General features: G+C 46.0%; 4 protein-coding genes across 5 annotated transcripts; 1 reads left to right on the top strand and 3 right to left on the bottom strand.

Annotated features, from left to right (window-relative positions):
- The first annotated feature begins 28,858 nt into the window (after positions 1-28,858).
- On the top strand, positions 28,859-29,896 carry LOC136473183 (2-hydroxyisoflavanone dehydratase-like). The gene has a single exon (XM_066470862.1). The coding sequence runs from the start codon at positions 28,859-28,861 to the stop codon at positions 29,894-29,896; it is 1,038 nt and encodes a 345-aa protein (XP_066326959.1).
- Positions 29,897-33,115: 3,219 nt separating this feature from the next.
- Positions 33,116-40,285, bottom strand: LOC136473182 (uncharacterized protein At2g33490-like). Of its 2 annotated transcripts, XM_066470861.1 has the most exons (10): positions 40,018-40,285; positions 39,014-39,086; positions 38,586-38,663; positions 37,348-37,506; positions 36,466-37,144; positions 35,772-35,984; positions 35,208-35,257; positions 35,055-35,113; positions 33,967-34,102; positions 33,116-33,698 (listed from the first exon to the last, which is right to left on the bottom strand). In XM_066470861.1, the coding sequence occupies exons 1-4, from the start codon at positions 40,156-40,158 to the stop codon at positions 37,481-37,483; spliced, it is 318 nt and encodes a 105-aa protein (XP_066326958.1). In that variant the 5' UTR covers positions 40,159-40,285; the 3' UTR covers positions 33,116-33,698; positions 33,967-34,102; positions 35,055-35,113; positions 35,208-35,257; positions 35,772-35,984; positions 36,466-37,144; positions 37,348-37,480. The 2 variants fall into 2 exon arrangements, with proteins under 2 accessions (XP_066326958.1, XP_066326957.1); XM_066470860.1 differs by lacking the exons at positions 33,116-33,698; positions 33,967-34,102 and having other exon boundaries at positions 34,127-35,113.
- A 6,990-nt stretch (positions 40,286-47,275) lies between these two features.
- Positions 47,276-48,065, bottom strand: LOC136473181 (tuliposide A-converting enzyme 1, chloroplastic-like). Its single transcript, XM_066470859.1, has one exon. The coding sequence runs from the start codon at positions 47,935-47,937 to the stop codon at positions 47,422-47,424; it is 516 nt and encodes a 171-aa protein (XP_066326956.1). The 5' UTR covers positions 47,938-48,065; the 3' UTR covers positions 47,276-47,421.
- Positions 48,066-48,884: 819 nt separating this feature from the next.
- Positions 48,885-50,626, bottom strand: LOC136473179 (tuliposide A-converting enzyme 2, chloroplastic-like). Its single transcript, XM_066470858.1, has one exon. It carries the CDS (start codon positions 50,539-50,541, stop codon positions 49,462-49,464), a length of 1,080 nt encoding a protein of 359 aa, XP_066326955.1. The 5' UTR covers positions 50,542-50,626; the 3' UTR covers positions 48,885-49,461.
- Positions 50,627-72,089: the final 21,463 nt, after the last annotated feature.

The raw sequence follows: 72,089 nt of genomic DNA, 5'->3' as shown, positions 1-72,089 counted from the left end.
ATGATGTAAGAGACACTCAATTGGTCAATGCAATGAAGAACATGGACATTGGTGAGTTAAGGCCTAGAGAGGTGATTGATATTGAAGATGATAAGAACCAAGTGCTCTCTAACTCAAATGTGCGAGCTAGTGGTTCTCATGATCAAATCCAAGCAAGCACTAGTGATGGCAATGTGCAAGATCAACAAATGGCTAGTTCATCATCTCAACCAAGTGATCAATCAAATGCTAGCAATCAAGTGCAAGTGCTTCAACCAACCAATGTTGCAAGAGATCATCCATTGGACACTATCATTGGTGATATTTCAAGAGGTGTGCAAACAAGATCAAGATTGGCTTCATTTTGTGAGCATTTCTCATTTGTGTCATCCATTGAACCTAAGAAGGTAGATGAAGCTTTGAGGGATGTTGATTGGATCAATGCTATGCATGAAGAGCTAAACAACTTCACAAGAAACCAAGTATGGGACTTAGTTGAGAGGCCTAAGGATCATAATGTGATTGGAACCAAGTGGGTCTTTTGGAATAAGCAAGATCAAGATGGGATAGTAATAAGGAACAAAGCAAGATTAGTGGCTCAAGGTTACACTCAAGTTGAAGGTCTTGACTTTGGAGAAACATATGCCCCGGTTGCAAGATTGGAAGCAATTATGATCTTGCTAGCTTATGCTTGTGCCAACAACATCAAGTTATATCAAATGGATGTGAAGAGTGCATTTCTAAATGGGTACATCAATGAGCTTGTGTATGTTGAGCAACCTCCCTATTTTGAAGATGAAAAGAAACCCAACCATGTGTTCAAGTTGAGAAAGGCTTTGTATGGATTGAAGCAAGCACCTAGAGCATGGTATGAGAGATTGAGGGATTTCCTACTCTCTAAGGGATTCAAGATGGGAAAGGTTGACACCACTCCCTTCACCAAGAAGCTTGGCAATAACTTGTTTATAATGCAAATCTATGTTGATGATATCATCTTTGGATCAACAAATCAATAATTTTGTGAGAAGTTTGGCAAGATGATGGCAAGTGAGTTTGAGATGTCTATGATTGGAGAGCTTAGTTACTTCCCTAGTCTTCAAATCAAGCAAATGAAGAATGGCACATTTGTGAGTCAAGGTAAGTATATCAAGGACATGCTCAAGAAGTTTGAAATGGATGAGAGTAAAGCTATTAGTACACCAATGGGGACAAGTGGAAGCTTAGATAGTGATGCTAGTGGCAACATGGTGGATCAAAAGATGTATCGGTCTATGATTGGAAGTCTACTCTATGTGATCGCATCAAGGCCGGATGTGATGTTTAGTGTATGCATGTGTGCTAGATTTCAAGCCTCACCAAGAGAAAGTCATTTGAAGGCAACTAAGAGAATATTGAGGTACTTGAAGCATACACAACATGTTGGATTATGGTATCCCAAAGGAGCAAGATTTGAGTTGATTGGATATTCGGATTCCGATTATGCGGGATGCAAAGTTGAGAGAAAGAGCACATCAGGCACATGTCAACTATTGGGAAGATCACTTGTGTCTTGGTCATCAAAGAAGCAAAATAGTGTAGCACTTTCAACCGCCGAAGCGGAGTACATTTCGGCCGTTAGTTGTTGTGCTCAATTACTTTGGATGAAGGCTACCTTGAGTGACTCTGGAATCAAGTTCAAGCAAGTGCCATTGTTATGTGACACTCAAGAACAAAGCATATAGATGTCCACCATCACTTCATAAGAGATCACCAACAAAAAGGGGACATTTGCATAGAGAGTGTGGGCACCGAAGATCAACTTGCCGACATATTCACCAAGCCACTTGATGAGAAGAGGTTTTGCAAGCTAAGGAATGAATTGAACATACTTGACTTCTCCAATATGTGTTGATGCACCCCCACTATATGACATGCCTCTCCTTCGAGCAAAGCAAGGTAAAGTTGATTGACATGTCATCCATCCATTGCTAAGGACTTGTCTAGTGCATCTAGTCATTCCTATCATGTCCTAGGCTCATTCATGAAAATCAAATGAATTTGATGCTTGTATGGTACCACTATTGCTTGTATGTTTGAAATGATCTAGTGGTAGCATATGACATGTTTGTGGGCTTGCAAACCTAGTGTTTGATTTAGAAAATGAGCTATAAGTGTTTAACTCAACATGGTACAAGATAACCCTTATTTGGAGGTGTGAAGAAGCTTGTCCTTGGATCAAACCGAGTTAAATATCTTTTGCAAGTAATCTAGATTGAACCAAATTGGGAAAATGATCCTCATTTCACATGGTTTCACCCCAACCTATCTATAATTTGAGCTCACCTTTTGTGCTAATTGCTGACATAGGGGGAGAGAAACAAAGATATGAGTGATAGGGGAGTATTTGATATAAGGGGAGAGATATGATAAAGGAAAGGGATCAATTAAAATCTTGATCACACAAGTAGGGGGAGCAAGCTCATAAACTTGTATGATGCATTTGAATTTGAATGAACATTTCATATATTTGCTTTCATGGTATAAGTTCTTAATTTCCATATCCATGCTTGTGTGGTGTATGCTAGTTATAGGTTTGAATGATGAAATGAAAAACTAGCATGCATAGGCTAAAGTAACTAGACTTATGTTCATTCTATGGAAACTAGACCCTTGCATGTAATGTTGATCTCATGGGGTATTCTAGTTTTTGTGTATATCCAGTTACTAATGATGCTAAGGATGGTATATTGGTGCACTCCGATTGGTATCATGCTTCAAAGGTCCATCTCTTATACCTTAGCATCATTTGGTAGAAATTGACTCCTATATTTCCTATCTAAGCATATGTGCAAGCTACAATCCAAACTCTTAGCACATATGTAGGGGGAGCAATTACTACCATTTGGAGTTCATGAAACTTGTCCATACTCTTTTACACATGGTAGATATGCTTGGGCAAGCAACGTGAATTCAATTAAATCTCAATTCATATCTTCGTGAAAGGGTTGTCATCAATTACCAAAAAGGGTGAGATTGAAAGCTCTAGTTTGGTTTTGGTTAATTGATGAAACCCTAAGTGCTAACCTAGTTTATCAAAGTGAATATGAGATAGGTAGCACTACTCCAAGTGATGAAGCAATGGCGAAGATCATGACAATGGTGATGGCATGGTGATGGTCAAATGCTTAAACTTGGAAAAGAAGAAAGAGAAAAACAAAAGGCTCAAGGCAAAGGTAAAATCGTAGGAGCCATTTTGTTTCGGTGATCAAGACACTTAGCGAGTGTGATCACATTTAGGATAGATAGCCGTACTATTAAGAGGAGTGAAACTCGTATCGAAATGCGGTTATCAAAGTGCCACTAGATGCTTTAATTCATTGCATATGCATTTAGGATCTAGTGGAGTACTAACACCCTTGAAAATGTTTGTGAAAATATGCTAACACATGTGCACAAGGTGATACACTTGGTGGTTGGCACATTTGAGCAAGGGTGAAGAAGATAGAGTCGAAGAGGAGATAGTCGCGCTGGTTACAGAGTGATCGGACACGTCCGGTATGATGACCGGACATGTCCAGTATTCGGCGGTAGACTTAGCGACCGGACGCGTCCGATCACCACACCGGACACGTCCGGTATGAATCAGAAAAGCAGTGTTCGGTAGATCTGTTGATCGGACGCTGGCAGCGTCCGGTCTAGTATGACCGGACGCGTCCGGTCATGAGTGGATGCTTACTGTACTCGACCGGACGCTGAGGCTCAGCGTCCGATCAGTTTCTAACTGACACGTCCGGTCAGCCCTGGAGGCTTACTGGACTTGACCAGACGCAGCGGCTGAGCGTCCGGTCATTTGTGTTTCAGCGTCCGGTGTGAGCGTCTGGTCGTCAGCAGAAGGGGTAGCAACGACTAAGTTGGTTTGAACTGGACACGTGGTAGTCTGGGGGCTACCGGACACATCCGGTATGCTGACCGGACGTGTCCGGTATTCACGACCGAAGCATCCGGTGCTGCGTCCGGTCAGTTGGACTACATCATCTGGTCAGCCCGCGTTATGCCCAGTGAAGGGGTATAATGGCTCTATTTTGTGGGGGCTTCTATTTAAGACCCATGGCCGGCTCAAGCTCAGTCTCTTGCACATTTTCATTGACTTAGCAACCTTGTGAGCTTAGCCAAAGCACTCCCACTCATCTTCATCATTGATTCATCATCTTTGTGAGATTGGGAGAGAATCTAAGTGCATTGCTTGAGTGATTGCATCTAGAGGCACTTGGTATTCGTGTTGCGCTGTGGATTTTGCTTGTTTCTCTTGGTGGTTGCCACCACCTAGATGGTTGGAGCAGCGGTGGAGGATTGGCATGAGTTGGTGATTGTTCGTGGCCATCTCCGGTGATTGTAAGGGGAGTTGTACCTTCCCCGGCGGAGTGCCGAAAGGTAACTCTAGTAAATTGCTCGTGTCATTGAGTTACCTCACTTGTGGGTCATTTCTTGCGGTGTCCTATTGTGTGGACGAGGTTTGTGAAACACCTCTTAGCTGCCGAACCACCAAGTGTTGGTCGACACAACGGGGACTAGCGTGTTGGCAAGCACGTGAACCTCGGGAGAAAAATCGGTTGTCTCTTGTCATTTGCATTCTCCCGGTGATTGGCTTAATCTTCATCTTGTGATTGGTTCATCCCTCGACACGTCGGTATAATCATCTTACTCACTCTTCTATATTCTTGCAAATTAGTTGTGCCAAGCTCTTTAGTGTAATTAGAATTGAGAGCTTGTTTTGTTATTTAAGTTCATCTAGTTGAGCTCTTTAGTGTAGCAAGTTTGAGAGCACTTAGTGAGTAGTTTCATAGCAAGTTGTGTGTCTAGTAATCATTGCAACTAGAATTGTTGGATAGGTGGCTTGCAACCCTCGTAGAGCTAGAGCAAGTTTGCATTTCGCTATTTGTCTTACTAATCAAATTGCTCTAGTTGATTTGTAGAATTTTAAATAGGCTATTCACCCCCCCTCTAGCCATATTAGGACCTTTCACCATGGCATGGTTCAACCTAACACCAGAAGAGAAGAGAGCTATATGTACTTTCCTAAGGGGGGTTAAAGTCCCGACTGGGTTTTCAGCGAATTTGAAGAAGCTAGTGTCGATGAAGGACTTGCCAATAACACACTGCAAGGCTCACGATTGTCATATGATGCTGATAGTGTTTCTACCTATTGCAATCATGGCTATAAAGCTAGAGTTCTTGAAAATTGCCATCACCCGCATGTGCTACTTCTTTTTGAAGATCTCACAGAAGGCAATTGGCAAAAAAGAGCTGAGTGACCTACATGAATTTATAGTGGACACACAAAACCAACTAGAGATGTGTTTACCTCCTGCTTTTTTTGAGATAATGCCACATCTCATGATTCATATGGCTCATCAGATACAAGCGCTGGGCCCTTGCTACTTGCATGAAATATGGTCCTACGAGCGGTTCATGTCGGTTCTAAGCCGATACATGCATAATCGAGCATACCCAAAGGGCTCCATGATAGAGGGTTATAGTACTGAAGAAGTCATCGAGTGCTGTCAAGAGTACCTAAAAGTACATAAAGGGATTGGTAAACCCGATTCTCATCATAAGGGTAGGCTGGCTGGGAAGGGCACCAGTGGTAGAAAAGTGTTCATCGACCATGATTACAAAGAAGTGAGTCGAGCGCATTACAGTGTCTTGCAGAGTACACAACTGATACAACCGTACATTGATGAACACTTGGCTATCATTATGGTGGAGAGAAATAGTCGTTTAGATGATTAGGTCATGAAATAGCACAAGCAACGACTAACTACATGGTTGAAGGACCAAACCATACCGCCTAGAAAAACCATAGACTCTATTACCATCAGTAGGTTGGCGGAGGAGCCATCGAGGCAAGTGACATCTTGGAAAGCTTATGACATCAATGGGTACACGTACTATACCCACACAAAGGATAGTAAATATGTGAACCAAAACAACGGCGTTCGAATAGAAGCTCTCGATGGAGTGGGGCGAAAGATCTAGTACTTTGACATCATTGAAGAGATATGGGAACTTGAATATGGAAGGGATATAATGGTGGCCCTATTTCGATGCCGCTGGATCAAATAACACCAACTTAATGAGATTGGATTGAGAGTCCTGGACCTCGAGAATCTAGGCTACCAAGATGACCCTTGGGTGCTCGCTTCACGTGTCGCACAAGTTTTCTATGTGCCTAACTCACAAAGTAACCTCCTCTCAAAGAAGAAGACAAAGCACGTGGTTGCCTCTGGGAAACAGCACATTATTGGAGTTGATGGCATAGATGATGTTGAAGCTTATAAAAACTACAATGAGATGCCGCTATTCATAGACTTTCCTAAGAAGATTAGTGTTGTGGAAAAGAACTTGCCCAAAGACATATTGCCATGGGAACAAAAAGGTGTCAAGGGAAAAGTCGTTATAGCAGGATAGCTAGTTGTTGAACGTGGAGTGTTTGTATAAGAGTGTGTGTTTGTAAGAATTCATTTACGCATGTGTGTGAGACTATATATTTATGTATGTGTGCGAGACTATAGATTTATGTATGTGTGTGAGACTACATTTATGCATGTGTGTGAGACTACCCTTTACAATATCTAGATGAACCTATTGCAACATCCACTCTATTACTACTAGAACAGTTGTAACACGTGGACACTTGAAATAGGCACTTATTACTACTGCAACATGTTCGGACTACTATTGAAACACTTAAAAGAAGCACTTAACACTTTATGAAATGAAGAAATGACCAAAATAAAAGTTGGAGATCTTGACGAGTTATACAACTTTTATATTCATCACCTTTACAGCTGAAATCATTTAATGGTTGAAAATCAGGTTTGAAGTTGTCGTTTTCTGAAATTCAAAATTTAAATTGTCCAAAATTAGTGACAAAGATAGATGACCAGACTAAAATAATAGAGCATGATTTTAGAAAATTTTAGGAAAAAACTCATCACATTTGGAGTTAGTATGAGGGAGAAAAACTAGTTACAAGTTTCAGCCACAGATTAAAAAGAGAAATCACACTTGTTCATCATTGATCATCATGAACAATTGTGATTTTTCTTTTTAATCTCTGGGTAAAATTTATAACTAGTCTTTCTCCCTCATACTAACTCCAAATGTGATGATTTTTTTTCTAAAATTTTCTAAAATCATGCCCTATCAAGTTACTGTGTTGATTTGGTCATTCTTCTCATTTGACAAAGTTTGAGCAATTCAAATTTTCAAATTTTAAAAAATGACAAGTTCTAACAAGATTTTGTAACACCAAATGATTTCAGCTGAAAAAGTGATGAATACCAAAGTTGTATAACTCATCAAGATCTACAATTTTTATTTTGGTTATTTCTTCATCTGAAAAAGTGATAGTAAACATTGTTCACAAATCAACATGTCCTCATATAGTTCATGAAACTATGAGTGATATGTGAATTTGTGAATAATGTTTACTATCACTTTATCAGATGAAGAAGTGACCAAAATAAACGCTGTAGATAGTGATGAGTTCAACACCTTTTATGTTCACGACTTTTATAGTTGAAATCATTTAAGGTTTCAAAATCTTGTTTAAAGTTGCTATTTATTGAAATTCAAAATTTCAACTGTTCAAATTTTGTCAAATGAAAAGATGATCAAAATAAAAGTTGTAGATAGTGATGTGTTTAACAACTTTTATGTTCATGACTTTCTTATTTAAAACCATTATGGTTTTAAAATCTTATTTGAAATTGACATTTATTGAAATTTAAAATTTAAACTGGTCAAATTTGGTCAAATGAAAAGATGGCCAAAATATTTGTTGTACATCTTGATGAGTTCTACAACTTTGGTATTCATGAGTTTTTCAGCTGAAGTCATTTATTCTTTCAAAATGTTGTTTCAAGTTGTAATTGTTTGAATTTCAAATTTTGAACCGTTCAAACAAAGTCACATGATAAGATGATCAAAATAAAAGTTGTACATGTTGATGAGTTATACAACTTTTATGCTTACAATATTTTCATTTTAGGTCATTTAATGTCCTAAATTGTAGTCGAAGTTTTAAAATTCAAATTTATAATTTTTAATTTTTTTTGTTTTCTATATTGTTTTGAATATCAGCAAATTGTTTTTATATATATTTGTGCATATATAGAATAATACAAAATATTATATACATTTACTTTGTGTTTTTGTGATACAAAAAATACAGAATTAATAATTTAATAAAATAGAAAATATTGTAGGGGCGGCTAGATCAGGAACCGCCCCTACAAATTGTCCTGGGTATATAAGCACGGGCGCTAGGGGTCGAAATTTCCTAAGTGTTGGACGCTCTCTTCTTCCTCCCAACGCCGTCAGGCTACCCAATCTCCACGGCGGCTAGGGTTTTAGAGCCCCTGGCCGGTCGACCCGCCGCCTCCTCCACGACCCGGTCCACAGGTGCGACAACAAAGCCTGAGCGCCTCGCTCTGCGCCGCCAGCCCCACTGCCCTCCCCCACCTGGACTCCCTACGTGTAGCACGGAGGTCGCACTCCACGCCGCCTAGGCGCCTCCCTCAGGCTGCCGCCCTCCACGCCACTCAGGGCACCGTCCGGCTGCCTCCATCCCGGCCGCTCGTCCCGCCCAATACTGCCACCCGGAGCGCCGTCCAGCAGCCGCGAGTCCACCTCGCCGTCTGCATCTTGGACCTCATGTACTCGATCCACGGCTCCCTCCCCCAATATGCTGCTACGACCTGGCCTCTGCAGTCCAAGTCCCGTCCTAGGAGCCTAGAGGAGAGGGAGGTGGTCCGAGACGCTGCCGGGGCACTGTAAAGGAGAGGGGAGGTGCACTGCTGCTCACCCCAAGTCGCAACTGACCTCCACTGCTCGACGCCGGACGAGTGGCCAGGAGCGACTTGACTCCTGTGTGACTCCTGCAGTCCGGTTGTTGTGCATGATGCAAGTCGACTCCAACCTAGCACCAGGTATTGTCTTTGTCCTCAGACCTGAAGATTTGAGAAAAATCGAGCTAATACTATGAAATTTGCTCTTGCTAACAAGTAATCAAATTTGCTCACTGTCCACTATGAATGCTTATTAATTTATTGTTGAGTATTTACAATCTTCTTTTGGCAGCGTGCATTGATATTAGAAGTCATATTCTTCATGTATTGACCATACAAATATGCAGAAATTAATCACCAACATAAATAAATTCATAATTGTTGCCTTGCTTAAAGAAAATTCAGATTAGAGTTCATTCAAATAAAATTCAAAAATAAGCTGATTTGGCGAGTTTGATGGTGAACTCAGTGTCCAACTAGAGAAAACATTGTCATGGTAATGCAACCTGCTTGCTCTGCTTGGTAAGGCATTTGAAACCATCTAAAGCAATGTGCTGATGCCGACAACAATGTGCAACCATTTAAAACAATGATCTTTTAGCTATTATATAATTTTGGCTCTGCTTGCTAAATTCATTTGAACCCTTGTTTGGTACTATGCTCAGTCAGTCAGTTTAGTTGATTGGTTCATCCTAACGAAATGACTTGCTTCACACGTTTTACCTGAGCTTCTTTTTCCTGTTTGGGGAATACTTCTTGATTTTAGAAAATTGGAAATGATTGCCCTTACATCATAATGGAAAGCAGGCATGGTTGGTGCTTTTGTTATTGTGTTTGGTGTTGTGGTTGGCATGTACTGAAATTCCACTCTAATCTGTTGGCTTTGGCCAATCATATAAAAAAACATTGGTTACAAGCCTAATAACACTTCCTGGTAGCTACTGTTGTTTTGATTTTCTATTGACACAGTTCAGCGTCCTCAGGTCGGGCCCGTTCTGTGACCGGCCACACAAGAAATAGTATATTGTTTCTCTGTGTCCTTGTTGTTGTGCTTGGTCCCTATTCTCGATCCTCTTATCTAATCATAGTGCTACTTGTGTTCTGGTTCTCTTCTCTTAGGTGCTCGTGTTTTCCATGCTTCGCCGGTCTTAGATCCTTCTAAGTCCCGTCATAAGCAAATCCCAATTCCGTCCCTATTTTTATTAAGACACATATTGTCTGCATTTTGTTTTTATGTCTGGATCTAAACAAATTAAGTAAACAACTTGCACCTGTAGTTTCTAGATTCTTTGTACTCTACTATTCTTCTCTCTATGTTTGTTAACAGTGAGCATATATATGTTTGTTATGCAACTGTTGTTTGGTGGATCTGCAGGGGTCTTCCAACCATGTGGCAGCAGTCAGCTGTTTTTTGGCTATTTTTGCCATCAGCTACTGCTCTATGTTTGCTAAGCAGTTGTTGCTTTTTTTTGCCAAATCTCCCCTCTCCTCTTCTCTCCTTTGTTTTGCCGATGATGAAATTGTCCAAGTCCATACATTATATGGAATATGAGCTGATGATCAAGAACTTGTGAGGAAATTGGCATCATTACCAGCCGCCCCTACATTATCTTCTCCTCTCTTCTCTGTTATGATGCCTTGATGCTCCAAGTTCATGATCAAATGATGATTGACATGTTTCTGAGGCCTCTACTACTGCTACTACTCGTTTTTTTATATATTATTGTTTTATAGGACTACTTTGGTTTATAGACCTTTTTGATTTCTTATACCTTCTCGCGTACCTAAAGCACACTTTCTTGCATCTATTAGAACAAAGCATGAAATAATTTTGCGGACACCAGACAGTGCAGCCCGATGCCCCAAGCATGATGAGCAGCCAACCTATGAGGAGCAAGCACTAGAGGACCAGCTTACTCAGGAGCAGTTCGATAACGAGTTAGAAAAGGATCTAGAAGTGATGCTTACTCAGGAGCAGTGTGACGAGGAGGAAGGGGGAGCGAAGGAAGAGCAGGAGAGGCTGCTAAAGGCGAAAAAGAAGAGGATGATGATGATGAGGGATATGTAAGTCCAAGGATCCTTTCCCATGTGAAGCCAGAAGGAGGCCCAACGGAGGAAGATTTGGACAAGGATTTTGACCCGAACGAGGAGGTAGGGATAAAGCCTTAGCTTGTAAATTTTGCTAAAGCTTTGACTGTGTTACCTCTGCTAACACTTTGACCTATCGTATATACAGGTCCCTTCTAAAACTCAGAAAACGACAATGTCGATGTCCGCGACATCTCGCCGGACAAGATGGAGTAGAGGAAAGGAGAGCAGAGGCAACAGCCATAGAGACGGACATTGAGGCCTCTGCTCCACAACCTCAAGACACAACCACGAACATGACTACCAAGCCAAAGAGGAAATGAGGGGATAGAAAAGCAAACCAATATCCAGATAAGGCATGCTATGTGATAACGGAGGTCGGGCCAGCAGGGGAGATCCTTGAAGCCGAAGGAATTCAGAGGACTGATTCTGTAATGCGATCAGGAGCCCTAGTAAGAGATAAATTGAACCCAGCAATCCCTAACTAGGAAAGAGGTACCAGAGAAGAAAAAGGATGAACTATGGGATAAGCAGCTGAAGCTCAATTTTAGATTTTCGGAGGGTAAGCAAGAACTGGTAAAAAAATGCTTTCAAGATCATGGGAGAGTCATTCCGACATTGAGGTCAGGAGCTCAACAAGAAGTATATCCAAAAGGGGTTAACTCCCTTCAACGAGTTCGGCAACATAACTCCTAGTCAATGGAAGGAGCTCGTGGCTCAGAAGACTTCACCGGAGGCATTGGAGCTCAGTGCCTGTAACACCGAGCTGGCGAAGAGGAACAAACATCACCATCATCTAGGCCCCGGTGGTTACTATGCCAAGGAAGAGTAGTTTAGGAAGATGGACGAAGAGGCCATAGCTTCTGGGAATATCGATGTGAAGAATTTGAAGGTACGCTCAAGGAATTGGATATATACGAGGAGTACAGAATCATCCGGCGGTAATCTTAAGTTTGATAAGTCGGAGACCCAAGAGGTAGTATCAAGGATACTGAAATATGCTGAAGACAAGGAGAAGGGCTCATTCAATCCTTCCAGAGAGAGGGACGAGCTTAGCCTTGGCTTGGGAAACAACGAGCACATAGGCCACACCAGGGGGCTAGGGAAAAGGATGACCTAGAAGCATGGATTTGAAGAGGATAGGTACATGTACAAGAAACATGGCAGAGACTGGGAGGCAAATCTTGAGCTCCAAGTGAATGCTCTAGTTGTGAAGACACTGGAGGAGCAAGGACTGTCTATGGAGCCACGGACATTAATGGCGTCGCTGGGAGAACATGCATTAGTTGGTAGCCCTCCGGAAGTTACTAGCAGCCAAGCTTCCACTGCAGCCACAACCCCCGTCGATCGCATACGGGAACCAACTAGTTGCACCTTGGTGTTTCTCAGTGGCCGGCAGAACATTGTGATGGAGGTGGCAATGGGTGTGGCACATCCTCCTTATGGCTTACACCACAATAATAAGATACCACCAGACTACACTAGGGTCGAGGTGCATACCGTGAAGCCCGAGTTCATGTAGTGGAGGATAGACTACGCAACTCCCGAGGGGCTGGTGTTACTCAAAGACGTAATGGTGCAGTTCATCCTCTAGCACAAATGGGACATTATATTGACTGCTTCTTCACCGCCTCCCCCTCTCTCAAATTTGGAGCGAGTTGTTGAGGACTGGGGAGATATTTTCACCGTCTCGTGACCACCACATTCCTAAGATGCCACATTCTTCCCCGCCTCCTAGTGAGCATGTGGCTAGATAAGCCACAACCTTCTCTAGCTCCTACCTGAGCAAGTGCATGATGAGATGCCACAGTCTTTTCAACAAGCGCAAGCCGATACATGAACAATGAGTGCCTCCTGAAGAAGGTGATGCATAAGAAGATGAGGACGTGCCTGAATGGGAACTTTGAAAGAAGCATCCAATCACCATAAGGGCAATTTATGCTTCGATGAAAGACATCTCAGTCGGTGCACAAGTGGTATGTCCATGACCAGTTCAAGCCTGAGAACCAAGTTAAAAAAGTCCCAACACATGGGCTTCTGAGGAGACCATCACTAGCAAAGTCCACCAAATAGCAAAGAAGTATCCAAATGTTGATGCCATCAAATGGTCAAAGGATTGCCCGAAAAACATATGAAAGAGGCAAGCCCTTCCTACCAAACTGAGACATCCAGTGCCTATCCACTTGGAATGAGAAGGTTCCATTATTGGTACTTGCGTGTTCTTCCTAACGAGCATAGACCTCATACAAGCATGCTTCCCCGCCGGCACATTTGGAAGCCCAGTCGGGAAAATTATCTATGACTTCAATGACATGCAGACATGCTTTCACCTCAGGAGCAATGGAAATGAATCTAATTCACACGTGGTGCCTATAAGTCCTTGCCCTCCCGATATGATATGAATGTAATCTTTGGATTTTGTTGTAACTAACCCACGCCTGTGATTTGTAGAATGCAAGTGCACATTGTAAAACAAATGCCAAGTGTAAAAGCCGGGTATATAGACCCTCAAGCTATAGCACAAACAAATTTTAATTACCCTAGACAGTGGAAACTGGATGCCAAAGAGCTAGCTGCTGGAAAGACCCTTTGGGAGAAAGAGGACATCCGTGCGAAGAAACTAAGGCAAGAGTCCCTTAAGGTTTTAGGCATACATTGCCCTGGCTTTTAAAAATCTCCAACAATCACTCTACTATATGGCTACCATACAACTTTGAGTAAGTTCAACTCTATACTTAAAGCTTTGTTCGATATATTTTATTCGATGCAAAAGAGCTTATCTAGTTCTATGATTAAATTCATGCAGCAACCACTGATTTGTATAGGCGTCGATGTCGGGAGGAGCATGGCATGGGTCTTTGATTCGATAGATAGGGACCCAGTGACATACAAAGACTTCATATCGATTCTCAAGACGTATACATATCGACAATCCTCATTAGCTTATATGTTTGTATACATACTTGTAACGTTCACTTTTGGATACTAACAAGTTGCATTTGCTAAAATAATTCGAACAGGGCATTCAGGTTCTATGTCAATGAACATCACGGAAGGCATGATCCAGTAAGGAAGGAAAGGCTGGCTATAAAAATACTATGTGCGGTAAGTGTAACTTACTTTAGTACTCCATTACATGACTATCAATAGCATTACTTAATATTTCCATATGCAAAACACACAGTGCCCCAAGCAGAAGTCTAGGAAGTGTACATTGTGGATACTATGTATATTCTATGATGAGTAACACCGGTGCCTACAGGAGACACCCCTTAAGGGTAAGTTTGAACCTCTTCACCCGTAGTATAAAAACTCCACACATGATATGAAATACTAAACCGAAACTTGTTCTCTTGTAGTGGAAAGAAGAGAAAGAAATGAAAAGAGACCCATACAAGGATGACCAACTCTTAGAGCTCATCGACGACCTTTGCAACTTCATATTGGACCAGATTGTACACGTCAAAGGCACCTACCATGACCGATATTCTGACTTAGGTAGAAATCCTCAGTACCAACACCTTCAGTGAGACTGAAAGGCTAGCTCTAGGCCATTGATAACAATATGTATGGAATTTGACATTGATCTTACCTTGTGGGACTGGTTTGGACTTGTGGAACGAATTAGACTTGTGAATTATGTCTATTTAATGATGGATTGTATATATTCTTGTGAATTAGGACTTGTAATGGTAGTTTATATAATGCTCTTGTGCTTGTGGTCAGATTTGAATTATATATATGTGTGTGTTCTGGTCGAATTTGAATTGTAAATTTGATTTTTTTTGCTGAAAAAATGTACTGTAGGGGCGGCTGGTACTACAGCTGCCCATACAAATCGATTTTGTAGGGGCAGCTCCCTACAAATCGATTTGTAGGGGCAGGCTGATAATACCAGTCCACCTCTACAAATCTATTTATAGGGGCGGCTGGTAACACCAGCCACCTCTACAAATTGATTTGTAGGGACGGTCTGAGAACCGTCTCTACAAATGCATGATTTATAGAGACGGTTTGGTAGGGGACGGCTGCCCAAACCGCTCATACAAACCCTCTAAAACCACTCCTACAAACCCTATGTGACATAGTGCTTGGCTAGCTTGTACGAGCTAGGCTCAACCTTTCTCCCAACCAATCACGCCTCTAGAAACCTTACGACATGGGAACATAAAGCGAAACATAAAAAAAGAAATTGTCATCTGTAGTAATATCACTCCCTATCCTGTCTCCGTCCAGCTCATGAACTAGACAAAATGTTGTTTCATGAGATGAGCCTGGTGGGTTGGAGCCTGGCTAGCTTGTATGAGCCAGGCTTAAACTTTCTCCCGACTAATCACACCCCTAGAAAAAGAACGATCTTATCAACTTGTGTGGTGTTTGTCCCATTTAAACCATAAGGGGCTGTTTGGATCTTTTCATTTTAGAAAAATTAGAATATACTTCATGGATTAGGATATTTGGCTTGGAATTTAACATTTCACAATTTTTCAAAGTTCACGTAAAAGACTATCTCAAATTCATAGGGTGAGAGACAAAAATTGACTCTATAGATCATCATGCTACGTTTCTACTCTCCAACTTATAGCCCGTTCTTCATCTAGCTTCCCTGCAGTAGAAATAAAACATATAAGTATCTTCCTTGTATGACTAGCAATACTATACAAATATATTCTATATAGAACCATATTAGCTTAATTAATTAGTGCCTAAATTATAATTATTAGAATGAACTCAATTCTAAGGAGGCTCATCAGTGCCGCTTTAGTTGTGCCGGTTCAAAAAACCGGTACTGATAGGCATTTTGAACCGGCACTGATGTTCAAATCAGGAGTTGTGCATGTTTGGTGCCGGGCATCATCCCTATCGTTCGTTCGCCAGTTTGTGTACCTTTCACGTGTCTTGTGTCCTTTTCCTCTCTTGCTTTCTACTCTCTCTTCTCGTTTAAATTGTTAGTCGTCTGTGCTTATTTTGTCCGTTAAGATAGGTCGACGCAAACCTACCATAGTCCAATGCATGTAAAATGAAATATTAGTGTGGTTAAAAGGACAATATAACGAGGGATAGTGTGGTTGCACAATAATCATGGTGCATTTGAGAGCATGTTGTTCGTTGGTGGCGTTCTTAGGTGATTGGTGGTTGTCTTACGAGTGGTGTCATGGGTTGCTTGTGGCCTGTGCTGAGTTGCTATCAGGACTCTTCTTTTGCTCACTTGATGAAGATTGAAAGACACGGCATCGGTTCAGAGAAGATCAACTCAAGAGGTTTAAATTCATTTTTTCCTTTGATCTTGAGTTTATAAGAACGCCGTAATATTAAGAGGAATACTTCATGTTGATAGATGATTATTCATAAGTGCTCAAGCCAATCTATGTGAGGTTTGAGTGAAAGAGAGAAGAGAGAAACTAGCTTTGTTCTATGACCGAGCATACTGGTGCATACCGGACCGGTATGGTAGGGTCACTCTGGTGTTTCTCTAACTGGGTTTGTCAGAAGTCCCGACAAGTGGCTCGGGAGTTCCGAGGGTCGGTGGTTCTGACACCTAACTGACTTGGAGAGTTAACTGCCTGGTCACACCAGACGTGTTCGGTATAGTAGGCCAGAGCCCAACGGCTAGTTTTCAAATGAGCCAAGGGTCGGGAGTTCTGACTTGAGTTGGTCGGGAGTTCCGGCAGTCGGAAGTCCCAGAAAGCATCGGGAGTTCCGACACCTCACATACTTTAACTTAGTGACCGTTGGCGCAGTGCAAGTCATACCGGACATGTCCGGTATGCGTGTCCGGTATGGCAACGGCTACATAACGGCTAGTTTTTTTTAAAGGGGCTATAAATACCCCTTAGCCTCCACCTTTGGAGGCTGCTGATTTTGCTGGTTGCAATACATGTTTTTTAGCCTTGCCAACTCTCCCAACCCTCTCTTAGTGCCTGTGTGATCCAAATCAGAAAATCCATTTGTGGGTTGAGAGAGAATTCGAAAAAGAGAGCAAGTCACCAATTGAGCACTTGTGCATATTATCTATTTCATGATTCATATTTGTTACTCTTGGACTCTTCGGTCCAAGACGGCTAGGTGGCGCCGGAGAGCACCCGAGAGATTGTGGTTGCCTCAGAAAGTCTATAATGGTCGATTCCGCCGCCGTAAGGGAAGGAATCATCTAGTGGATGGAGGAAAATGAGTTGGAAAAGACTCTGGCTAGAGTGACCTTCGTAGTACCCTCTAGGGCTGACCTTCGCTAGGTCGCCCGCAGCTCCCTCAACGAAAAGTAGGACCCAACGGAGTCCGAACTTTGGTAAAACAAATATCGTGTCTCAATTCGCATTTGATTTGATATTTGTGTTGCTCTAGATCTTGTGCAGGTTACCTGTGTGTGGCACTATCTTTAGTGGGTGCCTACAGGTTGGTCTAAAGATTGAAATTAAAATGAGCAAGTTTGGGGCTGTTCTACAGAACACGTCTATATCAGACACGTCCGGTATACCTACCGGTCACGTCTAGTATTAGAGCTCAGTGCTGAATTTATTTTATTCGTGTTCTAACTCTTGTGTTGCAGGTTTTAGGCTCCTAGGATTATTTAATATTGTCTATTTACTCGTTGGCTAACTTGTGAGGGCTTGTATTACTCTGATTTGGAGTTTCCACTCGGAAACTCCAATTACTAAATCGTTTCTGTTTTTAAAGGTGTTAATTCCCCCCCTCTAGACGGCATCCTAGGTCCTTTCAAAAATTGAATCCACTAGAGCCGAGACAAAGAGATGGATGAATTGGAGTTATTTCATGATTTTGGATCATCTAAAATTGACATAAATTCAGTTCAAAGTCTTAGAGCTTTTCATTAACTTTTCAAAAAGTCCAAGATCATTAAAATTAGAGTTCGAAACCAAATGCTATTTCCAAAATATGAAAGCGCGACATGCTGAAAACTGAGCAGCGGACATCCGATGGAAGTTTGTTGAGAGTTGGGGCTGTTTATACCCCTCCATTCAGCCAAGAAAGGTGTGCTATAGCCGAGGGAAGTTTGTTGAGAGTTCGGGCTCATCCATTTGTGCTCTAGCTACCAAAAGTGCTTAAGAAAATATTAGATGATTAGTATAGGTGCTTTGTGAAGTGCTTAGACCACCGCTTATGCGCTTGCTCTAGGTTCAGGCCTAGTGTTTAGTGAGGTTTTTATACCTCTTACCACTGGGTGCTTGCACGCATCATTGTTGTACATCGGACGGCTTATAGTCTTGCGAGACTACACCAACCGTGTTTGTGATATGGCCGTTGTTGGTATTGCTTACGTTCACACATAAATCCGCATGCACACGGAATACCGCTGTAGCAATTCACTAGGAGTATTCCAGGTATCGTATCCATAGGGAAACATGTGAGATTAATAATGGACTAACCTAACAAGGGATAGCAACAAGGTTAAAGATAAACAGGAGTACAGAGAGGACTTCTAAGGTTCTTAACTTCTAACTTAAGATATACTTGTATTCTAGTGTTCACTTAGGGACATTACTAAGAAGGACATAACAGAATATTTCTTCCATCACAACACAGGTCCTAAGCCCACTGGAATATAATACTACCTCTTTGTAAAAAAGAGTAAAGTTCATGGCCGGTCCTCGAACTTGCGAGCATGTGTCATCCCAGTCCTTAAACTCAGAAAGTGTGTCATTTCGGTCCTTAAACTCTATTTGGGTCTCATATTCATCCAAACAGGTATGGATCGATACCCACGTATCGTGATAAGACTTTATTGCTTAAAATAGAAGATTAACAGGGTTATATATAAAATTGCCGAGACAAAAATTACACAAATATTTATAAACTTCAAGAGGGGTTGTATTGAAAAAGAGTCATCTTCTTCCTCTCGTCCCACCGCGGCGACCAACCTACGGCGCAAGGCTGGGCAGAGCACCGGTCGGCTGGGGCTACGCCGATCTCGGACGGGGGAGCCATCGCGGCGGCGGAGGTGTGCTGGGGAAGGGGCGGCCCTAGCTGCAGGCGTGGGCGGCGGTGGCTCGGCCGGGTGCGGCCGATGGGCGTGCGGGCCAGGGCCGCGTCGGGCGGTGGACGCGGCAGCCTACACGCGCCCACGGTGGCGGCCGACGAGGCTGCATGTGCCGGCGCACTGGCGCACCGTCGAGGCTAAGGGCCGCATGCGCCGCGGCGACTGTGTTAGGCGAGCAGCTGGCCAGCAGGCGTGCTGAGCGCCGCGAGGAGCGTGGCTCAAGCAACTTGCCTATGTCCTCCACGTCATCTTCGTCCTTGCCACGTATAGGCGAGCGTCCGCCGCTGCCGCCACGCGTAGACGCGCGGTCGAGCAGGCATCGCCCGCAGAGGCACGGGCGAGTAGCTCATGCCGAGGCTGTGCAAGGATGCGGTGTTGGATGACCTCAACACGTGGCCAGGTCGATCGTCAAGTTCGCCATGCACGCTGTTCTGTGCTGATGCTCCGAGACCAGCACCTCCTCCTGGTGCTGAATGCGATGCAGCTGCAGCGATGGAAGATGGACGAGGAGCAGCAGTCGCACGAGATGTGGGTGACAGAGGAGTCTGCTATGGTGCTCATCAAACAGGAGATGGTCAAGGCCAGGGCGGCCATGGAGGCTGCTGTTGGCGCGTAGGCAAGCACCGCTACCACAACATAGCGGCTTGCCGGTGAGCTGACCATGGCCATGAGAGAGGTGAGAGATGGGAGATATAGCTGACATGTGGGATCAGACTTTGATTGATGAATATGAGACCCAAACAGAGTTTAAGAACTAAAACGACACACTTTTTGAGTTGGAAGACCGGGATGACACACCCTATAAATTGGACGACCGACCATGAACTTTACCTGTAAAAAAATGAAATATTAGTGTGATCCTATCCAATGCGTGTAAAATGAAATATTAGTGTGGTTAAAAGGACAATATAACGAGGGATGGTGTGGTTGCACAATAATCGTGGTGCATTTGAGAGCATGTTGTTCGTTGGTGGCGTTCTTCGGCGATTGGTGGTTGTCTTACGAGTGGTGTCATGGGTTGCTTGTGGCCTGTGCTGAGTTGCTATAAGGACTCATCTTTTGCTCTCTGTGCTCTCTCTCTCTCTCTCTACACCCACTCTCCTACACACTGTGTACACCTTCTGGTATACCGGAAGTATGTTATATCTGTTTGATCATTCAATTCTATAGGCACACTGGAGTCACCGAATTCAGATATCTGCCAGGTTTCCAGATTCGATCACTGAAGATAATTGTAACAGCAACCACATACAACACAACAACCTATAACGACTTTCTCTCACTGGCATCCACAGACTTTGTTTACTGTAGGGTTGTTCTTTGTTTACAGTTTCATCATCTAGTATTTATCTAATCCTCCGCTACACGTCTCTCAGTCACTAATGACGAATGCACCAAAAACTCCAATATCACGCTGAAGAACAATGCGTATGCACGCAATGTTTTTGAAGAGAGGCTATTCTCATGAGTCATCAATACATGATAGGAGAGGAGCACAGTAGTATGTAATGTTGGGCAGGAGGGGCCGGCCTGCACGCATCATGGGAGTATGCGGTAGCGAATGTATAAAGCAGGTTTGGCAGATCTCTACGAGCTGTAGATCCACCTAGATTCACCATATCCACCCAGATCCACCATTGTGGGGGTACGGCCCTAGATACCCATAGCAGATTACAAGGGCTGCGCTCTCAGGGGCGGTCTAGCCCACAAAACGAAGACCTACAGTGCACGGCACTGCTCGGCGTGTACTGCAAGACATCAAGGGCGATATTCTAAAGATACTATGAGATCTATTTGGATACGTTCGATCCCATGATTCATGTAATCTGTTATTACTTTCCGGTTATCTCCTAGATCTAACTGGCTTGTAACCCTACTCCCCAGACTATATAAGGTGGATAGGGACCTCTTTAAAACACACGCAAGATCATACGATCGCCAATACAAACCAACAAACCACAGGAGTAGGGTATTATGTCGCGCTGACGGCCTGAACCTATCTAACTCTTGTGTCTTTGTTGCCCTCTTGTTCTTGATTACACGCATCTCTGCCGATCAATCTACCTTCGTGTGATACCACCTCTGAGGTCGCCTTCACCAACAGCTCGCCGTCAGCTGCCCCGCTACTCGAGGAAGCTGGTCGGCAACGATGACCTGATTGCATCCATCGATCAGGTTAGCCAGAAGCTCACCGACCACCAGGGGACAACAACAACGCTTTTTAGGATCACGACAAGGTGGTCGTCACTATCTTGGGGGCCCTCGGAGTCGTCGAGAACAGAAGAGATCAAAAACTCACCGCCCGCTGGGTGCTCGCCGTCAACGCCGACCAGATAACGCCATACGACGCCGACCAGACTTTCTATCTACAGCTAAGTCACGCTTTAATATTCTTCTAAATATTCTCCAATCTTCATATATCGCCATGATGTTTCTCCGAGCTGTTTTCTCCATGTTTGTTCATCAAACGATTTTCTTTCATGTATACCATCTTAAAGATGACATACAGCTAATCCTAAGACAAATCCTCAAACAGTCATATTGATGCTCGGATGTTCCTAGAGATGGCCCTGTCTCCGGCTTCTCCCTACACGTGCACGAGCGTCTACCCTCTGCGTTACGGGTGGTCGGCAGCGGCTCCTTGGCGACGCTTTATTCTTCCTACACGCACACGGGCTCCACGCTCCGCGTTATGGTTAACAGGCTAGCTAGAGATGGAGACTCTGCTACGCACTAATTGGTCAGACGATTTATATTAAATATAAACACATCTTCAGAATAACACTAAGTGTTCATACCAACTTATCGCCGAGCTGCATACGCTATTTCATCACCATTGAGTTCATATATCTTATTTTTACACCATATACTACATATTCTACACATTTATTTCGTAGGGGCACGGCTCGGTCAATGAGCTTACGCTCAGGGACTGGACAAGACGATCATCGTCTAGGTGGTCGGACCACCTATTGGATGGACTTCACCTCCAACCAACTGGTCGGACTACTTGGAACTCAATCCTACTCGGCGCTCACTCCTGCTTGGCGCTCGCTTCGTCGTCGACCAGTTAGCCGGGCTGTTCGTCCCTCGCGCTTCATCGCCAGCTACGCTGGAGACTCCTCGGTGCTCGGATTCTTTGTGCAAGCGTCGCCAGCTAAGCCGAGGACTCCTCGGTGCTCGGATTCTTTGTGCAAGCGTCGCCAGCTAAGCCAGGGACTCTGGACTCCCTTAGTGGTTGGATCTTGCTATGTCTCATCGGTGTGCTATCAAGCTGCTCCATGTTGTTCGGATCAGGGTGCTGATCTTGGACAGCAAGTCTGGCGAAGGGAAGTACGCACGGGAAACGAATGTAAAAAAAAATCCCCATCGGGGGTTTTCCTCCCTGGGATAGGCTCCGCTAACTTCCAAAGTAGCCCTTCAGGGGTCTTAGTTCCCTGCTGCTGTTTGGGAACCAAGGGGCAGAAATCCCTATGAACAAAAATAGTCTCAAAAACTGAGAAAAAAAAGAGAAATGTCTAGAAAAATCAAACAATATGATAAAGCTATTACATATCTAGATGACTCACAAATAATCATGAAAAGACTTGAGGAAAAAAAAAGCTTCTTAACACATATATGTCATCAAATAATATGATACAAGCATTCATTCGCCTCTCGATCAGCCTTGCAAGTTGCATCCAAAAGGTAAACTTGACTTCAAGTATTGTTCTGTAAAAATCCAGAAGGTAGAAGGATTGAGCATCTACACTGCTATTCACCATCTTGCTAGTTTATCTTCAAGGCAAGAATATCCACCTCTGAAGAACTGATCACTAACTACACACCTCACTGCTCATAGCTGCTACATGATCTGTCGTCTCCATCAAGAACCAACAGCTGTCACTAGCTGCCAACAGCGCCACTACCACTGATGCCACATACGCATGGCCTTCACTATGTCAGAGGGGCATACAGATGAACTACGTCAATGCATAACAGCAACAACAACAACAATGCATAAGCATTTTCAGAAAAAAAATGCATGAACTGTATTACCTTCTTGTTTAAAAAAGGCTAGAACTGAAATATGATTGATTAATCTAACACTGGCTGCTACTAATTACACTAGAATAACCTTACCTGATTGAACAAGTGGGTGATATGAGCAGATCTGCTAAGCAACTAAGAAGAAATGCAGTAATGCACCATGGAAAGGAAAATCCAGAGGAACCTGGAACCTCTACAACTACACCTCTCCAATGTGTTAACTCCACTAGATCACATGAGCAAAAATACTATTCTTATGCGACCCAACTAATCACTAATCTCTAACACCACTATCTCCTGACAGTACAGTAAGCAGACAACAATTAATCTGCTCGATCTGGGGATACATCTGAAGTACCAAAGACAGAGTAGGAAGATGGGAATCGAAATAAACTTACCTGCAGCCTGCAGGGCACCTGTCTATGTTCGTGGCTGTAGAACAAGCGGACGGCGCACGTCACAGGAGGTGCAGGCGAATCACGTGGCAGGAGATGCAGGGAAGGATGAGATTGCCATAATATCTATGTAATTGGAGCTCAAGAAGCTGAATAATGCAGATTACTGAGATTTCCATGTGCACAAAAGGCATTAATCTGACAAACCCATATGCACTTCCATATGGTTGTTAAAGCTGAACTCCATGCTTGAATCGCCAACAGGGACTCCATGAGTGAAGGGACCTTATGCAGCGACAACAATTAATAGTGTGCTATTTCAAAAGTTCATGCATCTGCAAAGTATAGGAGGCAACAGGATAAGACAGATAGCGAATGAACGAGAAATAAAATGCGATTATGCGACAAAGAACCTCTGCTAGCGTGAGCCTTGAATTAGTCTCACCAAGGCCAAAAAAAGAATTGGATTTAGAGACATTTACAAATCAAGCAGAACAACCTTTAGCTGGACAAGAAACTTTAACCCTTGTCTTCCAGAATGGTAAACAAAATCGATTTTGAAATATTAGACAAAGTACAATGGTGAACCTTTCCTTTTCTGCAGGAAGAGAACTTTCAGCTTGTTCTACCTCTAAACTTCTACCCACTAAACTGCTGGTCGAAAGCAATATGAGCCAAAAAACAACATATTCGTCCATCACGAGTACTTGATAAAGATTGCCTATTGAGTATTGACAATCAGAAAATAGCCATTTCTATCATGACCTGATAATAGATGGCTACCTGACCTAGAATGATAATTCCTAGAGCTGATTGAATATACATTCAGAACAACAAAAGCAACGGAAGATAGCAAAGGTTGCTACCGATTACTGACTAGAAGAAAGCAGCATTTCCAAATTGGAAACAGTGTGAGCCATCATAAAGTGAAGAAAAAATAACAAAGCATCAACACACTTCTTGAGTTAAATTTATATTCAAGTTGGCAGGAAAATAGATATGGTTTTATCAGTTAGAACAAGATCACAACTATCCCTATTTACCTCTTGTGTAATCTAACAGATGCTCAGGTAAACTAACAGGTGCACAGATGCATAGGTAAAATAACAGATGAACAAACTGCTCATCTAAACTAGCTAGGACTGCATACAGTTTCATTATAGTTAAACTGTGAGAAATTGAAGTGATTTTTTATTAGAATGAAAATTTTAGTTAAACAACATATGAATTACCAGGGAATTAGTCGGCATTTTAGAAAATTGTAAAAATGGAACCATTATGGTCTATAGATAATGTGCAAACACTTCAGATTCAAGAAGCAGCTTGACACTATCACATAACTTCTAGTGGACTATTGAATTATTAAGAAAATGAACATGATTTTTCATTTGATTTGACAGATCAAAATAGCTGCTGCACCAAAGCATCTAGATCACTTGTTCACATTTCTAAAACATAATCTCAAGTCCTAATTCTTTTACTATTGCCATCTTGCACATAGAGAAGAGAAAGGCATAATCTACTGCCAAGTTTCGTTCCTTTACCTACTGACCTCTTCTGCAGCTAGCCACAGGCCGAGTAGGGCTGCAGAAGGGGCGGGCGTCCCGCGGCCGGCTGAGGCGTGGAGCTGTGGACGCGTGGTCGCAGAGAGAACCGGTCTCGCCGTCGCCGTCTCGCCGGGAATCCTGGGCGGCCTCGGATCTTCTTCCCCAAGATCTACAAGGATCAGTAAGAGGAGCAGAGAGAGAAGAAACCCTAGCGGAGGCAGGGAGGTGCGGCCGTGCGGGATTCACCATGCGGAGGCTGAGGTGCTGGCACGCAATGGAGGCGAGGACAGAGGGGGGCATCCATGGTGGCGACGGCGGAAGGGGTGCAGTCTCGCTCGAGGTGGAGTCGGCGAGGAGAACAGATGTGCGATGCGTGACGGGGAAGGGAAGCACTCCCGGCCAGATGACTCGTGGCTTCCTGCCCCGTGGAAAACAACGGGATGCGGGCTGCAACCCCGCATCCAGTGGGCTTCCAAAGGGCGCAGCGGATTAGGCCAGGGGAGCTTGCCCCGAGGTTTTCTGGACTTGGGAATTTACAGGGAACCCGGGGGGATTTTGTGCTGCCAAAGTAGCCCGAAGGGAAGTACGCACGGGGAAATGAATGTAAAAAAAATCCCCATGGGGGGTTTTCCTCCCTGGGATAGGCTCCACTAACTTCCAAAGTAGCCCTAATGGGAAAAGCTGGAAGCAATCAGAGATTGGGAAAGATAGGGATGTGATAGCAGCTCTATATCAGAGGTTGGCAAAGGAGATGGAGGAAAAGCTGACGGGCAGAAGAAGTCGTGAAGCCCAGGACGCCCCAGCCCAACAAGAAGATCTTCGGCCCTAAATGGAGTAAACTAGTGCCGCAGCTGATCCGTTGCAATCCGCCTGCGTGCGGCATATAGGCGGGTGATTCTGGTACCCGAACGCCAGCGCCCGCGTGCGTCCGTACGCTGGTCCCACACGGAACCCCACCCCGCCCCCGCATGGAACCATGCTCGCCCACCCGCACTGAGCAGAATAGAAAACAGAACCGCTCTTCCTCTGCTTCCCAACACGCTCCCGTCCCCGTTCCCCAACGCACCACGTTCCCCCGCCGCGCCCCTGTCCAAAAGAGCATATAACACTTCAACTGCAACATTGCAAAAACATATGAAAAAACTATGTAGTACAACATCGGGTTGTAAAATACTGCAACATTGAAAAAAATATGTAGTGCAACATTGAAAAACATGCACTGTAACATCAAAAAATATCTACTACAACAACTAAAAATAAGTATTGCAACATCGAAAAAATATGTGCTGCAACATTGAAAAAAATATGTACTGCAACATCGAAAAAACATGTACTGCAACATTTAAAAAATATGTAATGCAACATCGAAAATTATGTGATGCAACATCGAAAATTATGTACTGCAACATCTCAAGCAGTAGTACTGCAACATCGCAAAAACATCTATTGCAACAACCAAAAAATCCCATTGCAACATTCGAAATCATATGTTGCAACATCCCAAAACACCCATTGCAACGCGGGAGGAGGGAATAGGGACCCAGAGCTCGCTGGAACCCTAGCCACTGTCGTGTCTCTTAGATCCAGAGGATGAGGAGGAGGAGGAGGGCTCAGATCCAGAGGATGAGGAGGGGGAGCGCTCAGATTCAGAGGAGGAGGAGGAGGAGGCTCAGATCCAGAGAAGGACCACCTACCTCGTTGGAGCCATCGCCGTTGTCCTCGTCTCCGATGGAGAGCACGGGAGTTGGGTCACTGGGCAGCGCGGAGTCGCATGGAGCTCATGGAGGGCGAGGGAGGGAGCGCCGGTGGGCGGGCGAGTGCGACAACGAGGTGGCGCGCGGCGCGTGGCGTTTCCCAGCGAGCAGGCGGTCGCGGCAGTGGAGAGGGCACGTGAGGGCTGCTGGACTCGGGAGTGAGCGGTCGAGAGGATAAGGACCGGGAGCGGCGTGTGGCGGGTTGGTTCGGCGCGGGTGCGGCCGTTCCATCCGGACGCAGATCATATATCATTATCGTAGGCGCAAGCGCTATGTAGGAGAGGCTCATTGCATATCTTGAATCATCTACTCCCTGATCCCTGTACTAATCACTCTGCCCTATGAACCCTGAAATCGTCTAATCCTGTCATGTTCTTTATCTATCCTCAATTCCGATTCCAGTTATCCAGTTGTTAACAGGATGGACGAGGTAAGTAGATAACTGTAGTCTGTAGGGCAATGCCAGCATGGTATGGAGGCATGGAGCAGCGAGCTAACCGCCGGCACATCGGCGGAGTTGCTCCCAGTGCTCCACCGGCAAAGGTGGAGCTGTAGGGTCGAGGCCACCAGCGAAGGCGTGGGATCAAGGGGAGATGAAGACAAATCGCGATCTGATTACGCTAGAGAGAGAGCAGTATTGGCTTTCTATAGGCCGGTATCTGATGACGGTGCGACTTCATTACGGCAAGGCTGAAACAAACTTTTTTCTCGAGTACGCAAAAGATTTACGTATCATTGTATTATAAGTAGAAGAGTTTAAACATAAAGACAACGCGCTTCTATCGAGCGCTGAAGAAAGTCGACCTAAAACAGCCGTAGCTGGACCATCCTAACAAAATACCTCTAGTTTTGATATTACATAATAGAAAACAACCAAAACCGACGCAGCGGTGCGATCTAGGAGGTGGCCTTGCGCCTTCGCGGCTGCATAGACGAGCCCTTTCCACCGTGAGGGCAGAGCGCATCCAGTGCTTCAGCGTTGGACGTAGTTAGGTTTCCGTCGAAGATCTTGTCAAAGGCCTCCAGCTCCGAAGCAGATGGCGCTGATGGACCGTAGGTGTAGCCCATACACTGCATGATCAGCACCTCACCTTGCTTGGAAGCAGGTACTCGAGAGAGGTTCTGAGCCGCCAACCGCCTGCTCCGCCACGGCTGCACCGGTTTAGCAGGAGGCTACTTGGGAGGCTCACGAATAAGCGGAGAGTCAACCTTCTTCAGCACATGCCTAGTGAAGCTCTTGAGGCGGCGTGCGGCGGAGCTATCGCTGACGTAGACTGTGTGGTCCTCCCGAGGCGACGTACTGAACATGTCTGCATCCACCGTGGGCTCGGCCGAACCGAAGCCAGGCGGACCGCCCACCTCATCCTACGTAGACGCGTCAGCTCCTGAGGTGGTGGTCTGTGCCGCCTGTGGTGGTGTGACCTGAGACTGGCCATGCTCAAGTGATGGTGGAACCATGTCCATTGCCAGCTGAGCGGGGTGGGAGACCTTCGTCGGAGTGGCGCAGGTGCACACACTGGTGGCCACGAACGAGGTTGCAACCTCCTCCAACAATAGGTCCTCCGAGACTTCTCGTGTGTCGTGCGTGGTGGTCGTCACCGAAGAACGGGTGTCCACCAGCAATGCTTCCATTTCCTGAGAGACGACCGGTGGAGGAGGCGGGCACCAAGTCGCTGGTGCTCCTGCTGTCAGGATGAGCGAAGCGGCAGTCTCCTCCAACATGGGGTCAACCCACGCTTGGGGGCCAAGGCTCGCGCACAGCTCCAACACCAGTGGATCTAGCACGGAGGAGTGGTCTGCAGCAGCGATGCTGTCGGTGCAGTCGGCAGGCGCGCCCATGCTCACGTCCCTCACCGGCGTAGTCCGGTGCCGCGAGCGTCGTCGTCGAGTTCTGCCAACGCCCCTCGCGGCACCCCGCACGGCCCCACCCGCACCCCGCACGGCTCCACCCGAAGGCTGAAACAAACTAAGTAGTCAAGGGATCTGTTAGCATCAGTAATCAAATCACGTTACAGTTTCCCCAACCAAACACCATGGAATTCGTGCAATCATAGCCGGCTGTTGCTCCTATACTCCGTATACTACTATGACCGAGGGAGTAAAGACTCCGTGCAATCATGTGTTTCACACTCACGCAAGACCGGCACGGATTAAATGGCACGGTGCTTGCTTCGTCACACACACTCGTCCAGTCTTGGCGCCCCTCGGCGATCGGCTTGCCGGCTCTGCGCCTCTGGCCATGGATCCAGACACCGAGGTGGACTACGACATGTCGCCGTACCTCATCCGCTACAAGAGCGGCCGCGTGCACCGCCTCATGGGCACGCGCAGGGTCGACGCCGGCACGGACGCCGCCACCGGCGTCACCTCCAGGGACATTGTTATCGACGTCGGCACCGGCCTCGCCGCGCGTCTCCACATTCCCAACGACGTCCTCGGTACATCCACGAAGCTGCCCCTCCTCGTCTACTTCCACGGCGGCGCCTTTGCCGTGAACTCGGCCTTCTCCACGCAGTACTTCCGCTTCCTGAACGCGCTCGTGTCAGCGGCCCGCGCCGTGGCCGTGTCTGTCGACTTCAGCCTCGCGCCCGAGCACCCGCTGCCCGCCGCCTACGACGACGCCTGGGCCGCGCTCGGCTGGGCCGTGGCGACCGCCAGCTGCGCCCGCGCGTCGTCCGGGCAGGAGCCGTGGCTGGCCGAGCACGGCGACCCCGCGCGCCTCTTCATCGCGGGCGACAGCACCGGTGGCAACATCGCGCACAACGTGGCGATGAGGGCAGGCAGGAGCGGTCTGCCCGGCGGCACGCGGATCGAAGGGATGGTGCTCCTGCACCCGTACTTCTGCGGCAAGGAGCTCGTGCCGTCCGAGGGCGCGGAGCCCCGCCGGTCGTTGGAGACGGAGGAGCGGTGGTGGGCGTTCGTGTGCGCGGGGAGATACGGGATCGACCACCCGTTCATCAATCCGCTGGCGATGCCAGCGACGGAGTGGGTGTCGCTCGGCTGCCGGCGTGCCATGGTGACCGTGGCCGAGCTGGACAGGATGCGGGACAGAGGCCGGAGGTACGTGGAGGCGCTGAGGGCCAGCGCGTGGGCAGGGGACGAGGCCGTGCTGTACGAGGATCAAGGCGAGAGGCACGTCTTCTTCCTCAGTAGATCCGACGGTAGCGGCAAGACGAAGCAGATGATAGCAGCCATTGCGTCCTTCATGGCGTCGTCAAACGCCCAAGCTCTATTAGGTCCATCCGTGCCCTCTTTGGGTTGTGATGCTAAGCTTTAGATCCTCCAATCCTCGTGATTACAGAATTGGATGAACTAGAAGGATACCCCCATTGCTGTGGGGAGTTTTTCTTAAATATAGTTGCTGCATCTTGTATGTGAAGAGATTGAAAGTTAGTGAAAAACAATGTGGCATTTAGTCACGGATGACGTGAATAGTTTGCAGGTTTAGATGGTAAGCTAGTGAGGAGAATAGTAGTATGATATTTTGTGGAGAATGCCGTGGATAGTTTAAATATTGAGATTGGAAATTAGTATGCTTTGATAAACTCGGGGCCATCTAGGGCTCTAGCCAAAAAGTTGGAGGCCATGTGGTATTCATCAAACCTAGCATCTACCGTGCATCTATATAAAAGTTCATCTCTAATCTATGTCAATAATAATTTCTTAGTCCTCGTCAACCAAAACTCACACATGTGGTGATCAAATTTGTTTAGTTGGAGCAAATATTTAGCAACTCAGAAAAGCAAGTTTGCTTCAAATTGCAAGAAAATATATACTAATAAATAGCATATGGATTTATGTTAATTCACATGCAACAGAAATTTATGCAAAACCAGAAAAACTGGTGGTTAACTCAACCAAATTTGAAAGAGGGAACAGAGAAAATTCATTAAGCAAGCAAGCATTGATTATCTATAAGTTTAGTCCCAGATTGAACAGTGAATTGCCTGATTGAACATGGACGATTTGTTTACATGTAATAAAAATAGTGCATTTCACCTCAGCAAACATAGCATACTGCATGAATATACCATTGTAAAAGAAATACTTGATGTAAGAAACATGGACAAGAGTTTAGTGATTTTGGTGGTTGACTAACAACATAGCCATTAGGTTTAACTATGTTTACTAGTATGCAAGGTAATTAACCTTATGGATACAAGAGATGTACTTGAGGTAGGCTACGGTGAAGATCGAGTACTCGACACCTCAAATGAAGATTAAAGAGAGCATTGCATACCCTAGAAGACGTGCAAAAAACTGAAGACATCCTACAAGTGAAGCCTCGAAAATTAGACACAAATAAATGCACTCAGATGAGCGGAGAGGTGCGCCCAAGCTTTCGTTGTGCACCGGAGCTCTCCGGTGGTGTCACCGGAGTTCCCTGGTGGGAACAGTCCAAGAAGCAGCCACAACATAATTCAATGGGGTTACTAGACTACAAGAGTGACCAAAAGAGATTTACAATAGTGGCACGGTGGATGAAGCTGAAGAGAGCACCAGATCTCTTTTAGATGCATGAACTAGAGCTTAGATGTTGCATGCGAAAGGCATAAAAGTGCACCAGATTTCTCCAGTGGCTGTGGGTGTAGCTAAGAATGCACCGGCATGATGGTCAAAAATGGCTAGTTGGTGCGCAGAGGGAACTAGATTTCTCTGGGTCACCGGAGCTACTATCTGGTGCGTTTGGCTTTTGCAGCCTAAGCTCCCAACGCCTAGTTTGTGCTTGCGAGCTATATATACCTCCTTGGCCAACCATTTGGAGAGAGTTGGAGCTTGAGGAAGCTATAGTTGAGTTAAGTCTCATTTATTTGTGCTCTAGTCATCATATGCGCTTAAATGATGATTAGGGCATCTATGCGAGAGGCTCCAATATAATGAGGACCAATGAAAAGTGTGAGCTTTCCGATCCCTTGTGAAAAACATCGTCATGCTAGAGTTTGTGTTCTCTATGTCATTTATGTTTTCAAATTTACTTTAGTGTGAGTTTCACCTTCCTAGTCTAGCTTGCTAGGTTAGTTGAGAAGCATTGAACTTAGGGTGCAAAACATATTTTTATATTAGATATAGCAACACTAAGAAAAACCTAGTGCACATCTAGATAGAACTAGTGTAGGTTTTTATGTTGGTTTTGGGCCTTAGTTTTAATTGACGTAATTCACACTCCCTCACTCAGACGTCATGGTCCAACATTCACGGGCTCTCATCATCACATGACCCCTAAGCTTTTAGGTTTTTCCAACCATGGAATCTGATACCACTTGTTAGACCCTAACGGATCTATTAATTAAAGAACACTACTGTACACACGTGTGTTTTGGGAACATCCAGCACATGGGTGTTTTTTAGCTCCAAAATACACGAATTGTAATAGAGGAAAAACCATGTGTTTTTTAAAAAGCTAGCACATGAATTCTGGATTCAACGTCTAATTCTGTTCTGGTTGTTTCTGTGCGCAGCAATGTTAACAGGTCCATGAATCAAACCCATCAAACCTTACCAGACCCGCCGAAGCCTAACGAGCGGACAAACCGATAACCGCTAATTGAAGTTTTGCTCATTTTAGCAACTGTTGGCCTAGTAAACACACGTACAAGCTTATTGACAAAATAACGACTCTGCCACAAATCAAAATTAGCTCAGAGCACCCAATTACTATTTCATATGCTGATAGATTTTGCACAATCTTATATGCAAATTAAGTGTAATGCATTATATTGATGAAATTAACATAACAAAAATATTTCCTCACCCATAGTGAGATGTTCTCGTTGAAAAAAATGTACAATGAATATCATCTTCAAATATTACAAAACAGAAATATAAAAATTGCACGTTTCAAATAGTGCAAATAATACATATTGTTATTGCAATTATACTTTATATGTATATAAATACATAATCCACCTTAATAAATCACTAAATAACTTGGACGACATCTACACCACTAATCCAACCTGCTTATCAAAGCAGGCCATGACACTCCTCATATGATATCAAAAAAACATTCACAAATAACTACAGTTCACTCAACTATAGAGCGGCTAGTCAGTCTAACTGCCTGAGAATATATCTACAAGAGAACTAATGTTAGCTATCCTTGAATAGAAACAAGAACCTTGTAATCCAATAAGTGAGCACTCTACATTCTTCACAAATGCCCCCACAAGACAAAGACAAGTGGAACGAGGAAGACTAACCTGCAACAGAACCAACACTTCCATTGGGTCATTGTCTTCACAAAGAGTCCTCGAAATGAAACCATACTTGTGAGGGTATACAACTAATGAGTACATGACTCAATCAACCTACCAAATTGTAGCACATGTCAGAAAGAAAGAAAAACAAACTAAACTATTACATTTCATTAGTGCAGGACTCAATCATCCTGTACTAGCAAATTTCTAAAATGTGTCGGGATAAATGTCTAAAAATCTAGCAGATCTATGACAAGCACTGAAGATAAATGTCTAAAATCTCTAACGGCCTCCTACCAAGAATTAGTTAAATTATTATTAAGGGATGTAGCCTGAAATCTCTGAAACATGGTAGTAAACTGTATGTGAAGCGCAGGTTAGCTTTGCATGAGGTTACAGAGCTTAAAAGACACATCAACAACAATACTGAAGGACACTTCTGCCTCTGCTATCAACTTTCAAGGGCTAGATACTGAGCATTGACCTGCAAGTGCAGCTTCAGTAATGATTTGCCTCTAGCTATTAGAAAAATACTAGCATTATTACTAATTTAACTATGGTGTTGGCCACACAAATTGGAATAAACAAAGGAAAAGTCATGGCCCAGTAAGACATTACGCAATTCTAGAAAATGTGAAAAACCACTCAAGTAAACTACACCATGTACAACCCACTACACACCACCCAAGTAAACAAAGTTGGAAGGATTCTTATGGAAGAATGATTTCCTTACTAATAGTCAACCCTTGAAAGTAGACATATTACATGTCCTTAGCACTAAATTTGCAGAGCTCAATACTTGCAATTTACAGCATTGCTAATTGCAATTATTAAGTAGTACCGTAAGCATACCTCATCATCTCATTCGTGGGATCCTTGTGCCTGCAATAATCAAACATGAAATACGTTATAATGTTAGTAATGAAGGTAATATTAGTATATTACAGTTATCTGGGAGAATCCCAAGGTTTTAGTTTTACATGGTTGAAATGTTTAGTTGTAAAATAGCAACAGTGAAGATATTATAACAGATTCAGAAATTGAACACAACTTTTTTTCTAAATACCACTCTACAAAATTATAGCATGCTACAAAAGAACATGATGTTCAAAACTCAAGAAAATCTTGCTAAAAAACTAACGAAAATCACCTCTTCAATGTCATCATTGCTGTATATCCCATATCGAAATGCCTGACTCAGATTATTAGCAAGTGCTGCCACATCATAGTCTCTGTCTCGGAAGTCGTCATCATCGCTATCCCTCCCACGAAGAGAAGTTGGATGGCTGTAGCATAAAACATTAGCCAACGGTCAGGAAGAAATATACAAGTTACAGTGCACTTCAGGAGAGTCCTGTTTGATCAAGGCAACATAGATATGAGCCTTTTACTAGAAATATATCAAAAAACATATGAATTCTACTGAGACAACAAACCAACCTCCATAACCACTGCAAGTATAGCATAATAATGACATTTTTCGCGAAAACGTAGGAGAGCTGCGGTTCATTATTATTAAGAAGAAAATATAGGACAAGAACCCAAACACCCACACACTCTACACACACCAAAGCTTAATAATGACATGGTTTAGTCCCCAACAAATGTCGTATAACACTATGTTACTGAGTGATCAAGTGTACTTACTGATGAGCTAAATTTATCCACAATCATTTCTAGTACATCTGTGTTTTCTAACCAATGCAATGTATCCACGAAATTCGAGTATATGGTTTCATCAGCGCCAATCAATCTCATCAACACCTGTTTTACAATCAATTTGATGACCAACACCAACCAAAGGCACTCACCAAACTAGACGGGGAATGAGTTCAAAAACAAATGACACCATCTTTCCAGCATAGCATCCAAAGAACATGAAAAAATGATTAAGTGTAATGCATTATATCGATGAAATTACTATGAAACAAAATATTTACTCACACATAATGAGATGTTCTCGGTGAAAAAAATACACAATGATTATGATCTTCAAAAATTACAAAACAAGAACATGAAAATTGCATGTTTCAAATAGTGAAAATACTACATGTTGTTAATGTAATTATACTGTATATGTATATGAATACAGAATCCAGCTCATGAATGTGGAGCCTGCTCACAGTACAATTAAACAGCACAGAATGTGTACATAAAAAGAGTGATGAATTTACATAGCTGGTTTGGAGTAACAAAAACAACAGCAAGTTCACGAAATTCAGGGCTGGACATACATACCTCGGCATTATCCTCATGGTTACTCCAGGTGAACTGCACTTTGTGCCTCAAGACACTGCCTGCATGTTTAGCAGACTGAGTGATTCAGAACAACAAAATTGTGAACCAAAACAAAAACAACCAAACCACCACATTATTGCAGCTGTTCCTCACCTTCTTTTACTAGTCCTAGCAGAACTAGCAGAACTGCCTCAAGACGCTGCCTGCATGATGAATTCACTACGACATCAGGAACAAATCACAATAAACAGAAATGAAATACGTTGGCACAAATCATAAATAACAATTTTTTCTATGGAAGGACAAGGACAAAAATTATTGTCCGCGCTAGCACAAATCACAAATCACAATAAACAGAAATGAAATGTGTTGGCACAAATCACAAATAACAATTTTTTTTCTATGAAAAGACAAGGGCAATGTCTGTGCTGGCACAAATCACAAACCACAATAAACAAAAATGAAATGTGTTGGCACAAATCACAGATAACACTTAAAAGAGTTAGACAGATAACCTGCAGACACCATGAAAAAATATGGGAAAACTTAGCTACCGCAACATTAAAAGAGTTAGACATAGCAATTTTCCATTTATCTTAAGAGAGTACTGACTTCCTGATTCATGCATATCAAGAATTTCTACTACAATGTGAAACCATCAACAATCAGTGGAGAAACTGATAAAACAAGAGAAAAACTGAAAGCAACTTAACTCACCTCCTGCGTGTGTCTGCTGTTAGTAACTGGTTTGTTTTCATTATACTCAAGAATGATGTGCTTCAACAAGCTGTTAGGAATGTCCTTCATAATGTGCCACTTGACAGGAAACCAACCAGTCCACTTGTCCTACTGCAAGTATTCAACTGTCTTGTTAAAATCAACTCGACCCACCATCTCAGCCAGATCAATAAACTATCCGCTGGTGTTAACCTAAAAAATCAAGGAAGACAAATAGATACCTTTCGCTTACTGTCAGTTTTCTAAAGCAAATAGGGTTCACAGGAAAGATGTAGTGTGGTCCTGAGAACCTAGTGAGGCAGTGAAACCAAAGCTGCATTCATCATCAGCACCTACTGCTACTAGGAAATAAAGCAGACATGCACAACATTGGTAAAGCCAGCAAGGATGACTTGTAATGAGCAGGATGTTACAAACCTTAAATTAAAATATGCCTAGATCTAAAATTACATATGCTAAGAACTACAACTGCAGTGCCCAATATCTGCAATTTATATTATCGGTGATTGCAATTATGAAACTCCAAGTAGTACAGATAGAGTGATAAGTACAATTACCCAAATATCAGTAAATGACATTCTAACAATGTTCCAATATATAGCAGTTTTATACAGATAACCTAATCATGTAGAACAAAGTTGGCACTTGACACTCCTATAGAGGCTTATATTACCATTCAATAAGGGTTAAAGTCTGTGTCACAGCAAAGTAGAATATAACATAGCACAAGGACACTCCTACAGAAGCTGCACATAACCAAGCAAAGCCAGATCAGCTGAAGCATTAAGATGAGAAAATGGATGGACAGACAAAGACTAATATACCGAACACACCAAAATGTTGTTGTTTTAGCTTCAAGCAGAACAGACAAGAAAAATATCTGACATATTTATCTTCTGAAGTAAAAAATTTTATGAATGTTATCTTACAAAATACAGAATATCGAACACAGTCGATAGTTGACAGGATGCTCATATTTATTTACAAACCAACAAGAAGAATAGTAACAACCAAGCCAAATAATTGAACTTGATGACATCATACACTATTGGGAGTTGGCTGCTTGTCATGAATATAGATAAAGTATTATCCATTCTCCTCCATTAACCACACACACAAGTGAAGCTTTATTTCCTAGCTTCAAAATTTGAGGGATAAATATATAGATTAGATGTAGTAAGCACCTACAAATGGTGTAACAAATATAGGCAAACGAAAGAAGCATGGGGACTGACCAAGATCAATATTTGGATGGTTCAACACCAGCATATTGCATACGCTCAGAACTACAATTGCGGTGCCCGATACTTGCAATTTACATTATTGCTGATTGCAATTTACTACTTATAGATCTGCAATCAAGAAATGGATACTAAACACAGCTTTCTTGTATAGTATATGCAACATACAGTTAAAAGATGCAAGAATCATAATCTAGCACCCCTCTTGGTTTCCACAAGGACAAGCATGAGAGTTTAGTACAACAGAAAAGATACAAGAAAATGAGTACACAAATATAAACTATGAGAACAAAAAACTGATAGTGAATTATTACCTTTCCTGTATCTCTTTGTGCATGAAGAAGATCCATCAGGTAGCTTCTTTTATCTACCTCCTGCACAAACTCAGCTCTCTCGGAAATCAAATCAGTACTTAAGCCAACTCTTCCAACGGCCAGGACAATGTAGTTATCCAGGAAATCCGATGCCATTTTCTGTATTCATTAGAGTAATATCGATATCACTAAGCATGCAAATTGGAACTTGAACAAGAAGTTTTGGCAACATTTCACAAAAATAACCAGGATTCACAAACTGGGACATAGAAAGTCGGTTTCTGTTACCTAGTATAGAAAAAGGTACAGTCTTACATGATCACCCTCACATAGTATAAAGACAAATGGTCACTATGGTGACTTAAGACTTAATATTTAAGAGTTAGTCTGCAAAACAAAGAGATGGGGAACATCTATTTGAAATCACAGGATCATTTATGCCATTATTAGCTACATTTTAGAACAAGGAAGGTCCTAGGTGTGTGCTGGCACAATCACAATTAACAGAATACAATTTTTACTATAGAAAAACAAAGACAAATATTTCTTTGTTATATTTCTTTGTCTTCTTTTTTTTCTTAATAAGACAGTCTAGTGACCAGAAGTGAAGATGTCTAGTGTAATTTTATTTTTGGTTAACTCACTCTCATCCTCCTTGAAGAGCCTAACGGCAGATCCAAGACCATGAGGTTATTCAACTAAGTTTTGTAACATGGCATTTTTTTTCCTTTTTGTGACAAACAATCACAAGAGGATTAACAGTATCATCCAAACCCAAATACCTTTTCTAGAGTAATTGCACCACTTTACAAAAGGACTGGAAATTTGTAAAAGAGACTCCAAAACTTATATAGACATGAGACCCCATACAGGCATTGGTATAAGACTTTCTGAATATCAAGTTAATAGCTTTGAAACCCTCAGGATAATGAGTTTAATGACAATAAAAAAAAGGACAGACCTAGTGCCGGAGGCTCCCACATGAGTGGGGTCTGGGAAAGAAAAAAACCGAGGCAAGCCTTCCCCCGCAAAATCTACGGAGAGGCTGCTTCAAACCCGCGACCTGGTGACTCAGTGAGACAGCTCTCACCGCTGCACCAGGCCTGCCCTTCTAATGAGTTTAATGACAATAATCTATCATAATCTAGAATAAGCATTATAATGATGCACATGCATTGCCATCAATTACCAAAACAAGCATGTTCACAAAGAAAAAAAACAAGACATGACATAATTACCATTTATTCCATCCTTATTTGGTGTAATAACTCTTTTAAGCAAACAAGTTCCCATTTCTTGAAGTGCTTCAGAGAACTCTGCATATAACGCCATCTATACGTTAATATTTCACAAATACAAATGAAGTGAGGTTACACAAACACAATATCAGCTAGGTGAAATTAAGGTGTTTAAGATTTGCATTTCCTGCTTGATTAAGTAAATCATTAGGAGAAATATGTTCTAAATACGTTCAGCGTGATCTTTAGAGAGATGGGCGATTGCTATTTTATATTAAAAAACAACGTGCAAACCTAAGTAATAAACATAAAAGAAAACATAGCCAATAACTAATATTTCCATGAAATGCCATTGGACATATATAAGGGGAAAAATGGACTTAATTAAGGGTCTCGGGAAGATGGGGGGCTTTAGACAGGAAAATTACCATATGCACTATTTGCAATTGCTGCAGCAACAGAAAGCAAGTTATCGTAACAGCTCCTCATATCTGTCATATCCTGTCAAAGAAAGCAACAATTCAGAACAAAACTAGCAGGAAGCAGACCCAGAACTTGAACCAAGAGAAGTTTTAACATCATCCATTATGGTATTCTGATGAACCTATACAGCTGGTAAACAGCAGGGCTAGGTTATCATTGCTTTTTGTTTTTAAGACACCCACACAAAATAGTTCAATTTTGAACAATTGAAGACTTGTGGACAAACTGATTGGGAATGGGGCACCCATTTGTCAGATCCAACTAGATTAGACAAGGTCCCAATTGGGCAAAATGCGACTTTCATTTACTATAAGGAATTCAGAAGTATCACGAGTTCTGCTGCTGCCCCCACTACACTAGTGCAGAAAGACCTGCCAAATGCATAAATGCATCTCCCACCAAAGCGACACCACACACAAGCATCGATGCATGATAATCACTCGATTACCACCTCATTGAACAGGAGAAAATGCTTCCCAATGAAAACCAAAGCAAACATGACTCTGCCAAGTAACCACAGAAGTTGAGCTGAAATCACGCCACTAGCAGATCAAAGGAAATTCTCTCTCAAGACTATGCTAAACCAAATGTGAGCGGACGATTCCCACCGCACCAGGAAACAACCCCAAAGCAAAGCTCATTCCTCCCCGTGGAATCCCAACGACATCCAACCGTGTGTTGTGAAATTGAGCACAGATCCGGACACTAGAATTTCTTATGCAATCCCCACGGCGACGATGCTCCACACTCTCACACACCAACAACCGAACTACAAACCGGCCATCAAAACCAATCGCGCGGAATCCATCAACCCGTGATGGCTGCTGCGGAAAACCAGAAGCGGAACCGGAGCTCCCCCGCGAGATCTCCACACCCGCAACAGACTGACCCACCCACCCGGCTCGCTCGCTCGCCCACGAAGCGAAAGGGAGAGGCAAGGTCCACACACCTGGGCAGCCGCGAGGAGCTCGTCCGCCGCCGTGGCGGCGGCGGCGGTGGAGTGGCCCCGGCAGCGGTCCCGGTCCCGGTCCACCCGCTGCTCGTGGCGCTGCAGCGCGAAGCCCCGCAGCATCCGCAGCGATGACTCCATGCCCTCGCCCCGCGAACCCGAGTCAGGGCGGGCGCCGGATCGAGCCCCAGATCGCCCGCGGCCGGGCGGCGATGTGCTCGCGGAAACCCTAGCGGCGCTAGTAGCCCCGCACGCACACTCCCACTAACGAGCGGGAGAGAGGGAGCGAGTGGGGAAATGGAGAGTTCTTTATTCCTCCTTTTCGGAGCTCTGGGACAGAGGGAGAGAGGGAGCCACGCGACCCATCGGATACCCGGCGCGACTTTCAAAATACAAACAGTAGCAGTGGCTCCCAGCCCTCCATCGCCAGATGAACGCAGCAAAAAATCGTGTGCTACCAACAAAAGAAACACATGGGCAAGAGATAGCAATCCCGTAAAAAATATAGAAGAAAATAGACAAGCGGCAACAATAAAGAGGCACAATATTTTTAACGAGGTTTGGCCATTTACCTACATTCTCAAGGCATGACTACGAGCGCTTCTCCAAATACAAAGTTGCTACACCAGCGTCCGGGTGCTCCGGCGGCCTTGCCTCTGCACCATGCATGAAACCATGTTTGTACCCCTTTTATTATTGTTTATTCACCAATGGTTGATGGTCAAAATTTGCACTTAATGGCAATCAAGACAACCCTTGTGGCCTCCATCGTGACTATCAATGGCAAGCTCCGAACATAGGGGTGCTAGATCTATGCGAGAAAACGCCAGACCTGCCTGTAGCGGAGCTAGATCCGATTGAGTCACCGGCGACCACCACGCACCACCCTTGCAACCTTCCTCCACCGCACGTCTCGATCTCCGGGTCGCCTCCACCAGAGAGGGAAAGCTATGACTACACCCACCAGCAGGCCTGTGGACGAACGCAGACTGTGGCCACGCCCACCGTTAGCTCAATGACGAACCACTGGCTAGAACCCCGCACAAGGAAGAACGCAAGAAAAACAACGGTTGCGGACTACAGCACACCGGATTCGCTTCTCCCCCGTCGTGGATCTGGCCCAACGCGATAGGGAGGGAAGCAACCAACAGGAGCAGTTGTTGCCCCACTACTGTCGTCATCATGGCCGCACGGGGCTCCGGCGGCACACTCCGGTGGAGAGTAGGGCTTTTGGTTCGCCTATTACCTACTAAATTTAATAGTTTTTAGTTATTTTAGTAACTTTTTAACTAAACGTTATGATTAAAAGCTACTAAAAAGACTTTAGTTCTCTTTAGTAACTATGGAGTTACTAAAAGTGACTAAATTGTTTATAGCTCGAACCAAACATCCCCTAAAGCAAGAAGAGGGAGCGAGGGCTGTGTGCCAGGGGCTGGGCTCACTGTTTTCGTCTTTGGATGACATAGTCCTAATTTTTAGTATTTCTGGTATCAAACAGATTCTTGGGCGTCTATACGCATGTAGTACTCTCTAGGTCTTCCGTCCAAAAAAATAAACGTATATCTCACTTCTCGAGAGTTAAACTTTTTTAAATTTGACTAGAAATATCGAAAATAGTATCAAAATTTGTATTCTTAAATAAGTTTATTATAAAAGTATACTCTATGCTTAATCTAATGCTACTTATTATACATCATAAATGTTAGTATATTTTTATATACATTTTATCAAACTTAAACAGAAAGGTTATCTATGAACCGGTTGATTTAGCCCTCCCCGTCAACCGATTTTCCCCTGTACGCGCAGTGTCCAGCCGCGCAGTGGATGAGTACCTCCTGGCGTATCTTTGCCTCTGTCCTGTGTCCTCCAACTGGCCGAGACCGAGAGCCCGAGAGACAGAGCTCGGGACAGCTACACGGCCTCTCTCGTGCGTGCCTTCGAGCAGGCAGTAGAGCTAGCTAGGCATGTCATGTCGAGGTAAACAAAAGCAAGCTAGGCAGAGACGAGCTACAGTTACGGAGTATGTATGAAATGACGGTGAAAGAAAATGGTCTCCGTACCGTACGTAACACAGGCGTGACTCATCGTCGTCTCTAGACGTACTATTTACACTGCATGGGCAATGGGGTTTGAGCTACCAGTTCTGTTCTCTGCTTCTGTTATTCCATTTGTAAATTTATAAGTTTACTAGTTAGCGTGTCTGTAAGTTGCTATAGAATAGCTAACAATTTGTACTAAAAATACACGGATCGCATAATAAGATAACAATACTGTAAAAATTAAATATCAACATTAAAGTGACAGTTAATCCAAAAAGCAAAGTTTGTAAAATTAACAGTCACGGAGAGCGCGGCATCATAGGCTTACCAACTCTACTTTATAGGCATTTTCATGATGCGTCTAAGATAATGTTTTATAACGACAGAAAGAAATCTCCGATATCCATTTCTTTCGTGCGCCAATAAATTCACGAATAAGTTCCGTCGCATCTCCAACCATCCTGTACACAGGCTCGAGTATATATGTCCATATTAGTGCATGTCGCATGGATAATACCACGTCTCTTGAAAAATCTTCCACAAAAACTTAAAACAAAGTGTTATACTCACCGTATAAATATGTGTGGTTTTTTGTCTATTTCACGTAGACATATACTATAGAATAAGATATCCAATTAAGTGTCTATGGCAAGATTCACGATCAGCGATATATAGAAATAGATAAATCGTAGGTATTATTATTGCAAGCCATAGTGACTCTGAGTTAGTTACCCATCTATGTCATCGGCAATGTTTTTTTCCCATCTGAATTTTTATTTGAAGACATCCTCATTCCATCCAGAAATATGTACATTGACTGCGTCCGTGTACTGCAAGGTAAATCCAAGAGTGTATCTGACATACATCAGCGCGGGTGTGTCTTTCGGGCCATTTGTGCTCTTTCGGGCCTGTCTCCTCCAATATGAAATCTATCTGTTTCCGCAATCCACCTCGCTATTTGTTCATAGAAGAACGAACCAATTAACATTTCTAAAATATAAAATATGTACAAATAGCTGTGTTAAAAAATACCCACAATTTTATTGAGGTCAGCACGTCTGAACATCTTGCCCAAAGAGTCTAGCACCTGGACCTCACGTTTTTCGGCGTTTATAACAGCAAGGTACCAATGTGTATTTGTAACATTTATTGGAAGAACACCTATCAAATCAAACAATAAACATTTTACCAGGCATAAAAAATTGATAATGAAAGACCAATCGATCGTTTAAAAAAAATGCTACCATGTCATGCTTCAAGTAGGCTAGCACCCTTTGAACTAAACCAGGACACTGTGAAGTGCCACGGTTAGGGTAATTGGCTTCATTGGTCTCATCCTTTTCTGCATACCGCTTCATGATTGCAACTAAGCACGTAGTTTCAAGATAATTGTACCTCCTGGCCTCTTTTTCAAACTCTCCCGGGCCTTCAGCAGTTTAATATAAGCATCTATGACCACCTCATGGATTCCTCCCGCTCTAGCGCTACGTGGCTCCTCACGATGCGCTCCCACTCTAGCCAATGTTGCTGAGCAAATAGCTATGTTACAATAAGCAATAAATGTTTATTTGATTATGTTTTATGCATTCGCAACAGAAGAACAAGAAATAAAGAGAGCATTAAGAACAAAATAAAAAATTGTAAGCGTCTTTGCAGCATTTCTTCCCTTCCCCAATGCAGCACCGAAGTATTTCTGTTCAAGTTTGTAAAGTCAATAAACATTATGTATTTCAAATTCACAAGACTCCTAAAGCGCAATGCTACTTAAAAACAATGCCATCCATACTGAAAATGAGCGCAACTGATAGAAAACCAAATTCATATAAAAACTAACACAAAGAGCCTATGCACTCACGCCGTTATAACTATGAAATACAGTAACTTACATAGGAAACTCTTGAGGGTTCTATCATACTCTCCAACAATAACACCACAACCAAAAAGGCTCGGTACAACAAAAACGAAGTTAGGGTTGACTACAGTAGCCAAAGAAATGTTTGATGAATATAGACATGCCTCCAGTAATTATGGACCATTACTGCTGAATATATTACTTGAGCCATCAGTACAGTATGCAAAGGTGAACATAACTTGCCACACGATCTGCCAAGTCTAAATGATCTTGCATAACATGGATCTGCCAATACCTAAATCCTTCTCACGCCACGTCAAACCAAATTGGATTGATATCTTGATTTACAAGACCAAACGCTGCACAAGACATATACAACAAATCAAATATTTGATTTTTCCCATAGGCAGTACTAAGGATTTTGCCCTTTGGCATTTCATGACTGGTTTTTTCACCGGAGCTTGTAGCTCTGTTGCTCCAATCAAGAACAATTGTTTTGAACATTATATGAAGACATTTGGCCACTGAAGTCACAACCTAAATTGAATAAGATTAAAAAATATTGTGTACAACATCATTATAATAGCCTAAATTAAAAAAAATATTATAGTGATTAGTTAATAACTTGGCCTGTAGTACTAAATATTGTATGAAACAAAAAAAAATTACAGCTACAAAATACATTTATTTTTGTAAAGGTTGAGTAATCAGTTTTGTTGTGTTTTTTATGCAATCATATGACATGAAAATTTGCATCAATTCATATTAACCGACCTACTTCCTTATCAGAGCTCAGACCTTCATTCATATCACGATCAATAGAGGTATTTTTACCACAATTGAACAGAACCTGAGCCAAAGCATCAAGACAATAATAACTATTAAGTTGAAGGTTCAATGCAAACTTTTATCCTCTCATCACCGCTAAATACATCAAGCTGGTTCAGCAATTCCAACATTGTCCTTTGCACTTCTCTATCACCGCTAACTTCGCTGCAGAATGAAACAAAAAAAGTATAAATTAATTGACTGCAGACAAATAATATATATCCTAATCTGATGCTAATAATCATCCTATATAACATCAATTACCACCCAGCATGGAGATACTAAATATGTCTAAAGGAATACATCCCAAAAAGAAAAGAGTGAGTTTGCAGTGTAGAATCACACTGCATGAATTCTGTAAACTGCAAGTTGTTTATCAGGCTAACTGAAAAAAGTGAAATGCTAAAATGGTTAGTTTTAGGAGCCCTAGCATTTATATGATATTTTAGTATATTTCAAATAAAAATAATGGGATGTTACAAATATTGATTTCATAAATTTAATTACCTATCGGGATAAGTTGTGGACAGCCAGTTTTCAGAACTGTGGCATTAGTTTGTGGTGGTCCATACAAAAGAACACCTTTGGGGATGAATACCCAATTTCTGAAATCAATCTTTGTGTGTCATTGGCAACACTATTGCTTCCACAAGCTCTTGAATCGGTGTCACAACATAACATCATTTTACTGCTTGCAATGTATAAACTCAACCATAGTGTCGCTTTAACAGTCTATGCATCAATTGTACAAAACAAATTACATGTTTCCCAAGTCCTCCAATGTCATTGTAATCCTATGTAGGTTTCTCATCTACTTCCAATGCCATAACCCGTGAGTCATACTCTAAAGGCAATGTGTAAAGTATCAAGTAGCTGTCTTTGTTAACCCAAGAATTTAAAAATGAATCTGAGTTCTTCATAACTGACAAAATCAACCAACTACAAATGGCATGTGGAAGTAAACATATGCATTGTTGAATTACAATACGTGAAATGCAGAACAAAAATGTAATCCGACTCTAACAATTAGGGATCAGGATACCTTGATTTTTTTATAAAAAAGCATAGGGCTTCAGTTTGAGGTAATTTCTGAAATTGAAAAGGCACAAAATGAAAACACTATTCATAATAACTGAATCTCTGAAATGGAAAACACTAAAAATGAATGAAACTCGACACTCATATATTGAGAGATTCACTTAAGGACTGAAGGATATTAAATCGGTGACTAATCGTACACTGAGCACAAATTGAAAATACAACCACGCATGCCTCACCTTCTATTGTGGCAAAGAGGAAGCAAAAGGGCTCCTGTTTGTCCCGGGTGGCGGAGTGAGACGTCGGCAACGGCGGCCGTCCCCGCGAGCACGCAGATCCCGATGCCACGGCGCCGCGCGCTCCGCCGCTGGGTATCTCGAGCATGTGCGGCCGCATGGGCGCCGCGTGATCCACGTCCCGCGTGACCACCGGTGGCGGCTTGGGCTTGTTCTTGTACCCCGGCGACCGGCCTCGATGATGCTCGCCACCGGCCCGTCGACTCCTGCTGCCCCGTCCGTCACAGTGAGGGAAGGCCACCGCTGCTGTCGTCGGGGGTGGGGGAGGGCCACCATGGCCGCGCATCAGGGTGGGGGAAGGTCGCGGGGTTGGGGGCGCCGCCCGATCCATAGGGTGGGGGAAGGGGATGCCATGGAATGGCGACGCGGCGGGCTAAGGGCGACGATGGGGGCGTGGCAGATGTGGACGACTGTGGCCGGTCGCGCGTGGAGCGAGGGCGCGAGCGAGGATAAGGGCGCCCGCGCGATGGCAATGATGGCCACGCGAGATCGGTGGTATAGCGAAACTGCCGCCGGGCGGACGAATCACGGGAGCGAGGTTTCCTTTTGAGCTCTTTCCTTTTGTCACGAGGGCACGGGCGTACGAGCGTCGACTCATGGGATCGCACGGGCAGGACTATGGACCCATGTTGGAATGTCGCACCAAAAAGTGTCCACGCTTTGTTCTTTTTAGTTGCGAGAGTTGAACAATTTGATGATATTTGTGAACAATTTGATATATATTACTCCGGTATTTGGAATCCATAGAAAAAGTTTGTAATTTTTTTTTTAAAAATTTGGCATATGTCTAAGGTCTTGTGTTATCCCCAAATTACACGTCCAATAAATTACATTGAATAAATTATTGTAAATATAGTAATAAGACAGTATAAATATAGCTATAAGATGGTGTAAATGCGTAAAAAAATTCAGTTCATGAGAGGGGCTAAATCAATCAGTTAATGGCTAGACATATCTAACTTAAAAAAAAATTAATTTCTCCGAAAGTGAGATGTATGCTTTTTTTTAGGACGAGTGAGTAGCTGTCGACCGATGGTTCACCGTCACACTACATCAGTAGTGCCAATACCATGGTTGTTGCCGATTTGATCACCGACCCGTTTCGTCGTCATCATCTGACCCCATTTCTCAATGGAAAATCATATAACCACTGCAACTTTCGATAAAGAAACAACGAACAACATGACTCAACCGTGGGGAACTCTCGTAACATTCCAATTGGGCATGGAATCATTATTTGCTCTGCACAACACTTTGGAGAAATGGAAATACATAACCCAAGCAAAGTAGAGTATTGCATTGCATCCCACAAAAGCCTTGGCTTGATGAACGACACAGATGGATCCTATACCTAGCTGCTCTGCTGGATGAACGACACGACGGCCGCCATCTCCATCTTCGCGTTCTCGCCGTCGCCTCCGGCTTTGTCGATGAAGTAGACGTGCCCCTCGCCTTGGGTCTCGTACAGCACAGCCTCCTCCCCTGCCCACGCGCTTCCCCTCAGCGCGTCGACGTACCGCCGGCCTCTGCCCCTCAACGTGTCGAGCTCGGCCACGGTCACCAGAGCACGCCGGCAGCCGAGCTTCGTCCACTCCTCCGTCGGCAAAGCCAGAGGATTGATGAACGGGTGGTCGATCCCGTACCGTCCACTACTCACGAAGCCCCATGACCGCTCCGCCCTCTGCAGGAACCCGGGGTCCGTGCCCTCCGACGGCAACAGCTCCCCGCCGCGGAAGTACGGGTGCAGGAGCACCATCCCCTCGATCCGCGCCCCGCCTGGCAACCCGCTGAGACGGCGCACGCGGCCGCTCTTGTAGCGGATGAGGAACGGCGAGAAGTCGAAGCCGACCTCGGCGTCCGGACCCATGGAAGGCGCGGGGGGCGGGAGATGTGGTGGAGTCAACGGCAGCAAGAGCGCGAGCTTAGCTGCGCAGCTGTACGAGACGAGCAGAGCAGGAGAGCCCTCTCCCTATTTTTGGCAGTAAAAATCATCCGCTGGTCCAGCGTGTGGCACTGGCAGAGGCACTGGCACGGGCTGTGGCAACTGTCTCACCAGCTTCGGATTCGATACGCAATCATCAACCAATCAGGCAGCACATCAACACAATACCAAATTCACGGAAAAGAACGTCACATTTGGAAGCATCCAGAATATCACGAGCCAGAGGACAGTGCATTGCCAAGAAGGTGGGGGTCGAGGTGATGCCCACAAGAGCGTACCCCCGTTGAGGCCTCGTCTCTTCTGAGAGGTGCCTTCCATGGTGGCATCGACTTCTCCGGCGATGACGTCCGTTTTCTACGGTTCACCAGCCTGTTCGCTTGTTGGTTTTAGCCAGGACTTATCAGCCAGCCAACAGTGTTTTCTTCTTACATCAAACCAGCATCAGGCAGCCCAGAAAACCAACCAACGAACATGCCCCATGTCACAACAGCTTCTGCTTGTACAGTTCCAGTCCATGTTTTCCATCAGTAGTACACGATAAACAAGATCAGGAGTCAGAGCCACTATAGCCATAATGTGGATTGTCAACGGGGCGAGCATCCATGGTGGCAGCAGCAGTAAAGTGGTCACTAGAGTGAGCGCGACGTCCACAAACCACGGCAGCACTTGGAGAGCTTGATCAAGTGCGGTGACCTCGGTTCAAAGCTGTATGAATACCCTACAAGTGCGTGCCATCCGATTAAAAGCCAGCACCTTTAATGCAGAAAATGGATCATGATCCTACAGCATGCCTGCCCGTAAATTTCTCCCCCAGCCGCTACTTGGTGAGTAGTAGCATTTGATGGTCCATAATCCATGACTCTTCTCGACAGTGCGCCCAGCTTTAGGCGACCCAGGCCCAAAGTCTTCTATAGACCGCACTACCCAGTCCTAGAATAGCAGCCTCCCATAAACTTGTCTACTGACGAGCTCAAGACGACCTGATTGCTGCTGCCGAGCCGGAGTCGATCGGCCGGGAGATCACGCCGAAAGGCGCGGCCGACAGGGACACAGCACACTTCAAGCGCTGGTCGGCGCGGCTGGCTATTCCGTCGCCGGAGTGATCGCCCCCCGCCGCGCGTGGAGCAGTGCAGCACGAGCCAGCCAACAGTAGCCTCCCTGTCCATTAATGGATCACCTTTCCGTTTCCAAGCTCCAGTGAAACCGACGTAGTACATTACCCGGCCGCAGTAATAAACTTTTGGAAAGTTACATGTGACTGCGGTCACAAAGAAGGTAAAAAAGGACATCTCTCTGGTCACTCGGCCGCTGACAAAATACAGTATACGATATGATGGTCGTTACAGATGTCACCACTCACTAGTGACGACGGCTATAGCTACATACAGGGCTGATCGGAGTAGCACTACCACGCTGGCTGCCGACAAGAGAGCCCTGGTGAGCTCGCTATTAGCTGCCGTTGATGAACGCGGCGAGCGTGGCCATATGCATGGCGGCCTTGGGCGAGTCCAGGTTGTTGAGGAAGTAGCAGTGGCCCTCGCCGGGCGTGACGTAGAGGCGCGCCTGGCCGCCCCAGCCGCTAGCCCGGAGCGCGTCCACGTACGCGCGCTGGAAAGGGCCGAGCCGGTCCTGGTCCGACACCGTCATCAGCACCCTCGCGGACGGGAGCCGCCGCCACACCTCCGCCGGTAGCGCCGCCATCGGGTCCACGTACGGGTGGTCCATCCCGTACCGCCCCGCGCAGATGAAGTCCCACGCGCGCTGCGCGCCCCCGCTCACGTACCGGCCAAGGAAGTACGGGTCCAGCAGCGCCACGCCCTTGATGTTGATACTCGCGGCGGCGGCGCCGGCCTGCTGCTGCTGCTGGCCCGCGCGCATTGCCAGGTTGTGCGCGATGTTGCCGCCGGCGCTGTCACCGGCGAGAAACACGCGGGAGGCGTCGCCGTGCTTGGCGAGCCACGGGTCCCCGCCTCCGCTCCGCGCGTTCTCGAGCACCCACGCCAGCACCGTCCACGAGTCGTCGTACGCCGCCGGGAGCGGGTGCTCCGGCGCCAGGCGGTAGTTCACCGACACCGCGATGACTCCGGCCTTGGCTGTCAGCGCGTTCAGGTAGTTGTGGTACACGGGGTCGAACGCCGACTCCACCACGAACGCGCCGCCGTGGAAGTACACCAGCACGGGGAGCCTACCGCCGCCGGTGGCTACGGCGCGGCGGCTCGGCCGGTACAGACGCACCGCGAGGCCGGTCTGGTTGTCCACGACGACGTCCCTCGAGGCCACCCCGGTGCGCGAGTCCATGGACGCCGGAATGAACGTCGTGCCCATGAACCGCTGCACGCGGCCGCTCTTGTACTGGATCAGGAACGGCGAGAAGTCGAACTTCACCTCCATGTTGGGGGCCGTCGCCCTGCTGCGGAATGCCGACGCTTCCACCACCGCTGCTGCTCCCCTCGCCGCCGCCTCCCCTGCTCCGAACAACAACGCGCAGAGGCAGAGCGCCGCGGCGACGAGGAGGACAGGGGAAGCCATGGCCACGACGATGTGTGTGGGCGCGGTGGCAGCGACGAGTGAGTGACCGCGCACTGTTGTGCTGCGCGCCGCGGATGTGCCTGCCTGCGCGTCCAAATGCCACCCGGGGCTCGCTTGTTTATATGCACGGGAGAACCACTGGTTCGGTTCGGTGCGGCCGGCACGAACGTGGGGCCGGGCTGCCACGGCGCGCGCGCACTAAAGTGCCTGGGCACGCCACGGGGTGCTGCCTGGTGGTGGTGGTGGTGGTGGTGGTGCGGAGGGCTTCCGCGGGACGCGACCGGTGGCGTGCGTGACAATGCCCGACGTGGCCGACCTGTCATGTGTCCGCCTCACACTGGCGCGACGGTTTTGTTTGGTCAATGCGTGCGCCGGCCCGGAGGAGCACACACGCGCTGGGGTGGCGGCCGCACTGCACTGGGCCACTAGCAATCCGTAACCATCGGACGGTTATTGCTCGAGCCTCGAGCGAGTGAGTGCATGGAGCTGTCGATGTGTTTCCCTTGTCCTCGAGCCCAACCGACTCAGCTCACGCAGTAACCGGCGCGGAGCTAACTAACTCCTGCTGGTCCAAGCTCATGCGCAACGGCCATGGCGTTTATGTCCACCGCGCGCTCCTCCACGGACGTACGGCGTCACGGGACGAGGCGAGCGATCCGTGGCGGAGGCTTTGCGCCACTGCCGGCACGGTACCCCGGGTGTATCGGTACTCGGTAGGTTGATTTTGGAGCGTTCCGGCTCCGCCGTGCTCGCTGCGGTGGCTCGCTCGTCCTCCGTCCGCCGGCCCGCCAGCCGGTTCTAGAACCCAGATCCAGCAGTGGCATTTAAAGGCGCCATCTGTTGTAGGTTGGTTTCTCCCCGTCGTGCCGTGCCACCGTCTGTTGCGCTGCGGCAGGCCATGCCGGCCGTTTTTCAGAGCCTGCTGGCGTTTCACTGCTACTGAAAGCTACGTACACACGGATACTGTCCATCGCACTGTACTGATGCCGCCATTCACTAGCCGAAAAGCGACGCAGGTGACGCTGCTGTTCCATTACTCGCAGTTTAACCTGCTGAACTGCAGGACTCCCCACCCCAGTGATTCCAAGTACCTGCGCTCGGCCTCCTTTTAGGTTTCCCGACGCTTGCGGGACGTTGGAGGTTTTGGGACGGCCTGAATGCTTCGCCTGTACACTACTGCTAGCGGAGGCGGCGGATGTGCGGAAAGGATGATGACTGGCCGCGGGAAACGCCATGCGCATGCGTGCGTGTCTGGTGGTCTCTGAACTCTTGGTTTTCAGGCGATGTTGAGAGGGTGACGACGGACGAGTGATGGGGGCGCAGCAAACCATAACGCCAGCGATAGTATGGGGATGGATGTTCGCGCGGTAAATGTCAACAAACATTTCCGGCTATCGTCCTGTGGAAACTGGTAACTGAATGTGACGAGAAGTACTGCATCAACATCAATGCGTCATCTTGAGTCCATGTTCGTTTCACACCCAGGATCAGCAAACGGTACAGTGTGCAGACTTCTAAGACTTATCGTAGGTCACTAGATTATGCTCTTTGGGCCACATTGGCAACTTTTTTCCCCGAAGGGAAATGAATTCTATTAATAGCACAATTACATTTTTGTTTACATGCAACCCTTTGAACGTAAAGGGTATGTATATCCAGTGCCCCCTAAAAAACAATCTTCACCTCTAAACTACGTTGACGACTATGGAATTCGAACATGTAGGAAATCAATAACGATGGCAATAGCCAAAGGAGCATAACCCTCCAATCATCCTTCGTGACAGACACCAAAACTTGGAAACATCGTATGATCCAACGTCACGGAAACTTCTCAGGACACATCTGACACGTTCAAGAGAACATCGATTGCCTCGTCGTCGACTATGATCAAGCTAGCACCACCAGTACCATCACAGCTAGATCTAGAAGCCAAGATACTTGTCCAGCCGTTGGAAGATCAAAATCGAGCAAGCCGGTAACACATAGATGCAAATGGGGAACTCGATTAGTTGATTACCAGCCCCCATGTCACATGGACCCTGCGAAAATAGAAGGAACATGAAGACCTCTGGATTGGATCCCTAGAGCGGCAACCGCACTATAGATCTCTATGATAAATAAGATCTGGCGAGCAATTGACGAAGATGGTGCTAGCAGGCAGCTCATAGAATAAGCTTTATTCAATCTAATCTAAACCCTAAGAAACTATTGGACTTCAACAACAGAGGGTGACTCCCACTCCTTACCATCGGCGAGTCCGTTGCACGAGAAGGAGAGGGACCACGGTGTTCGCAAAAGGGCTATAATGGCAGCATCCGGGGCTAGGAGGAGGTGGAGGAGGAGTCGACGGCGAGCAGACGACTCTAATCAGACATGAAGACTGGTATGTTACACATGATGACTAAGTACGGGATGGTGTAGAGGTGGCGAAAAACACCAAAGTACTCAAACGGAGCTGAAAGCCCAACGAGCACGTGGTTGCCCCGGATGGACATGGCTGACATGTTGTGTGCGTGTGAATAATTCGTATGGTACACCTATGGAGACGATTATCTCATTTGTACAACCAAAATAATTCGTCATTCTATCGAATTCGTTCTCTTCCTCTTCCTCATTGAGCTTTTTCCACTTCGTGTTGCTAACATGACAAAGGAGTCGATATGGCAAGATTTGACGCTATAGGATTGGCGTTATCTCCCATTGTAGTGGTGACTCAGGGTTGTGTGTTGTTGTGATGGTTGTTTTGTTTTCGATCTCAATGGGGCAGTTTTTGTAATGGCATATGTTTTTATTGTTTTTCATCATTATAAATCGCCTTTTCTCTATAAATACATATCCGATAAACTTTTTATTGGTTGCTTTCCAGTAAAAAGTTATAACACTCGACGTATCTTGTTTTCCTGTGGATCCCTGCCCCTTGAGGCTTTTATTTGGATGTTGACGGATTCACCTCAATCCATATGTGTTGGAGTAGAATTTAGTTTAAATTTCACTCCAATCCATCCAAACATATGTGGATTGATGTGAATCCGACTATATCCAAACGAGGCCTGAATCTCTCGCTGATAGCCTCTTCTGCCATGATGCTAGCTCCAAAGACTCCGTCAGTCCGATGAATGCAGCAGGGACGACAAAGAAGATGTGTGATTTTACGCTGCATATTCTTTTGCCAAATCACACATTCGCATATCCTGATGCTTCGAATGACTGCAGGATGGTGGGCGGTGCTGCCCAGCCGCCCCTGCGCTAGGACTATGCGATGCTGCATCTACAACACGATTAAAAGCAAGGCTAATAGTACAATCTGCTGCTGGTGGTTATATAGATTTTCATAGCCCATCTCTCAAAGTACTCATATAATAGTTATCTCTTCACTATTAATACATAGTGCATTTATCTCTCTCATAATTTTTTTTGTTTTTATGTCTAAGCCGGCTGTAAACTCTCCCCTTTTCTCCACATCAGCATACAACTCACTTATAGCCTTTCACTATACTTTCTCTAAGGCTCCCTTTGGCAACAATTCTCACAACTTTAGCTTCTTTTGATGTATTATTGTAGCAGTACTGTGTGAAACTTTTTTTAGCAGCTATGTGTCGGGGTTATGATCCCCGGGTGTCTCATGACATCGATTAGACAGTGGGCAAAGCGGCCCAAGGTACATCAGCTGGCAACGGCCCAAACGATCGAGGCCCAGCTGAGCCGAGCGGACCAGGCCTGATACTAAGGCCAAGGTTGGGCACAACCTCTCCCTTCTGCCTTAGCCATACGACACATGAGAAACTCACGACCTCTCCGCCGTCCCAACAGGAATGGGGAGAGGTCGAACCCAGCCAAGCATGCCTGCTCTGACAAGAGCGAGCACGTGGCACTGACCCCACAAGCACCAAGGGGACAACGGTCACCTCGGTCCCGTCAGACACCATCCCTGGGCTACGCAGCGTGGACAAGACAACACCGCATGGCGGTGACCGTTAGTACGGTGACTCGCCGTCCAAATATGGTCCAACAAGATACATGTACGATCCTACCCACCACGGGATGGGATCCACGACAGAGGCCTTGACTTAGAGGCCACCCAAACCAGCAGGAGCCACGACCTCGGAGCCTGAGATCGTGGCCGCCAACTCCACAAGTGAACTCGGCGATCGACGACCTAGAGGTGGCTACCAACTCCTGTACGACGCCCTCAGGAGACTAGGAGGCGATGACGAAGGCCATGGCGGAAACCACGTCAGGCAGGACGGCTGGCGAACCACGCCCGTGCCTACAGTGCCGTCACAGCCAGCACAGTAGCACCACGCCACACCTTTACCGCGACATGGGCACAAGACCATGATAACAACCACACCCAGACGTGCACCATAAGACGGCGTAGCTTGCAAGATAGGTTAGCTAGGCCCTCCCTCAGGCTCACGACCCCTCGATCGAGAGAACCTTCTTCTTTGTACATGCCCTGCCCCTGAACTCTATATAAGGGCCAGCCAGGGCACCATCTCCAGACATTCTAACATACTCACACTCTCCACATCTCTGGACTCCTGAAGCTTCCCTTCAGGCAGTTCATCTTCTAGATCTAGCTCTCCTACCTCTTCCATCATTCTTGCACCCTCTATTGTAAGAACTTCAGAGCATTTGTTGGTATAAATTAACGTACACAAAAAAATCCGCAAGCGCACGGATACCGCTATAGCTTTCATCCGGAAGTATTCCACATATCATATCCACAAGAAAACGTGTGAGACTAACTATAATCTAACTTAACTAAGGATAAGTCAGGATAAGATATATATGATAAGTACATGAGTATTGATAATGAATAGTGAATCACCCAGAGTACTCCTTTCTAAGACATTAGCATGACCAAGTAGAAATTAGAGAGATAATTCCTAAGTCATTCTTAATTACAAGTTAAAGCATACGATGATTAGTGCAATTATACTTAGTAGTCATGGCTAAGATCAACTTCATATCTATGCATAAGGGATATTGCTAAGGAAGATTAAGAACATAGCTTGTCTTCCTTTGTAACCGCATCCTACTTGCAAACCTATATTCAGGGAGTGGACTACAAAGGACTCAATAGGAGTGTCACATCCATGATCTACCACATGGCCCGAAAATATAGAGTGTATCTGCTGGTAAACAATGTATAAGCACCACGCTTACACCATATCGACCACTCACCCCATGATCATTAGGGTGAGCGCTATACAAACTTATGCTTAAATATAAAGACAATCTAGCTATATTAAGCATATAATCAAAGTAGACAATGAACATAATAACTAGGAACATGAATATTATAAGGAAGAATGTCATAACAATTGTAGAAAGCATACAAAAATAATGGAGATACAAAAGAGAGGGGGTACAAAGGTTATACCGAGCCATGCTCTTGACACTGATCAGTAATCCAAGCGAAGCCTGCATGCCTCTCTCTAGATCTAACCTAGCTAGCTATGCCCTAGAATGGAGCTCTGAGGATTAGGGTTTGGTCTCTATCTTCTGCTCTGACTTATGCCTTAGGGAGGGGGGTAGGGGCTGCTATATATAGGCCAATGTGGAGTAGGGGGCAAGGAATTGAGGTGGAGTACGGGGGCAAGGAATCACCACGTCATCGATCCGCGTCAACTCCCTCGATCACTATTGGATGAACCGATCTATAACCGCCTTAAAATCAACGGTGTAGATCTTGAAAACGCATACGAGGCGGCAGAGGGTGAGTGGACTCCGGAGCAGGTCGGCTGGCCTAGGGCTTGGGCTCGCCAGCCCACTTTTGTGGCCGTTTGGCCCAAGCTTCGGCGTGGTGTCTTCTAGAACCTTCTAGAGTTGTCTTTCATAGTTTTCATGGATTGAATCACTTGTTATCATCGGTTTGCTTGTTTGGAGTGTATGACAGTGGTCCCAGGGGTTATTTTCTAGATAAATCCTCCTGCAGTCATGAAATCACCAAAGCTTGTGGAATTCATTAGTTTAAACCCATATACCTATGTTTGGTGATGGAATTAAGTATAAATGCAGGTTATGTTGACAGTTTATAATTAGTGTTAATGATCGTCAACAAGCTCTCCCAAGCTTAACCTTTGTCAGTCCCTAAGCAAAGCTAAGCTTAGCAATGGATCAGGAGTTGCTACAATGCTTTCACGCTTGAAAATTACACATGCAGTTCAATAAAAACTTATCCTCCGAATTAGAATAAACTTGATCTAACTTTCAAACTTACCTATATTACCTTCAACCATGGGGTTTCTTAGCCTTTACTTGTGTCGGTGTTTCGAGTTGCCTACCAACAAGTAAATTCCTAATATTACGCGTCTGGCCCAGATGGTGTGCTAAGAGGACACAAGGTTTATACTGGTTCGGGCAGAATGTCCCTACATCCAGTTCAGTTGCTGCTGCTCGTGTTACTAGCACTGAAAGTTTATAGTAGAGGTTACAAACGGTCGAGAGAGGGATGGATCCCAAGTCTCTGGTGGTGTGTTGTGATGAGTTCCAATCGGTTCGGATTTGAGTCGAGCTCAGGATGTGTTCGGATGCGGGTTCGGTCGTTGGTTCGATGCGATCGATTCGAGTCCCCTTAATGGGATGCCCTACTTTCCCTTTTATAGGCCAAGGGAAAGTAGGGGTTATAGCGAAGGGAGAAGATTGGAATGAGAAGGAGAAGAAGTCCTCCAAGATCGACGGGACCTTCTTTTCCTTCACATGGGTCCCGCCAACCCTATAGACGTCAATAGGGACAGCTCCACAGTTGTGGCCCTATCCGTCACCGGCACCATGTGCAGGCATCATCTCCTAGTCGTGGCGCTCCACTCTGTCCTGGTGGACATTGTGGTGAACTAATAGGTCTATTAGTGTTTGTACGAGGGTTAGGCAGAACAGTACCGATACGCTCGATGGTGTTCCTGATGTGAGGCCCCAGGTATGGCTTGTCATGGCCACAGGTTATATCAGGGCATGCCAGTCACTTCCCTAGCATCAAAGCTTTGACCTAGACCCATACGCTTGGTCATGGAGTGGTTGGCGGCAGTATGGGTCTTCATCGGGCAAGACGGAGCCTCCGGCCTTAGGGTCGGGCGAGGCGAAACCAGCCCATAGACCAGGTGAGGCAGAGCGCAATCCCAAGGGTTAGGTGAGGTGGAGCATGGACCCAAGGGTCGAGTGAGGCAGAGCCCTGCCTTCAGAGGTCGGGCGAGGCGAAGCTAGCCCTTGGAGGTCAGGTGAGGTGGAATCAGCCCTCGGAGGTTGGGCGAGGTAGAGTGCGGACCCAAGGGTCAGGTGAGGTGGAGCTTGGACACGAGGGTTGGGTGAGGCAGAGAATGGACCCAAGGGTCGAGTGAGGCAGAGCCTTGCCCTCAGAGGTCGGGCGAGGTAGAACCGGCCCTTAGAGGCTAGGTGATTATGGAACTGGCCCTTAGAGGCAGGGCGAGGTGGAGCGTGGACCTAAGGGTCGGGTGAGGCGGAGCTTGGACCTGAAGGTCGAGCAAGGCAGAGCACGGACCCAAGGGTCGGGCGAGGCGAAACCAGCCCTCAGAGGTCGGGCGAGGCAGAACCGGCCCTCAGAGGCTGGGCAAGGCAGAGCTTGCGTACCTGGGGGTCGGCAAGAGCTGAAGTCACACCCTTGGCTGCTTGGATGAATTAACGTTGAAGGTTATTAGCTCCTCCTCTTCAGGTACCCTGGTATTTGTCCCCGACAGTAGCCCTCGAGCCTGTGGAGGAGTAGGATACTCCTTCAGAGTTTTTTTTGAATTGGAGGACTCTGAGGGCCCTAGCCATCTTTTGTCACATCCGACATGTCCTAGGGATGGTGATTCCCTCTCATCGAGGTCGGACCCTTTGCGGGTATGGCCGTGAGATTTGGTGGGTTGTTAGCTAGCTAGTTCGAGTGGGTTCCTAGCATCCTGTTCACGAGGATCTAGCTCGGGCCATCTTGGTAACCGACTTTAGATTCTTAGCGGTTGATCCATATAGTTCTCAGGTCTGTTCGACCGGTCCTGAGGGCTCTATGCCTTTCTTCAAAAAAAACCATGGATCATACCCGACTAAGACTTTATTATGGGCTGTGATGTCCATGGCGCTCGTGCACCTGAGTACTAGCTACTTGTAGTCCCATCCCTTTCCATCCCTTATCTTAAAGGTGCCCAGAGCGGTTGTCGAACCCGTCGATGGGTGAACCTTCAAACTCCTGGGCCCAGATGGGCCGTGGAGGTGTTATGTGATACGTATTCCTCTTACTTGTGACGAGTCGTGGCCCATCCGGAGAGACAAAATGTCCGGTGAGTTTTCCAAGGGGGCAGACAGAGATTGCGTGCACACTTCTCGTGGTGGGACATTGTGGTAGATCGTGGGAGGCACGGAGATCTAGGCAGATGGTTCATTTCCTCGTATCCATCGCCCCTATAAAACCAAAGGGTTCACCCCCAAGGTTCCATACCTTGCATCCTTGCCTTCGCAGCCATGACCGCCGCCACCAATCGCCTAGGGTTCCCTTGTCTCCGCATCCCCACCGCCATCGAGCCCACATCCAACCATCCCCACCTCCAATGGATCCATGGTGCCGCTCTGACATCACCTTCTAGCGCATGGAGGGTCTCATCCGTCCTAATCTTCTTTACGTGCGAACCTCGGTCGAGGAGTGGCTGCTGCCTGATGAGGAGGATATGCCATCGCCGCCCGACGGCTACATAGTGTCGTTCACCTATTTCCACGAGCGTGAGTTCATGACCCCTACCCATAGATTTCTCCGGGGATGCTCCACTACTACAAGATCGAGCTACAGCATCTTAACCTCAATGGGATCCAACACATGGTGGCATTCGTCGCCCTATGCGAGGGATTCCTAGGGATCAGCCCCCACTTCGATCTGTGGAGGCACTTCTTTGCTATCACCCTCCAGAAGAAGAGGGAGAAGAGCGACAGGCAGGAACTGCACATGCTGATGGGGTGCGCCGACATCCAACTCTAGAACAACCGGGTCAGCGAATATCCGTCGATTTGGCTATTGACTTCCAATAAGGGGTGGCATTCATAGTGGTTCTACCTTGAGAATGCCGCCGCCGCCCCTCTACCAGAGTTTATCGGGTGCCTAATCGAAGAGGCCCTGGAGTCATGGAGGAAGTGGGGTGTCCTGAACAAGGACAAGAAGAAGATCCAGGACCATATCATCGCCATCCACATCCTGAAGGAGAGTGGCCTAAAGGGTTTGGGCATCATCGGGGCCTACCACATACAGAGGGTGGTGCCGTTAATGACGCACGTGCTCCCGCTATATGCGATGGCGCTCGAGGCGTCGTTCGATGGAATGACGCTCGCCGAGGGGGCGCTCCCCAACTCTAAGATCGCGCAATGCATCAAGGAGGCAATGGAGACATCATGGGACATCATAGGTGCCCCCCTTGATTTCATTTACCCGGTGTTGGGGCATCCTCTGATGCGGCCAGAACTAGGCCACGTTGTCTTCGTAAGTTTCCCCACCTCATGCCTCCTCTTCAATTGATTTCTTGACCTCTTGATACTAACTTTGAGAGGGACGGGATCAGCCAAGGGACCTCATCCTCATGGATTACCTGATGCCATTACTGAGGGATTTGTTTGTGAGGGCAATGAATCGCACCGTGAGCGAGTGGCTGAGGAAGGCGAAGGAGGACAAGAGGAAGAAGAAGCAGTGGAAGCTACAAGCGTGGGAATGAGGGGAGGACACCGACAATGACGACGATGATGATGATGGGGATGACGACAAGGTAGTCGATGACATCGAGTGGAATGACCTAGAGAATGAGGATGTGCTGATAGGTATCAGCTCATCCTTGCAGGAGTTAGGACCCTTCTCATTCCTTGGTGGGGAGGGCATGTCCGGAGAGCCAACGGAGGCTGGTCATAACGTTGACCTACCCTAGGAGTCAACAGGGGCGGGAGGCTCTGCCACCATGCCTAAGGTGCCAGCGGAGGCGGGTGGCTCCGTCATCATGCCCCAAGATCCAAGGGAAGAAAGCCCCTCTGCTCAGGAGCAGGGGGCGGGCTCAAAACGGCCCCGACCTGATGAGGCAGAGCAGAGGTCAGGGGGTTCGCCCCCCAAATGTATCTACCACCCGATGGCACCGTGGTGAGTCATCAGCTCCTCTATTTTTCCCTATTTTGGTCGGATTTCATTATGACTTATGCTTTTCATTTCTTGCAGCGATGGGAGGCAGCGTAATCTTTTAGCGCTGGCGCCAAAGAAGAGCGTCGCCCTTCAAGTGAGGTGGCAGTTGTCGGCTGGCATTGCACCCATTTTGGGCGAGAGCAGCACCGATGTGACTGCATCGCTGGCTGGTCAGGCGCTGCCCCCGGTGGAGCCCGTGCCCTTGGTGGGACGGGCGGATACAGGGGCTCAATGGACGCCTTTGGAGGTCGTGGAGCAGCCGGCGATGGAGGCGATACCGCTGTCGATGATGGGGCGGATGGGACTATCGACCGCGCTTGTGGCGCTGACCATGGTGGCTGCAATGTAATTGGTCGAGGTCCTGCCGACATAGGTGGTGGGGGCGGTGGCTGTGACAGGCAGGGCATAGTCGGACGCAACCGTGGCGACGCCTGAGGCACTGGCCTGACTCGCGCCACCGATGGCCCAAGTGATGGTGTCTAGCGTGGGCCAGATGCTGAGGGACGTGGCTGAGGCATCCCCGAAGGTCATGGTGCTAGGAGAGGGGTTAGTGTCCATCCTGCTAACCCCTTCCATCATCGGGGGGGGGGAGTGTCTTGGCGAGGATGTCACGACGAGGAGGGTCGGCGGCGATCGGGGTCAGCGGGGAGTTGTCCCTAGCCCTGACATCAGTGGGAAGTGACTCACCTATGCAGGGCGAGTGTGGAGGATCCGATGTCGATGCTCTTCACTCACGACGATGCCACAGAGAGCATGGAGCGGGAGAGCCCCAACATGGGGATCGCGTCCATGCTCAAAGCCCTGGACCACGCTCGGGGTGCCTTGCATGACATTGTCGTTCCTTCCGGCCGGGTATTCTCTTGATCCTGCTTCTTACCCTTTTCTTTCTCTATATATTTTTTGTATTCTAACCATCATCTCCTTTCAGTCACTTATCGCTCATAGCTGGGGGAAGTCTTAGTTTCTTCATGATTAGAAGGAAACATGGGACCACCTCATCGAGGAGGCGCGGCTGTGTGGGGAGGTGATCGTTTAGCTTGTTGCTGCCCAGCAGAGGGTGGCTAAGCTAACTCCCCTTGCCGAGGAGGCAGATAATCTTCAGTCATGGGTGGTCGAGGCTCATCGTCATGCTGACGAGGCTAAGAGGGCGTTCGAGGCCCTATCGGTGAGATCATGGAGGGATGATGAGGAGACTATCAAGGTCAAGAAGGAGCGGGATGACCTTCTATAGAAGGACGCCGAGACCCGCCAGCGGATCCTCAACCTCCTAGCCAAGGTCGAGAAGGAATGGGAGCTGAAGCTGGGGGCCAAGGAGAAGCTCATGGCCCTAGAGAAGAGGTCGAGTCTGGATGCCACGATGGTCACCCGATTGCACAAGGAGTGGGATGAGCTGCTCTAAACCACAGAGAGGCTCCGCTTGAAGCGTGGCATGGCTCATGAGGAGCACGACCAGGCCCATTAAGAGCATGACCAGGCCTGTCAAGAGCACGATGATGCATAGCAGAAGATTGGCTCCCTCCATGCCAAGCTCAGAACCACGACGACCCAGAAGCTAGAGGCTAAGAGCGTCTCTGTCGAGCTAGCCGTGGACCTCATCGAGGCGAGGAGGAACCTTCAGGCAGAGAGCAATGAGCTTGGTATCCTAAGCACCACCCTCGGAGTGGTCTACGATGACCTTGAGGTGGTGCGGTCGGAGGGGACCAGTTTGCTCGTGGCCCGTGTGTAACACCCTAAAAATTACCTCTTTTGAAATAGAGTTAAAATGATTTATTTATGAATTTTGTGCACATGAAATATAGGAATACATTTTTTTCATTAATTTAAAATTCATCATAAGGTAGTAACATGTGTGAGCATACATGTTGTTGCATCTTATTTATTGTGATGGATGGTGTTGATCCAAAACTCGAAAGAAAATTGGAATGTTTTTGAAAAGAGTTTGAAAATGGCTTTGAAATAAAAGAAAGGAAAGAAAAGAAAATTAGGAATAAAAGAATTTAAAAAGTTGTATAAATTATTTTTGAAAACTTACCAAAATTGCTCATTTATATTTGAGATGAAAAGTATATCAAAAACATATTTGAATTTGTTTTGAAATTGGCTTGGAAATGGAAACTCAAAGTGGAAAAAGGATTTGTATTTGAAAAATGTTCCTTTTCTCATTTTTAGCCCAACTCCAGAACTGGCCCGGCCTTCTTCCTCCCCCTTCCCAGCTTGACTTGCTCGACTTGGCCCACTTGTCGACCCAGCATCCCCTCCCTTCCCCTCATTTCTGTTTTTCCCGGCTTCGGCCCGCTTCGGCTTTCTCGCGCGCGCAGTCACCGGCCCAGCTGGCGCCCCGACCTGCTCAGCTTTCACCCACGCCCACACTCACCCGCGCGGCCCAGCACCCCGACCCTTCACCATGCATTTACGCTGCCTGCACGAGCCATCCGCTCCCTCATTGTGCCATGGGACCCGCTCGTCAGCGCGCACCGCACGCGCTTCGCCCTTCACCCTCACTGCCCCGCTGGCCCACCCGTCAGCCGGCCCCATTCCCTTCTTCTTCCCCTTCCTTTTCTCCCCTATTTCTTTCCTTTCCTCCTCACCGCCGATGGCGCACCACGGATGGAAGCCACCGGTCCACCGCACCTGCATGGAAGGCCACCAATCAGCCCCGCTCCCCCTTCCTTGTACGCCGCAGCCGCCCACCTATAAAGCTCCAGCCGAGCCCCCATCTTCTCCCCTTTCCTCTGCCCATGTCCAACATCTCACCGCCGCCGACGAACTCCTCCTCCCGAGCGCAAATCGACGTCGCCGACGTGTCCCAAGTCACCGCAGTACTCCCCCGCGCCCATTGGTAACTCCAAATTTGCGTTTTGGTTTCGTTTTGCTCGGATTCCGCTCACCCGCACCTCCCTCTCTCCCTAGACGTCGCCACCGCTGTCGAGCCCGCCTTCAGAGCCTTTGCTGGATGCTGCGCTCCCCTCCAGACGCATCGCGGTGAGCCCCTCGTCCTTCCTCTGTGCTCAGTTCATCAATTTGTGCGCTAGAACGCCGTAACCGCGAGCTCCAAACCCCGGCCATGGCGCCACCGTGGGGAACGCCACCCCGATGAGCTCCCCGTTCCCGTTTTGGTAACCTAGCGACTTTACAAGCGCTTGTAGATCATTCCAACGTATTTGTATTGTCTCGGGATGGCCGGAGTCGCCGGAACCGCGGACACCGGTGAGCTATCCACCGTCGCCCATGGTTGACCGCCGCGCCGGCACTGTAGCCGCCGGCCGGTTATTCCTTTCACCCCCGCGACCAATCACCGCCGTCGGATCTGTTCTGGAGTGCCGAGATTGCGTACCCCTTCGGGGTTTATAAACGGTCTACCAGTTAGGCCATGGACCCGGTCCACCCCGCCATATCAGCGCGTCCACCGCCTCGTGGTGCACCGAGCCAATCACGTCCTGCCACATGTCACCCAGTCAGCAGCCACAAGTCAACCCGCAGTCAAAGCCCCATGTTTTGTAGTTAAGCCATCCTGTTTTATTAGAATCAACCCGCAATCCAATCAGTTCAAAATAATTTCTTTTAGGCCCTGTTTTTATTTGTTTAGGACCCTGTGTTTTCTAGAAATAGTATGCCCAGTCCAAAATACATTTAAATTCAGATTTTTAATTGTTTTAAATCAAAAATGAGTTCGAGTTATTTACAGAAATGCCATTAAACCTTATTTCATGCGTAACTTTTGCGTTTTAAGTCCGATTTGATCCGTTCAAATTGTAGTTAGGACCGTATTTACGTTATCTACGTGTTTATACAACTGTTAGACATGTTTTCAATGTCTAAAATTCATGGGTAGATTTAATCTATTATTTAATTAAAGTAAAACTTGTTTAAATCATAACTTATTCATTTCAACTCCGAAATAGTCCGTTCAAGTTGCATTTGTTTCATAACATCGAGATCTACGTAGTAGTAATGATGTTTACTATATTAATATTTCATAAAAATCATGGTTTAAATCATATCTTGATTAATGATTATGCAACTGGGTTTTATACATAAAATATAATTTGTTTTACTTTTGTTTTATAATTTAAATCTAAAATTGACTTAAATCAATCCATATTGTTTATAAAATATCTTTTGTATATGAATTCATATGGTTAACACAAATGAAGCCTATAGTTTCTTTTCCACGTGTTAAGCAAATCTCTCGGTAGTTGTAACTTTTCAACCATAGCTTCGATTAGCGTGCTTCTCATGACTGTGTGATCGTAGTGATACGTAGAATCGTATATCAATCTCTTTTTCTTAATTTTTCTATGATTGGTGTACTGTTCTAATATAGATGCAACTGTATGCTATGCATGTATGTGTATGGATGTTTGTGTGGTGTTCTACGATTGTCCAGTCGGTGAGATACACGTGGTGATCCAGAAGAAGAAGAAATACATCAAAGAATAAAGCTTACCGAAGGATCGGTGTGTAAGGCAAGTATAGCATGGGACCATCCTTGTTACCTATTCACATTTAAACACTTAATTCGTATTGCATGTGTCTACCTTGTTTGCCAAATAGGATATCTTAGATATTTGATAATGTGTACCTTGAAAACCTTTGGGATATTGCATTGGGTAGTTTTTGCTAGTGCTTAATCAAAACCATGATCTTGTAACTTGACTAATGATATATGCAATAAACATTAAAACATGACTTTTTAGTAACATGGAAACAGGGGGCTGGAGTGTTTATATGCTTCAGATTTCTCTCCCTAAGGACTTATCTATAAGTGATCATCCGAGACTTACAGTACAGCTGTGAGGGCCATATGGCTCTGGCTTTAGCTTAGTATGAGGATCTTTTCTAGCTTGTTAGTGGTTACCTTTGAGGCGCAGGGTATGTTTCCTTTGCTGCTGGGAAGTGTGTACCGTGCTGCGATGCCCATGCGTGCCACTCCTAGAGATGGGCCACATACGCCTAGCGGCCCTAACTTGTTAGACGAATCCTTTGAAAGGCTTCATAGTGAACCCTACCGACCTTCCTTGGAAGTAGGTCAAGAGATTAGCTACCTCAGGCAAAAGGGTAAATCATGACTCACAGTGAACGTGTACAACCTCTGCAGAGTATAAAACTGTTATAATAGCCGTGCTCATGGGTACGAGTGGCCTTGGACCCTTATGGAATAGAGATAATCACTAATGGATAATGATGATGCTAATAATTGATTGTTTATGCTATACATTAATCATGTTTACCTGATCATGTGTTTATGGGAATGATAAATTCTTTGCCACCCAACTGCTTAAAAAGATGAACTATTAAAACTAATCACAGTAAACCAGTGTCAGCCCTTTTGAGCCTCATGAACCCCATGATATAATTGTTAAGTACGACATGTACTTACGCTTGTTTTATTTTTCTATACTTTGGATAAAAATCCTGGATGGGTACCAGATTGCTGGTTTGGAGGAGTTAGGCTTGTGGTCAACCTGTGGATTTGGAATCTTCGCCAGAAGATCGGAGTCAACTTTCCACTGTCTATACTCTGAGGGTACTTTTCTTTTACTAATATGTTATGTAATAAGTATTGCCTCTTGATATTACCCTGATTTGTGGCTATATGTGAGATTTGACTTCCTGGGCTCACATATAGTGTGTATCTGGTTTTGTCTTTAAAACCGGGGTGCTACACCGTGCCGTCGAGATCACGGCATGGGTGCGCTAGCTTGAGAGGAACGCCCTTCGCGCTAGGGTTAATCAATCCTTTGTGATTGCTCATTCTCATTATGGGGACAACATCGACCTAGAGAGGATGAACCATGGCTTCGTGCCTCGCTATGAAGCCCATGAGCTAGATGAGATGGAGACTACGGTGGCTCCCCTTTCGTAGGACCTAGGCGGATAGAATATAAAGCATAGTTCTCCCCTAGAGGGGTTAGTTAGCCAGATAGGTCAGGAAATTATTCATGTAACAAGCAGACAAGCTCCGATCTCTCTGTACTATTTGAACAAACTTATAATTTTGTTGCGTTTGATCGAATTTGTTTCCCCCCCCTTTTATGTGTGAAAAGGTGTTCATGTGTTCTGACCTTTCCGTTTGTTAAGACCATAAGGACCGAGGTGTAGGAGGGAAACTCTGATCATGCTGGTAAGCAAGAGTGCCATAGCCACTGGGGCATAGGTTTCTCGTAGTCCGACCTAGCCATGCTCAGTCATTTGTTTTCCGTAAACCTTGCTGCTAGGTTTTTTAACAGTGAGGGAGGGGTCGAGGCACAGCAACTGTTTCAGAAAGGGTGTATATATGCCCTTATTAGCCCCTGAGTGAGATCTGATCCCTTGCCATTGCTTGGGGTCAGGGTGTCACTGAAGATCGAGGAGAGGATAGCTAAACTAGTAGAAGAAAGTGTCTCTTGTTTTCGCACATACCCCCTCCCCAAGATCTAAGCTATTAGGTCTATGACCGCATGTTCAGTCTCCTTACGAGTCGAACTTTCCTCGAGCCCCTACACGTAGCAGGGGTGTGGTCGAGGGTTGGCTCTTCTTTGTGATTGTTGTCCCGTCTGCGGTTTCCTCAACCAGAGGGGTTGAACTAACATGACTTGCCTCAATGGCTCGAGTAACGCACTTGGTGCGCTCGCTAATGGGCATGTTTGAGTGGAATCCGGGTCCATCATTTGTGATGGGGTTGGCAAAGCCCGCATGGGGCATCCCACTGCTCCTTAACCCTGCCTTCCAGTAGATGCCTGAGCCATTCTGAAGTGTGACTTAGGTGGCCTGATAGCCTCCCCTTAATGGGGATTCTACAGGCTCGGTTGGAGGTTAGGATCAAACGAGAAAGTGGAGATGACCCTATCCACTTCTAGGCAGGTCGGGCAAAGGCTACTGGGGCTCATCTGCATTTTCTCCCCTAGCTCTTATTTGACACGAGGCAGCCTTGGGCCCTTCGTGGGCTGGCCTTCGAACCCCAATCTCCCGATTTAAGGTTGGGTGGCTCGAGCCCCTGAGCCCCATGGGGCTTGGTAGGGGTTGGTTGTGTTTCATGCGTCTCCCCATCCTTGGTTTCTACAACTAGAGGGGTTGAGCTAACGACACTTTCCTCGATGGCTCGAGTGTCACGCTCGGTGAGCTCACTAATGGCCATGTTCGAGTGGAATTCGGGTCCATCATCCGCTGATTAGGTCAGCAGAGCCCTCATGTGGCATTCCACTACTCCTTAACCCACCTCTTAGCTGATGCCTGAGCCATTCGATAGGCTTGGGTGGCCCGTTGGCCTCTCCTCGATGGAGATTCTATGGGCTTGGCTCAAGGTTAGAATCAAACAAGAAAGGTTGTGATGTCCCTGTTCGCTTCTGAGTGAGGTCAGGCAAGGCCGCTAGGCCTCATCTCATTTTTTCTCCCCTGGCTCTATTTGATGCGAGGTGGCCTCGAGCCCTTCATGGGCTGGCCTTCAAACCTCGATCGATCGCCGCTCATATCGAATGAGACGACTACCGCTTCATGACTGCGACATGAAGCGTTGTGATGTAGCAATTGCATATGCAATGCCTGGATGTATGGGATGAATGTATGGTTGAATGGATGAATGGGTGAATGTATGAATGAATGTATGAATGCATGCATGAGAATGGATGAATGAATGATCATGCAATTGAAAAGAAAAGGTGGGAATCGGTAAAGTTACCTCAATGGCTCAAGTGATGGGTTCAAGGAGCTCATACCGGATATGTCCAGTGTGGGGTTTGGATTCGACGTTTGTGACAGAGCCTGGCATAACCGGCATGGGGCATCCCACTTTTCCATACCCGTCTCTCAGTAGCGGCCCGAGCCATCCGACTGACCTGGGTGACCTACCGGTCTCTCCTTGATGGAGATTCCATAGGTGGGCCCCTCCAAACCCTTCCCGAGAAGGTGAAGGCTAAAGCTCAGGGTGCGGGGACAAACACTCTGATCACACTGGTGAGCAAAGATGCACCGTAGCCATCGGGGCATAGGTGTCTCACAGTCTGACTAGCTTTACTCAGTGCTTGTCTCCACACACCTTGCCTCTAGTTTTTTAATGTGAGGAGGGGTCAGGCATAGAGAATGTCTACCGAATAGACACTCTTGCCAGCCCCTGAGCGATGCCCAACCCCCTGCCATTGCTAGGGTCAGAGGCTTGGTAGTGAAATTAATGCATGTAAAGTAAGGGTGACCCATCTCTCGGCAGTGGCTTTGAGTCATTCGATCGACCTAGGCATAGGTTTTACCTCGATGGTAAGAGTGATGGGTTCAAGGAGCTATTACTGGATATGATCGAGTGGGATCCGGGTCCGTCGTTTGTGATGGGGTCAGGATAACCCGTGTGGGGCATCCTGCTACTCCCTACCCGTTTCTCGGTGGTGGCCAAGCCATCCGATCGACTTGTGTTACCCACTAAGACAAGACTTACCTAGTGGAGATAGAGGATAAGAACATCCCACGTAAGAATTTAGTTAGGCAGATAAGCTAGGCGGAGAACTTGTAATAAATGGACAAGCTCTTAAATTTTGTTATAGCAAAACAACTTTTTAGCTGTTCTCCCCTTTTTGTATAAAAAGGTTAGGGCATTACGTCCCTTTCCATTGTTAAGGTCATAAAGCTCGGGGTGCGGGTGAGCAAATTCTGATCACGCTGGTGAGCAAAGGCGCTGTAGTCGCTGAGGCGTAGGTTTCTTGCAATCCGACCAGTTTTACTCCTTGTTCCCACAACCCTAGCTCCTAGGTCTTAACATGATAGGGGGTCGAGCATAGAGAATGTTTGCTAGACGGATAGACTCTTAGATGTGGTAGAACCGCCTAATCTAATGCCCCATAGGAGTGCTTGTCTTCCGTTAGACACTAAGCACTCGAGGGAGAACACTAAATTACTCGGTTCCGTCGGGCACACCCCAAGGGAGAACCCAAAAATCCACATTTTTGCCATCAGGATCACGAATGAGAGAATAAAGCTTACATCCTTCTTAACCATTTCTTACATCACTTGTAGTACAACATCAGAGTATGATATTTAGCATTATACAGTGGAATATAATCATATTATTAGAGTTATGACTAGTTTAATTTAACAGCGGAAAATAAACATGTGATCATACTTGCAGCGTAAAGGAATTCCTCGTTGAGCCCACCAGGAGGTATCCACACACAAGGGTCAGCTCTAGCCTCCACCTGTCACCTGCAATAGGGGGAATAAAACCCTGAGTACTCAATTGTACTCAGCAAGACTTACCCGATAGGAGGAAAGAAAAGACTCCAAGGATATGCAAGGCTATCTAGCTTGTGGGTTTATTGCATTTGCAGGAAGCATTACTAAGAGTGCGTCCTTATATTCGATTTTTATTAATAGCCGCATTGGTTTATTAACTAACAATTCTATGTAAGCACCTGTGCTACCTTCAAGCAGGTGGTAAGCAATCAGATTTCCTTTGTCCATCTTTCATCTTTCAATTCTTACTATGATGCTAAACCGTAGACAAGCCGTACCAGGATCGCCCGGCGATTCCTGAATTAATGCCCCTAGCTAGGTACCCCAAAAACACATGCCCCACTTGTACCTCAGGCACAAGCAGGTCCAACCCATCACTCTCTTGTCTCGGGTGTCTAGGTCCCCATCCAAACTAGGACTCCAAGCCCCCGCCCATGAGTCCCGGACTCAGTGCGGTGCAAGGACCTCCTCCACCAAAAACAAACCCTGACAGTTGGTCCAGAAAGAGTTAGATCCGCAACAAGAGAGGAACAAGTCTTCCAAGCGCCCATACACAAGTATGTGCTCAGGATAATAAGTCTATGACCTGCCTAGAGTCTTATGCAATGATCGATCCTTAACCGACCCGATAGGGAAAACAGTGTAACCAAGCTATGCCCTGTGTCCACGGCGACACAACCTCTTACACTCACCAATACCCAAACCATATCCCTGCCCGGTCACTATTTTTCCTTTCCACCATTTATATTTTCTGAGTGATAATATTACAATAATATATTTCCTATCTCTCGCGAGTGACAAGGCAACCACTCGACTTCTACCGGAGTCCTATAGCATAGCATTCTACACAATCCTGTCATACTAGTAAGACTCCTAGGATAAAGATATATATGCAAGTGGGTTTCATTCAACTCCTTAAAACTTAATGCATAATTATAGTTTAAACTGCAGAAAGTAGGGGTTATGCACCAGGGGCTTGCCTAGGTAAGATATATTAAAAAGTTAGTATATGCATCTTCAGATCATCCACCATCATCCGAATTGAAAGCCCATTGCATTAGCTCCTAGGGGAGAATGCCATTACACCATCATCGAATTCCCAATCATCCTTCGATCGATCCGTTGATCCATCATCGTACCTATAGGATATGCATGCGATGCAATGCAAAAATGTAATTAATCAACTGCAATCGTGGCTCATAACATACAATGTACGCCTCTTGAGCTAACGGGCTAGTTCTAACGACGACAGGACGTAGGTCACATATACATGTTGTCGGATAAGGCATTATTTCCCAACAATAATTTTAGTTATATAAACCAAGGTGTTTCTTTATTTTATTCTATCGATTTAATCATTATTCGAATAAGACATCATTATCTAATTAGCAACTAGTTATTCCTGGAGCTACAAAAATTACGGTAACTAATATTGCTAGGAGTCTAGTATACAAATTTCAGATTCAACAATATTACCAACTTATCATGGAAATTCCTACAAGTTTATATTTTATAATATTAATTATCTCTAATTAATTATATAGCTTCCTAAGAATATTATCCAACTATGTGAACAAATTATACTAGCAGGTAGGGCAGGATTTTAGGAGCTCAACAAAACTAGTTTCACCATTTTTGGATTCCAATACTATTTTATTTTGATTTTACAAATTTATCTTATAAGTTAAATGAGAAATCACCCTAGAAATCAAAGAGGCCGACGACCACTAGCTGGCCTAGTAGCTAGGCAGCCCAGCTGGCCCCAGTCCGCCCAAGCGGTGGCGCATGGCACCAGTTGACCCAGGAGGGGCGCATGACCGGCAGCCCAGCAACCAAAGCGGACAGCCCAGGCGCGGGGCGGCAGGGCGGCCCAGGTGGCGAGTGGCCAGCGGCCTAGCGGCGCGCGGGTGAGCAGCCGGCCAGCCCAGTGGGGCAGGCGGCCTAGCAGCGCGAGCAGGCCCAACACGGGGCGGGGCGCGAGCGGCCCAAGGCGGGCGCGTGGCCCAGTGCTCAGCAGCGGCCTAGTCGCGTTCGCGACCCAGCCAAACCAGTAGCGGCCAGCCAAGCATCGCACCCTTTTTGCAGAAATGACCCCGCAGTTCTACGAAACTGCTCCGCAGTCTAGTAAACCCTATTCATCCGAGTCTAGCGTTTCGGGTTGGGATCCAAAGAAAACTTCAATTCCCGTTCCTCACCTTCTCCCCTTCCTCCA

This window comes from Miscanthus floridulus, chromosome 8 (genome assembly GCF_019320115.1).
Source record: "Miscanthus floridulus cultivar M001 chromosome 8, ASM1932011v1, whole genome shotgun sequence".
Lineage (NCBI taxonomy): Eukaryota > Viridiplantae > Streptophyta > Magnoliopsida > Poales > Poaceae > Miscanthus > Miscanthus floridulus.
Note: the sequence above shows the minus strand (reverse complement) of the source record. Positions and strands in the feature narration are given on the sequence as shown.

Excerpts from the sequence above, each read along its gene's own strand:
- LOC136473183 (XM_066470862.1), top strand. The coding sequence starts at position 28,859 with ATGGATCCAGACACCGAGGTGGACTACGACATGTCGCCGTACCTCATC.
- LOC136473182 (XM_066470861.1), bottom strand. The coding sequence starts at position 40,158 with ATGGAGTCATCGCTGCGGATGCTGCGGGGCTTCGCGCTGCAGCGCCAC. Across the intron at positions 38,664-39,013 it reads AATTGCAAATAGTGCATATG|AGTTCTCTGAAGCACTTCAA; the intron begins GTAATTTTCCTG and ends CGTTATATGCAG. Across the intron at positions 37,507-38,585 it reads AAATAAGGATGGAATAAATG|AAAATGGCATCGGATTTCCT; the intron begins GTAATTATGTCA and ends TAATGAATACAG.
- LOC136473181 (XM_066470859.1), bottom strand. The coding sequence starts at position 47,937 with ATGGGTCCGGACGCCGAGGTCGGCTTCGACTTCTCGCCGTTCCTCATC.
- LOC136473179 (XM_066470858.1), bottom strand. The coding sequence starts at position 50,541 with ATGGCTTCCCCTGTCCTCCTCGTCGCCGCGGCGCTCTGCCTCTGCGCG.